The sequence below is a fragment of the Apium graveolens genome, chromosome 9 (genome assembly GCF_009905375.1).
Source record: "Apium graveolens cultivar Ventura chromosome 9, ASM990537v1, whole genome shotgun sequence".
Lineage (NCBI taxonomy): Eukaryota > Viridiplantae > Streptophyta > Magnoliopsida > Apiales > Apiaceae > Apium > Apium graveolens.
In genome coordinates, this window is record NC_133655.1 from 10,146,655 (window position 1) to 10,212,979 (window position 66,325).

The 66,325-nt window shown below is 35.7% G+C and overlaps 5 protein-coding genes and 1 pseudogene across 6 annotated transcripts; 4 read left to right on the top strand and 2 right to left on the bottom strand.

Annotated features, from left to right (window-relative positions):
• Window positions 1–14,626: 14,626 nt before the first annotated feature.
• LOC141684234 (F-box protein SKIP22-like) lies at window positions 14,627–16,697 on the top strand. Its single transcript, XM_074489103.1, has one exon. It carries the CDS (start codon window positions 14,735–14,737, stop codon window positions 16,307–16,309), a length of 1,575 nt encoding a protein of 524 aa, XP_074345204.1. The 5' UTR covers window positions 14,627–14,734; the 3' UTR covers window positions 16,310–16,697.
• Window positions 16,698–18,383: 1,686 nt separating this feature from the next.
• LOC141687183 (uncharacterized) lies at window positions 18,384–23,651 on the top strand. Its single transcript, XM_074492373.1, has 4 exons — window positions 18,384–18,665; window positions 18,985–19,203; window positions 21,756–21,821; window positions 23,094–23,651. The coding sequence occupies exons 1-4, from the start codon at window positions 18,480–18,482 to the stop codon at window positions 23,238–23,240; spliced, it is 618 nt and encodes a 205-aa protein (XP_074348474.1). The 5' UTR covers window positions 18,384–18,479; the 3' UTR covers window positions 23,241–23,651.
• Window positions 23,652–24,337: 686 nt separating this feature from the next.
• Window positions 24,338–29,034, top strand: LOC141683355 (uncharacterized; annotated as a pseudogene).
• On the top strand, window positions 24,415–24,948 carry LOC141685001 (toll/interleukin-1 receptor-like protein). The gene has a single exon (XM_074490128.1). The coding sequence runs from the start codon at window positions 24,415–24,417 to the stop codon at window positions 24,946–24,948; it is 534 nt and encodes a 177-aa protein (XP_074346229.1).
• Window positions 28,809–31,723, bottom strand: LOC141683354 (tubulin alpha chain). Of its 2 annotated transcripts, XM_074488050.1 has the most exons (5): window positions 31,487–31,723; window positions 30,265–30,499; window positions 29,790–30,160; window positions 29,198–29,658; window positions 28,809–29,115 (listed from the first exon to the last, which is right to left on the bottom strand). In XM_074488050.1, the coding sequence occupies exons 1-5, from the start codon at window positions 31,577–31,579 to the stop codon at window positions 28,917–28,919; spliced, it is 1,359 nt and encodes a 452-aa protein (XP_074344151.1). In that variant the 5' UTR covers window positions 31,580–31,723; the 3' UTR covers window positions 28,809–28,916. The 2 variants fall into 2 exon arrangements, with proteins under 2 accessions (XP_074344151.1, XP_074344150.1); XM_074488049.1 differs by having other exon boundaries at window positions 28,809–29,658; window positions 31,487–31,722.
• A 28,035-nt stretch (window positions 31,724–59,758) lies between these two features.
• LOC141684150 (uncharacterized) lies at window positions 59,759–65,015 on the bottom strand. The gene is made up of 4 exons (XM_074488988.1): window positions 64,658–65,015; window positions 62,163–62,386; window positions 60,989–61,096; window positions 59,759–60,110 (listed from the first exon to the last, which is right to left on the bottom strand). The coding sequence occupies exons 1-4, from the start codon at window positions 64,845–64,847 to the stop codon at window positions 59,991–59,993; spliced, it is 642 nt and encodes a 213-aa protein (XP_074345089.1). The 5' UTR covers window positions 64,848–65,015; the 3' UTR covers window positions 59,759–59,990.
• Between the last annotated feature and the right edge of the window lie 1,310 nt (window positions 65,016–66,325).

Consider the following 66,325-nt stretch of genomic DNA (forward strand, 5'->3'; position numbering starts at 1 on the left):
AATTACACGATATATCCTGGATATTACATCCTTCTCCCCTTAAAAGGATTCTGTCCTCAGAATCTCCTAAGAAAACAAATGAGGGTACTTTTCTTTCATATCACTTTCTATCTCCCAGGTTGACTCTTCAACCTTTGGGTTTCTCCACAATAATACTCTTACTAGCTTTACCACTTTATTGCTTAATACTTTTTCTCTTTCCTCTAGAATTTCTATCGGACTCTCTACATATGACAAGTCTGCTTGAAGCTCTATTGGCTCATATTCTATTACATGCCTGGAGTCTAGATTATACTTCTTAAGCATCGATACATGAAAAATATTGTGAATGTGCTCCATGTGCGGAGGTAACGCCAACTCGTAACCTACTTTGCCGACACGCTTTAAAATCTCAAAAGGTCCGACATATCTTGGGCTCAGCTTTCTTTTCTTTCCAAATCTCGTTAATCCCTTCCGCGGTGATACTTTTAGTAATACCAAATTCCCTTCTTCGAATTCCATGTATTTCCTTGATTGATCTGCATATTTCCTTTGATGGTCTTGTGCTGCTATCAATCTCTTCTGGATAACTTCAACAACTTCATTTGTCTGCTGCACTAATTCAGGTCCAAGTATTTTGCGTTCTCCTACCTCGTCCCAATACACTGGAGATCTGCATTTGCGTCTGTAAAGAGCTTCGTAGGGTGGCATCCCAATACTGGCGTGATAACTGTTATTGTAAGCAAATTCTACCAGAGGTAAATGCTCGTCCCAACTTCCTTTGAAATCAATAGCACAAACATGTAACATGTCTTCGATTGTCTGGATCATTCTTTCACTCTGGCCGTCCGTCTGTGGATGGTAAGCCGTACTCATATTCAGTCTCGTTCCCAAACATTCTTGAAAACTCTTCCAACATCTTGAATTAAATCTTGGAACTCGATCAGATACAATAGACACAGGAACTCCATGACGAACTACAATTTCCTTCAGGTACATATGGACCAACTTGTCGAGTGAAAATCTTTCATTTATAGGCAGAAAATGAGCTGACTTGGTAAGTCCATCCACTATAACCCAAATGGCATCATGATTAGCTTTTGTCCTTGGTAATCCAACTATGAAATCCATGGCAATATGCTCCCACTTCCATTCTGGAATCTCCAATGGCTGTAGCAATCCACTTGGTCTCTGGTGCTCTACTTTAACTCTCTGACATGTATAACATCTGCTAACCCATTCCGCAATTTCCCTCTTCATATCTGGCCACCAATAATTTTCCTTTAAATCTCTGTACATTTTGGTACTCCTTGGATGGATTGAATACCTTGAATTATGAGCTTCCTGTAAAATTTCATTCTTCAACTCCGTTACTGGTGGAATCCAAATTCTAGAAGAAAGCCTAAGAATACCTTGATCATCCTTTTGCATGCACAATTCTTCACCTACCAAACGATTTATGTCCTGATCCATTACTTCTTCTTGACACTTCTTTATCTTCTCTAACAACTCCGGCTGGAAAGTCATACTATACACTTTTACTTCATCAGGCTTGCAAACTCTAATCTCCAATTCCAGTTTCTGAAAATTCCTTATATATTTCTTCGGGTACTGATAACACATTTAACTTTTCTTTCTAACTTAACGTGTCCGCTACAACGTTTGCTTTACCTGGATGATAGTTAATCGTACAGTCGTAATCCTTAATCAATTCCAACCATCTCTTCTGTCTTAGATTAAGCTCCTTCTGTGTGAATATGTATTTCAAACTTTTATGATCCGTGTAAATCTCGCATTGTTCTCCATATAGATAATGTCTCCAAATTTTCAAAGCGAAAACTATAGCTGCTAGCTCCAAATCATGAGTAAGATATTTCTGTTCGTATGGTTTCAGTTGCCTTGACGCATACGCAATCACCTTATCATGCTGCATCAGAACGCATCCGAATCCTTTATGAGAAGCAACGCTATAGATTACGAAATTTCCTTGATCGTCGGGAAGTGACAAAACAAGTGTCGTGATTAATCTTCGCTTCAATTCCTGAAAACTTTCTTCACATTTATCGTTCTATATAAACTTTTCATTCTTCCGTGTAAGCTTTGTCAATGGTGTGGCAATCCTTGAGAAATTTTGAACGAATCGACGATAATATCCTGCTAATCCCAAGAAACTTCTTACCTCTGTTGGTGTTCTCGGTCTTTCCCAATTTGTAATTGCTTCAATCTTCGCTGGGTCCACTTTGATTTCTTCATTACTGACTATGTGTCCTAAGAACTGAACTTCCTGTAGCCAAAACTCACACTTCGAGAATTTAGCATATAACTTCTTTTTCCTTAAAATCTCCAAAGCTGTTCTTAAATGTTTTGCATGATCCTCTTTCATCTTTGAATATATCAAAATATCGTCTATAAACACAATAACGAACTTATCCAAGTATTCCTTGAAAATTATATTCATCAGGTCCATAAACGTTGTCGGGGCATTTGTCAATCCAAAAGACATTACTAAAAATTTATAATGTCCATACCTCGTCCCTGAAAGCTGTCTTTGGTATATCTTCTGGCATAATCTTTAGTTGATGATATCCCGATCTTAAATCAATCTTGAAGAAGTACTTGGCTCCTTTCAATTGGTCAAAAAAATCATCAATTCTGGGTAACGGATACTTGTTCTTGACTGTAAGCTTGTTGAGCTCCCGATAGTCGATGCACAATCTCATGCTTCCATCCTTCTTCTTGACAAATAGTACCGGTGCACCCCACGGGGATACACTAGATCTGATTACTCCTTTCTCTAACAACTCTTGCAATTGCTTCGCTAGTTCTTTCATCTCAACGGGCTTCATTCTATACGGGGGCTTGGATACTGGTTCTGTTCCAGGTGCTAAGTCGATTGCAAACTCAATTTCTCAATCTGGAGGAAGTCCTGGTAACTCATCGGGAAACACGTCTGGAAATTCATTTTAACGATTGCTTCAAGTTTTGCTGGCTCCTGACTTCTATCAATCACATATGCAACGAAATGTTCGCATCCTTGTCGTAGTAACTTCTTGGCTTGAATCATTGTTAAGAACTTCTTTGCTTGCTTCTGGCCCTTGAACGTTACTATCTTTTCATCTGGCGTCTTCACCATTACCTTCTTATTTCGACAATCTATTTGGGCATCGTGCTTAGATAACCAATCCATTCCTAAGATAACGTCAAATTCTCCTAACTTAAATGGTATCAAACCTACACAAAACTTACTACCAGAAATCTCAATCTCACAATTCCCACAGACTTGATTAACAGATACACGTTCTTGATTTGCTAATTCCACAGTCATTATTTCATTTAAATACTCAACTGGGCAATTTAACTTACTAACAAAATCTTGAGAAACAAATGATCGAGTTGCTCTCGAATCTATTAACACTTTGGCACATAAAGAATTCACATTAAGCGTACCTGCCACGATATCAGTATCCTGGATAGCGTCCTTCACAGACATATCAAAAACTCTAGCCCTTGGAGTCTCATTCACTGTTGGGGTAGATCTCATAATCCTCAATGCATTACTGACTGGGGCTGGTGTCTTGCAATCCCTGGCTATATGTCCTGGCTTCTCACATTTAAAGCACGTAAATCCAATGGCTGGAACATTCACTACTGAATTCTGGATAGGCTGATCCTTGTTTGTTGGCTCTCTCACTGGCTGATTTCGGCACTCCCTCGAATAGTGCCCTTTCTGATTACACTTGAAACAAACTACATTCAACTTATTACAAACTCCTCCATGTTTCTTCCCACATACCTGACAATCAGGAAAAGTTAATCTCAACTGATTCGGCTGATTCACACTAACTGGACGGTTGCCCTGGCCTCCGTCGCCTGCATTTTGTCTCTTAAAATTAAAATTTCTCCCTGGCTGAAACTTGCCATTCTTAAAATTTGGAAACTTCCATGGTTGTGACTGACCTTCATTCCCTTCAAATTTCCTTTTCTTACTTTCTTTTTCCTTCTGTGACATCTCACTCTCTGTCTCTGCAATCATGGCCTTCTGTACAACTCCTGCATAGGTATCCAACTCAAAAATGGCTACCTTCCCTCTGATCCATGGCTTCAGACCTTGCTGGAATCTCTTAGCCTTCTTCTTGTCAGTATCCACATATAAGGGTACATACCTTGACAACTCTTCAAACTTACTTTCATAATCCTCCACCGACATATTTTCTTGCTTTAACTCTAGAAACTTCAGCTCCCTCTGATCCTGAACAAACTGGGGAAAATATTTTTCTAAAAACAATTCCTTGAACCTCTCCCAAGTAATAATATCTGTTCCTTCCAATATCTTCACAGTCTCCCACCAATAGGTGGCCTCATTCTTCAAGTAATAACTCGCAAACTCAACCTTCTGATCTTCCTTCACCTTTACTAAGGCAAATGACTCCTCGATTTCCTTTAACCAAATATTTGCTTCAATCGGTTCTAAGGAACCCTTGAATTCTGGTGGGTTTACTGCCTAAAAAGTTTTGAAAGTTACCTGGGGATTGGTCTGTCTTTGTTGTTGTTGTGCCAGGTGAACTGTTTGCTGGGCCAAGATTTGGAGAATCTGGGCTATTGTTGGGTCTATGGGTCCTGGGTTCACATTCTGGTTTGTATCATCTTGGTTATTATTGTTGTTGTTGTTGGTTTCTTCATTCTGGGTGTTGGTGCGGGTATTTCTTCTGGGGGGCATTTTTCTGTAAAGAATCAAATAACTTATTTAGCTTTTAAATCAAATTCTTTGCATAAAAGAAAAGTTTTGTAGAACAGAAATATCTCTTTTTGAAAACAGTTGTAACAGTTGAACTAAGTAAATTGCATGCTTCTTTACAGAATATAAACAGTTATGGGAATAGGGTACATGGTATCACAGGGGTATAACTGGTGCAATAAATAAGGTAAAGTAAAACAGGTGCAGTAAAGTAAATGACAATACTGGAAAGGAAAAAGGTACTGATATATATAGATCAAAAGTTTTAGGTAGTACAAGCGTAAAGATGCTTCGGAAACAAAAGCAAAAGGGTACAACAAACCTACTCACTAGTCAGCAGATCTAGTCTATAAATACAACCCAAAAGTCTACTGATACATACTACACACTACTGTACATACTATACAACCATAATAACTATGGTCAGCATCTCCATTTCTGGATCTCTGACTCATGGCAAGTCTGGACCTCCAATCTCCTCAAGCTCCTCTAGAACCCACTAAGCCCACTCCACTAGAAAATCAGTGGGTGATGTCCTCATGAGTAGCCTCAGCAATCCTCACAGCAGCTGCTCTACGAAACACCTGAAGCCTCTCTCTCTGAGTCACCTCTCACCACTCCCAACCTCTCTGGTACGCATGATATGTAATAACTCCTGAATCTGACCCTGTAGAAATCGCTGCTCCATAAGGCAAGCCTCAAACTGATGATATGGGACATGATAGGAAGAGAACTGGAAAGGTACTCATGTAACTGAATGACCAGTAAATCATGAATCAGCAGGTGGGGGTCCTCTGATAAGTGGCCTATTCCTGGGGGTGGAATAGCCTGCAATGGTACGGGCTGCAACACAGGTGGAGGTAGAATAGCCAACACTGGTGGAATAACAGGACGTGGATCTGAAGATGGTACTCCAACTGAGCGCTCTGAGTGATCAGCTAATACGGGGATGAAGGAGTCGGCCATCGCTGCTATCTGAAATCATATCGCAATATAAGAAACTCAAACCACTGACGCGAATCATACTAATACATATTATGCTTGTAGCACTCAACCTCTCAACGTTCTATTTTTCTATTCCTTACTTCTAATCCTAACCATCTACCCATTCCCGTCAACCTAGGCTTGTGTCAGTAACTTATAACCTGTAGCTCTGATACCAAACCTGTGGCGCCCTCCAAACCCGGGTCAGAAGTTTGGGGTCCACACACACACACCTTATTTATAACCTGCTTATAACAATAATAAAGATAATAATAATATGCAGTGACCCTACTTACCAACTACCACGGACCGCAACAGGTTAAAGTATGCACACAAGCCAATCACATGCTTATATTACAAACCGTCCAAATCCCAACTATTCAAACTCAGAACTGAGTATTAAGCATTATTACAAACTTTTACAATCTTAAATTATCTCAAAAGATGCCTACTAGCTTAACTCGATCAACCTGAACCCCTACCTCTCGCGCTGGACTGGGGATCCTCGCTACCAACTGGTTCATTCTTAACTAGAAAAGAACATAAACAACATCGCACAAATGAGCTAACTAGCTCAGCAAGTCGCAATGACAAAACTGAGAATAATGATCATCAAGTGAAAAGGTTATGATATCAAGTGAACCATGAATTATGATTTAGAATTGGATATTATATTTTCATTTTAAAAACCAAGGTTAGGCTGCTAATCAGTCACGCACTAACCCCGAGCAAAGCACACAGCACTGCTCTAACTACTGGATCCAAGGCATACATTGGCCTAACTTGACCATTAATATGATTTGACCACGAATCTGGTCCACAATTTTATAAAAACAATCCAATTCTATAATAACAGAATAAACAATGTAAAGCAATAAACAGAATCATAAACAACATTGAATGTTCGATAAGGAAATGGTTTCAATCTTTACAAGGGATCAGTATGGCAATTTCAAAGCTTGACTGTTAGGTAATGAAAGAATTGGATAACAAAGGAATCAATGTTTCAGGGTTACCAGGAATTGGCCTTTCAAAGCATAAGGTACAATGGTTTAAGTATGTAAGTAATTTGATTCAGTAGTTTGGTATTTAGTTTGTATATATTTATCGAGTAGTATCGTATATTTATGGTTCGTATTTGGGTGTACAACAATCAATGGTTTAAAAAGAATAAAGTTTACGGCTCAAGATCAATAACTGAAATCAGGGTTTTGGGTTCAGTGCTTCAAAGCACTTGCAATATAAAACATAACTATCAACCAACTACAATATATCTCGAGAAAGTTCAGAACACTTTTCCTGGTACTAGCTTGCTATACTGCACTAACTTCCAATCACAACTGTCTACTCCTCAACTATCTGTTTCCCTTTCATACGCCTTGCCTCTTCTTCTCACATATCATAAGCATCTATCAATACTCAACTTATACGATTCTATTCGAAACATAATTCTATCTACCCTTCGTTTCACCCAAATCCGATTAACGGATTGAATGTTACGCTATAAACAAGTAAACACCGAACATATAGACCGACAGTCAACCAACAAGTCACATATAGCACATAACATGTCAAACAATCAATGATATATCATTTATAAAGAAGTCTCGGGTCATAAACAGGCTTTCGGGTATTTAAAATAATTTTTAAAACATTTTTCGGAATTAAAACGGGTCGTTGGATCAATTTCAGAGTAATAAACAAGGTTCGGTAGGCCAAATCTGGATTCAAAACAATTTTATAATAATTATCGAGCCTTGAAAATAATTTAAAATAATATTTTAAAGCTCGAAATTATTTTTCGGAATTTTTAAATCATTTTTAAATAATTAAATCTAATTAAATAATTAATTAAAATCAATTAATAATTAATTAAATCAATTAATCAATTAATTTTCGAATTAATTGATCAATTAATCAATTAAATATTAACTAAAATTAATTAACGAATTAATTCAGATTTATTTTTAAATTAAAAATAATTTTTTGGAATTAAAATAATAATTTTTGGAATTTTCAGAAATTAAAAACGGATTTTTATAATTAAAATAAATATAAAATATGATTTTTAAACATTTTTAAAACAGGAATCCTATTTTTGCAAACTCTGGAAACTTCAGGGACCAGACTGCATCGTCCCCAAAAGTCCAGGTACTAAACTGTAATTTTACAGGGGGGTCGCCGGAAAACATTCTGTTTCCCCGGACAAATCGATCCAGGGATGCTCAGGCCACCACCACCTCCAGATCACATCTACACAATACCAGGAACACAACCATGCCATCAAATCACTCAACCCATCCCTGAGTTGGCCGGAATTTGGCCGAGAAGTTCGCCGATTTCCGGCAAACTCTACGTAAACTTCAAAACTCAACTCCCTTCGATTCAGACATCCTCTGTTAACGAGCTATATACCAATCGATTACAAATTTTATAAGAAACACAACCCACCATAATACAACAGCTGATAACTCCTAGATCAAAAAGCCCTAAATTTCAATTAAGAACATTCATACGAGTTATAAACACTAATTTCAAAATTCAAAAATCAAACTCAATTTTGAACATGTTATTGAACTCCAAATCAATCATATAATATATCAAAATCATCAGGGAAACAAGCTCTACAACATGCAATCATCAAATCATTCGAACAATCATCCGAACAAAAATTCATATTTTTAATCAAATTAATTCGAAAATAAATAAAAATATAGAAAAATAAACCTTGATTTTTGCAGTTCTGAAACTTGAAGAAACTGATAGAACACTCTGAGACCTTCGATTTTGTTACTCGAGCTTTCCAAACAGAAATCACTAACACCTTGATTTGTTGGTTTGATTCTCAGAAAGATTATATGAATATATGGATTTTCTCTGGAAATTTATATAATTACTGTCTGCAAATGATTTTGGGTACGAAATAAAATACGGTAAAGGCTATTTATAATTACGGAAAATTAGTATCCCATTGGATCATTCCGGATATAAAATGGTACGTTTATTTATAAAAACTGATCCAAACGGTACCAGGTTTTCGGGATAATTATCCAAACCAGTACAATTTGTACTACGACCTTGGTCTCAGCGCCCGGTTACACGTATTACGAGGTGATAATTAGTGATAGTTTAATAAAAATATCTCATTTATCGAAAATACGGGTTTTATTGATTTACCGAAACGAATAATGTATCGAAAATGTTAGCGCCGGGACCCGCGCAGGACAAATCGTACGCCGGATCGAAAAAGTCGAAACATGGAAAATGCTCGAAATATTGCAATTAGGTTAGGAAGGAGTTCTCGGAAGAGTTTCGGGTTATAAAAACGTAAAAACGGATGACGTCGGTTGATTCCCGATTGTATAAAATAGTTTTTAAATACTCGGAAAAGGATTTTATAAAATCTATATATTTCCTATAAAATCATAAATCAACATAAAAATAATTAGGAAGATATGACAATTATCTATATTTTATTTTGGACTTATAAAAATTAAAATACTTAATTAATATTATTTTTAAACATCTAAACACATATAACACTTAACAATTAATTCACAGAAGTAGATACTGAACATACATAATAATTATCTATTAGCAAAAATAATTACACGATATATCCAGGATATTACAGATACAGTTATTAATGATCTTCTGTTTGAGGAGAGTACACAAGAACCTTCACCAATGATTGCTGAAGCAGCTCATATTCCTCCGGCCCCACAAGAACCATCAGTTCAAAGTACTGATGCTGGTCTAGTGCATTCTCCTGACAAATCAAATCCTAATACTACAACAAATCCTGATGCTGACCAATTTTCAATTCCAACAGCTTCTACTGATGATTCATTGTTGCTAGCTAGTTTGTCAAAGCATCATGATGCATTGTTTATTCCTCCATTGTCATCATTGCCACTTGAGGACTCACTTTTAGGTATTGCTTTTTTTCCTCTGTTGTTCTCAATTTTTGTATGATTATAAATAGTCTCTTACTTGAGGTTACCTCTATTTATATGACAAGCATTCTACTCCTCTCAGCCCTCTCTTATTTCTTTGAAAAATGTGTGATTGTGCATTTCTGTGAGACTGTGTGAAAATACTATGTGAGAAAATCAAATTCTGAGTGGCATGTCTCCTGTACTGGCAAAAGGAGAGGTAGTTTTGAGAAAAGAATTTTATAAGGTTTTTTCTTTGCTTATAAACTTTCTTATGTGAGAAACATATTACTCTTCAAAGTAATATATTGTGTGAGAAGTGATGAGATCACTTAAAAAGAAAAGAGAGATTTAGGTGTTACAAAGTTTTATATTTCAAGATCTCATCAGAAACAGATAATTATTGCTAAGGATACTCTTAAAGGAAAAGCAATTCTCCCGAGCTCTGCAAATTCTTCTGAGGGTCTGTCTTGCTCTGATTCTGATGAAGACAGTGATCCTGATGATCCTGACACAGCTCAGCTAAAGACTGCTATTGATGCATCTAAGAAGTCCAATGTTGGTTCTTCTTCACATTTCAATGTTGATCCCTCTTATTACAATGCTGATGTTGAGCATTTTCGAAAGGCTGAATGGGATTTTGCATGGAGAGATGCGCAGACTTCTATCTCCTCAGCTGTTGGTATGCAACATGTTCACAGGGTATATGATGGACTTCAAAACCCTGACCTTATATTGCATCTCAAGGCTTCTACCATCTCTGTGAAAGGAATTATCTCTGAACTTGCTGCTATGAAGACATCTCATGCTACCTTGCAGAACAAAATTGATGCATTTATGATTAATCTACTTACTTCAGCTGAACTCATAAGTGTGAAGAAAGCTGTTAGAGCTGTGATTCAATCTCAGCAAAGCATGGATACTCAATTTTCTTCCTTGGAAGATAAAGTGTCTTCAATGGCTGATAAACTGGATGATATGTTTTCCTCTTCTTTCAAATCCTGATTCCAAAAAGGGGGAGAAGATAGCTGTCACAAAATGTACACCTGACTCTATTCAGTTGAAAGATAAAGATACTGATGATGATGGTGATAAATATCCAGTTGCTAATGTTCAAATTGCTCATGATGCTCAACAACCTCAACATTCTAAAAAATTTGGTTCAGGACAAGGAAAGTCTACTGGTGCTCATGAAGTTAAGCACAAGACTAATGTTGATACTCCTGAAACTGGTGATGTTACAATCTCTAACATAGCAGATGCTATAGGATTATTTTTTCCTTACAGACACAAGGAAACAGGTGAAGAGATTGTTCTGTACTACAAGGATAAGAGGTTTAAGCAAAAGAATGCCAGAAGTGCTCTTGGGTTGATAACTGAAGAATTTCATGATCTAACAACTGAAGAAGCAGTTATGCAACAGAAGCAGTTAATGGCTCAAATTGAAGCTGAAGCAAACACCTCTAAAGGAATAGGAAAAAGAGGTGGAAGAACTACAAGAGCCAGAGGAGAAGACTATGATAGAGTTGAAATATATTTACTATCTTCTTAGAGTTGAGGACAAAGTCACCAGAAAACTGGTCTTCTATGATACTTGAGAGTATCAGAAGAAGAGTCATGAACAAAGAAGACAAATATAATGGTGATTATGTTCCTATGTACAGAACTTGCACTGGTCAAGAAATGAAGATGGAAAAGGGAGTTGCGGTTACTAAAGTTTTTCTCAACAATCCTCAGTTATCTTTCAGTCCTGATCATGAAGATGTCAGCTTAAGCTTTATGTTAATTGGTGATCTTGAAATAACTAAGTGTTCGATTTCTAAATTAAGATCAGCCATTTATCAGCTTGGAGAAGATACGGAAGAGAAGAAAGAGTTGAAGAAAAAGCTTGTCAAAGTCTTTCAAGACAAGGGGGAAGAAAGGTTAAACAATTTTTTGGAAACAACTGTCAGTTATCTTAGGATACTGAAGTAAACCTTATTCCTTGTACATTTTGTAAATTGGTTTTGGCATCATTGAGAATGGAATTTATTATTCATTACATTAAGCATAAATTGGGGGAGATTGTTACGTGCTGATTCTCAATGATCAGGAGAAGTTCAGGATCTGGCTATTTTGGATGTCATCAGGATTTTATGTGCCATCAGGATTTGATGCTCATCAGTATCTGCAGAACATCAGTATTTGAAGACAGTCTGTTGGGAAGATTAAGTATGTTCCTTATTTTGAGGGATGGATATCTGTTCATTCTGAGTGATAGGACTTTGTATATTCAGTTAGAGATATGTATCATTTTCTGTTAGTAATTGATAATGCATATCTTAGACTGAATTTGTAGCAGCTGTGTATTATATAAACTACAGTTTAGGTCATCACATAGTGATTAACTCGAGCATTGTATGACCTAGCAGCTCTCAAAAACATCAGTATTTCTTGAGAGAGTTTGTACCAGTTTTTATCAGAAATATCAAGAACTTTTATATTTTATACTTGTTCGAAACATTTATATAATTGTGTCCAACCCCCCTTAAACAATTGTATCTTTATTGGGCAACAAAGACCACACCCTTAGGTTAACTTGAATCCAATGATCTATATTATTTGTTCTATTTAATGAAAACAAACTTATATTGGAGTAATAATACTCATATGATCATTTTCTCGGAACCTTCTACCTTTTATTCGTATTCTATATTACAATAACCATCATTCTCTGCCACATGTAAACCTTCAATTTATTCCTATGATCTACCAAATTAATAACTATATAATATCATAAGACTCCACTTCGACAATATATGTAAATTAAAGATAAAGTAGTTTATATATAATAACATTTTTACATTCATTTAAACACCATCTATTATTTGTATTGCTTTCTTAATTTATCTTAATTGTCATGTTGCGATGTCGGTTTCTTATATATGTTGAACATAATATTATGCGATCATTATGTTTTGCAAGTTATAACAAAGTGTTCTATGAAATGTTCTCCATATATAAAAATTTAATGTTCTGCAAAAAAAAGTATTTTGCATGTAAAATAATAATGTACTGTAATGGGAATAATGCGTAAAACTTAAAATATGCAAAAATTATGAATAAAATAATTACAAATATAACATTACAAATGAAATAATGTGATTAGTCTCCCAATCTATGATTTGATTTGATGGCTGTGATTTACTCTCGAACCTAATACTAGTCTTCAGTACTGTACCTAATGAGAACCACAAATAATATGAGGTATGAGGGCTGAGTTCTATGGAGTCCACCTTTTTATCGGAGTCCTCGGAGTCCATCTACGTTCTGCAAATAAAATATATTGTAAAACGTGTTATTTTGCAAAACATGTTACACAAATAGCATAATTTCAACAAAATCATGCAAATCTCATATATTTACGGTACAATATGTATGTTCTGCAATATGTTCTGCAACATGAACATTTATGTTCTGCAAACTAAACATGTTTTGTAGAATATATATTTTTGCAATGTTCTGCTTGTAAAATGTATGCAATCTACAAGATTTTTGATAGAATAGTGATGTTTGTCGAAAAATAATATGTTTTGCAATATTTTAAGCTATATTTTACTTGCAGAACATATATGGACTCCGAGGACTCCAATTAAAGGTGGACTTCATAGAACTTTACTCATGATTAATTAATCTTCACAGCTCATTTTAAATTTTCATTATAATCACCTCCACATCTGTTAATCTTATCCAAATATTTACCTTCCATCATCATATTCTTTCTACACGATCACCGTACCGCTCCACTTTCGGCTACCACCTGCGACCACCGCCTTTCATCATCACCTAGAATCATTAACATTATCAAAATTAGCAAATTTAAATAAATTCACCACAACCATCATGTTGCCACCACCTTCAACCACCAACTTCGACATGTTGGCATTGGTGTTGTAGAAATCATACTTTAATAATTATATTTAAATATATCAATTGCTCATAATTTATAATTATATTTAAATATTATAATTATAGTTTGGGATTGATGTTAAAAATTGTTCTGTGTTTTTAAAAAAAGTGCTTTCGAAAATAGTGTTGTAAAAATCAGATGACTGTTTGGTAATTTTTTTGATATATATATGTTTTGATGAAAAAAATTAAAATAATAATATTTTTGGTAAGGATTTGATAATTAAATCATCATCTTCTTCCAGCAAAAGCTGAAAAATCAACTTTTTCTAACATCATGGAGGGCTTGCTTTCTTTATCAACGACTTTTATGCGCAAAACACTTTTCCGATAAACAGCTTTTAAATTTTATCAATAATTTTTTAACTGATTTTCAACGAAAAGCTTATGTTGCTGTCCGCAATATCAAACACACGTGATCTTTTGTTCATTTATTTGTTAACTCTCTGACTGAAATATTGTGGGTTAATTTCGGGTTAAGTTAAAACACTAAAAATTAAATAAAATCAAATATTAAAGTGCAAACAAATGAAATTCTTAAAAATTGGTCATTTCGGGTCACTTTCGGGTTGAGCGGGTCATGTTCGTGTCACTTTCGAATTTTTTCTGAGTAAATCGAGTTACGAATTGAGTCGGGTTCATATCGGATTTCGGATCGTGTCCTATATTGCCGCTAGGAAGAGTAAATCTTTTTGAATGTACATGATATTCTCCAAGTTGCTTGCTGGAGACCTTTTTTTTTCTTTTTAGCTCTTTAAAAATCAATTGCATAAATTTAAATACAAATAAGAGAAATTTAAGATAAACAAAATTTAAATAAAAAATAATTACAACAACTAAAACAAGATAACATATATTTTTTTATCTGATTAAAACAAGATAATAAGACATGGACACATTTCATATTTTTAATTTAAATTAGAAGTAAATTTTAAACAAAATTTTATAATATTAAAAATAATCTCTGAATCATGTATATATAAGATATGGAGTACTTTTCCAATTCAATAATATATTTTTCTCAAAAATTAAAATCTTTCACTCCGTTTATTTTCAATCAATCAAAATATAAATATACTTTAGCATCACTACGAATACACCTCCATCTTGATAAACCAAACCCTAGCCTATAAATTTTTAAATTCGATTCAGAATGAAACTGAGGCTCAGATCAATTCAAACAAATCAAACACTTAAAATTGAAATCCCCAATTCATCTTCTCTGTTAAATCTCAAACAAGCCCTTTCTTTGCAGATCAGTTCATCTTGTGATTCAATTCATTTGTCTCTAAATCGTAAAGAAGAGCTTGGTGGTGAATCTTCTCAACAAACCCTACAATCCCTTGGTGTTATATCAGGTGATCTTCTCTTTTTCTCTGTTAATTCCAGTTTTTCATCCGACCCGACCCGACCCGAAATTGAAAAACTTCAAGATTCTGTTGATATTTCGGTTGTAGAGTCTGAAAATGTTGTGAATATGAAGGATGAGAGTGTTAATTTGAATACCCATGATTTGAATTGTGTGAATTTTGATGGTGAAAAGAGTGCTGATTTAGAAACCCTAGAAAAATTGGGTGATGAGAAAGAGGGGAATTTGGATTTGGGGGATACCCAGATGGGGGAAAGTCAGGAATTGATGGAAATTGATGAGGAGGTGGTTGATTTTGATGTTGGGAAGTCGTTGTCTGTTCCGGGTTTTTTGAGGAAAGTGTTTGTGGAGGAATTAGGGGATGATGGTGGTAATCATCATAAGTTAGTGGTGATAGCGGTTCATGCGGTTTTATTAGAGTCGGGTTTTGTGTGTTATGATCCTGTTACAAATTTGGTGATCAAGGGTTTTAATTTTCATGAGAAGTGGCCGTCTACTGCGTTTGTTATGTCTATGAGGTATACTTTGCCTGAGATTGTGAATCGTGATTGTGCTAGAGGTGATGGAGTGGAGACTGTTGTGTTGAAGTTTCAGAGCATGGGAAAGTTCTTTAAGGTTTATGGGTCACTTTCTATGGGTTCTGGGACGCATTGTGTTTGCGTGAATGAAGATCAGTTAGTGCCGTTCTTGAATCTTATATGGGCGAATTGTGGGTCTGTGAGTGGAAGTAATGAGAATGGTGCAGTTTTATTTACTGACCCTGCGCGTGAAGTTTTTGCATTTTGGAGAACTATGAAGGATAAACTAGCGTTGCCCCTATTGATTGATCTGTGTGAGAAGGCTGGTTTGGAACTTCCTCCATGTTTCATCCGGCTTCCAACTGATCTTAAGCTTCAGATATTGGCATGTCTTCCTGGTGTGGATGTAGCGAAAGTGGCATGTACATGTTCAGAGTTAAGGTACTTGAGCTCGAGCGATGATTTGTGGAAGCAGAAGTTTGTGGAGCAATATGGGGATGCAGAACCATCTGAGGGAGGGGCTCTTTGGAAAGAGAAGTTTGCCAAGGCTTTAGAGAAGCGGAAAAGAAGGAGAACAGCTGCTGGTACATTTTTAATGAGGAGGGATCGTCATCCGTTTCCTGGTGTAATGCCTGGTTCCTTTCCTGGACAATTTCCTGGTCCGTTTCCAGGACAATTCCCTGGTGCATTTCCAGGTCAAGTCCCTGGTATTATCGGTGGCGATTATGACATGTTACCCCCCAGTATCTTTAGGCCCCTTCTTTTACCTGATCGAGGAAATCCTAGGTTTAGGAATCTGTTGCCTCACAGTAATCAGGGAGAATTTGGTAGGCTAGGTTGACTTGCCTGGCAACTCTGTTTGAGTATGTTTCAGTAATTTATTTATAGCTCTATACTACCCAAGTTTTATTAAAATGTTGTTTTATGTTTTTCTCAATTGTATATTTAAGTTGTGCATTTCTTGTGATAGTAGAATATTATTCTTGAGCAATTATATATACTTGTTCCAGTGTTCTAACCTGATGACTAGTTTATATTACATCTGTTCCAACTTGGATCAGCAAACATTATATTTGCTAGTCTAAATTGCATGTCCTCTGTGTGAGGGTATTGGTATTTAGCATCTTCTATTGTGTATTCCACATGGTTAGCTGTAAGTTGAGCTTACGTAGTCACCGTGTCTCAATGTAATTTGAAAAGCTACATCTTTGTGTATACCAGTTGTGGACCGGGTGGCTCTCATGTATACCTTAGTTTGAGTTTGATATGCCTTTCTATGCTTTCTTTCTTCTTTGACAGCAGTATGTTTCAGTAATTTATTTATAGCTCTATACTACCCAAGTTGTATTAAAATGTTGTTTTATGTTTTTCTCAATTGTATATTTAAGTTGTGCATTTCTTGTGATAGTAGAATATTATTCTTGAGCAATTATATATACTTGTTCCAGTGTTCTAACCTGATGACTAGTTTATCTATTACATCTGTTCCAACTTGGATCAGCAAACATTATATTTGCTAGTCTAAATTCCATGTCCTCTGTGTGAGGGTATTGGTATTTAGCATCTTCTATTGTGTATTCCACATGGTTAGCTGTAAGTTGAGCTTATGTAGTCACCGTGTCTCAATGTAATTTGAAAAGCTACATCTTTGTGTATACCAGTTGTGGACCGGGTGGCTCTCATGTATACCTTAGTTTGAGTTTGATATGCCTTTCTATGCTTTCTTTCTTCTTTGACAGCAGTATGTTCCTTGCCCCCCCCCCCCCGATATCCTAAAATCTAATACATTGAAAAAAATATGATGTCTTAAAAAAGCAGTAGAGTCTAAACTCTAAACTTAGTTGTCCGTCAAAGGAGGAATTAGGTATTTTATATATTTTGTTACGATTGCATTTGTATTATGTATGTGTAGTTACTGCTTAAATCCCTTTGTTTTTCATTTATACGATCACCTTCCACCGGCATTCCTCTAGGGAGGTGATGCGGATCTAACCATATTCCCCACACTTCGAAGGAACCCTGTTTTCCTGGTCAGCTGTGATTATCAATGTGATATGAATAGCTGCACCCTTGTGAATACAGATTGTGGCTTGTACTTTAGATGGATTTGTGTGTTGTATTTTTGTTCTTTTTAAGTCCTTGTGTGTTTATGATCGCCCAACCATATATATCGCAGAAGACAGAGTAGGATGTGATGCTACTTGAATTCTTTGCAAAGGTCCTCTGGGTGTATAATTTTTCAAGCAAGTAAAGATTATTTGTACGTCTATAGATCATGTCTTTGTACAAACTTTTGGACTTTTTAAAGTATTCTTTTCCAACTTAACAAAGTGAACCTTCTTTGTTCTTTGTTATAGTCATGATTCTAAAAAGCGGCGGAACTTGTCAGGTAGAGCAATCTTTCGGTGATTAATCTGATAATCGGTGATTAATCAGATTAATTAATAGAAGTATTAATCGGAGTATTGATCGTATGTGTTTAATAAAATAAAAAAATAATTAATTTATTAAACTAAATATAATAATTTAAGCGAAAACTGGAGTGATTAGTAGAATTATAAAATCGAATCGGTATAATATATTAGAATGATTAATCGGTAAAATCAGTAATTTTAGAACGGAGGTTACAGTAGTTGATTCGGTTTATTTATTTGAATTGAAGATGAAGCCTTGATTATAATAAAATATATAAAAATGAGTGCAAATCTCATTTTACTATATATTTATTTTAATACTTGAACTCAATCTTAATGAATTGTGTTCACATTTCACAAGACCATTTTAACAGGAAATTAATTTCAAGTTGCAAATATTATTATTTTTTCCAGTACTTTATTCAAAATCTATTACAAATGACATAAATTTAAAGATAAGAAATTGAAATTCTAATAAAGTTCGTCAAAAAATCATCAAAACATATTACAGCTTTAACATGTGAAACCAAAGTACATAACTACATATAAAATCTGTATCGAACACACACACTTCTGTGTGAAAATCAGTCAGCAAAAATGGGATCCTCAGTGAATCTATCTATAACCCCAGTTACAACTCAGTTTCTATCTTCTTGTTCTACTTCACCACCTCGTTTACTTTGTCTTAAAAACATTTCTAATCCCTCTTTGTTTAATCTTAATCCTACCCTTTCTTTATTATCTCTTCATGCTTCAAAGCGAGCCACTAACAATTATACCCAGGTTCTTGATTTTCTCTTTTACTTTATGTACATGTGTGTGTGTATTCATGTTTTTTAATTGTAAGTACTAAATTTGAGTTTGGTAGTATCTGATATGAGTTGGGTTTTTGATCATGTGTGTATATCTATGTTTTTTTAATTGTAAGTATTGATTTGAGTTTGGTAGTATCTGATATGAGTTGGGTTTTTTATCATGTTTGTATATCTATGTTTTTTAATTGTAAGAATTGATATGAGTTTGGAAGTATATGATATGATTTGGGATGTTGATCATGTGATGGATTTATTTGACTTGGGAATTATTTGATATGATTTGGAAGGGTGATAATTTTGCGGGTGATCGGCGTGATTGGAAGCAAAATTTGGATTTTTATGGGGATGATGATGAGGAGGAAGATGATGAGGAGGAGGAAGATGAGGAAGAAGATAGAAGTTTGGATCTTTTGATTATGTTTGTTCAGAATGTGTTTAAGAAGATTTCTCGAAAAGCCCGGAAAGCTATTCGGTCCGTTTTGCCTGTTAATATTTCGACTAAATTGGTATGTGTCTTCATTCACGACTCATGGTTTTTATTCTCTTTTATGTGAAGTTGAATTTGAAGAATTATAAAAGTTGCTATAGTAATTGGTTAAACATGCTTTAGCTTTGGCCAATTATGTTGTCATTATTCCGAATGTGTACATATTTTTTAGCTCGATGATAAAAGTTTTGGCTAAATTTAAAGGCAGGACAGTGAATGTTGTATATATATAACCAAAACTAATTACAAATGGAACCTTTTTTATGGATTGGAGGGAGTATACACAAGTCAGGCATGTGTTACTGTATCAATTTTCCCTATCTATATAAAGTTTGGATCATTGTGTTAGTTTAAGTTATCCTATGAATGGTCTTTTTTGTCAACGATTATTAGTTTGTCAGGATACTTGTAATTCAGATACTGCACAATACCTTAGTGAGGTACCATATCATATTTGATTTATATTGCTATCTAATCTCCTCTGGTCTCTACTCGCATAGCATTCCTATTGCTAACAATAGCTATATGCGGGGTATATTATAAAGAATTGCCCACACATTTATTGGTTTTTTGGTGGGTAAAATTTGTACTCATTAGAAGCTAGCATTGTATTGTAACATTGATAATTGGCAATGTCGGACTAAATGTGCTTTCACAACTTCTGTTAAATGGATAAATTAATATAAGATTAGGCATTTAATATTGTGCAGGCTAGGAAGCAGAGTGTTATACTTTTGATGACATCTTTTTGCTAAAGATGACTACTAGCATAAGTTTCAGGATAATATGTCCGACATTTAGCGAGTACATATATCATGTTTTTAACTCGTAATAGTAAAGAAGCACTGCAATGCATGTCTTACTCTTCGCATATCTGTTGCATTCACCTTCAAATCCGGGTTGTACGATATGTCTATGCTTTACCGTTGCAAATTTTAAGGACTATCACCCACCTGTTGCTAGGAATCAACCGAGACGATAGAACGGTCTGCAACAGAACTAGTCTCAAATCCAAAATATGTATTCTAATGTAGATCCTGCAATGCTCGAGGTTCAAATTTTGCAATTTGATGCACTATTTCGTGCTCTTGATGTTATCTTTAAACATTTATAGACATGGTTTTATATATTAAGCAATCGTTTAATAGAATTGAAGAATTGATGTTATAACATGAACAATTATATGAATTATGAATGTTATAAGTCTGTATCAGCTTATCTACCAGTGTTTGTCGACCCAACTTATAAGTTGAATTTATAACTTATAAGATGATAAGTTGAATGTTAGTAACGACGTACTTTTTTTTCAACTAATTTTGATTTTTCGCTGATTTATTAATCTCATTTGTCTTATAAGTATTCTTCTACTTATCACTTATAATTCACTTATTCATTTTAAGTCGTAAGTTACTTATTTTAAGATTTCCTAAACGGGCACATAAATATTATTATATAAAGATAATTTAATTGTAATTGATTAAGCATTTTATAGTTAAGCAAGTAGATTGTTAGAATCATTCTAGATTATAGTTGTAGGATAATTAAACAAATTGTTTCTTTTTTATTTAGTATTTTTCTTTTTCACTAACTTTGGTTATTCTTTGAATTTTAGGAAATCAATAAAAACAATGGTATATTCAATAATAATTAGCAAAAAAAAATTGGTATATTCAATAATAAAGAGATGATGAATATTCTGAAGTGATGAATATTTGATTCATCTGTGGATTTATTTGTCCTACATCAGTTTATCTATGGACTTTGTGGTTCACCTAATCGTAATTAAATCAGGTTCGTAAGTTTGCTAAGGGAAGAATCCCCGGTCCCTAAAAAGAGAATACACAAGTAAAAGTTGTTGATAGTCTCCAATTTTCACATACCTTTAGCGTGATTGATGTATCCAATGTCTGCCTCCAAAACAACAGAGAGAGCTAAAGTACTTGTAGAATAATTGATCAGCTAAGTAATTAGCTGGTCTGATAAGTATGAACTTATTGGCATTCTGCTGATGCTACAATACTGCTATTGCAATATTACAATGCTATAATATCCTGGAAAATCTCGTCTTCCTTCTTTTTTCTCAATATTTTGACGCTATATCTGTAAAACGAGCCAATCTACAGTGCTTATTATGCATTTTATTTGATATTCTACTGCAGAAAAAATTAGTTAAGCATGTATTCAGCAACAATTATTTCATTTAATGTACTTAATACTCTCTGTAGATGATAATGTCAATGAAGTCTATTTGTGCATCAGCATTACATTTGCACACACTTTACTACAAACTGTAATTGTCGCATCTTTTATAGACCATGGGAAGCAACTTCTACTAAGAAGTCACCAATTTAATTCAAAAGCATTCTCCTGGTTAAATATTTATATATGGTTTAATATGTTGTAATTGTTATCTTGGTTGCTCATATTTCATTAACATTAGTATTTAATAATTCATTATATATTTAGTTCTACAAAGCATATACTGGATTCTGGACACGGAAACAACTTTTATGGCATGAAATTGTACTTGTCATTTCTTATTGTCTTTTCATCTATGTTTTTCTCTCATAGGTGGGATTTTCCGTTAATGGCATCATAATCCTTGCATTTTTGTGGATTCTGAAAGCCTTTCTTGAGGTATTCTATTAGTCCCTACTAGAATTATCTTGATATGTTATGAAACATATAATTATTATTTTTTTAAATGCTAGTGCAGCTGTTTAGAATAGTATTATATTTGAATTTTATTATAATTAGATGGCTTATAATTAGAGATTGGAGGTAAGTTATTGTTATTAGAAGGTGAATGAGTAGTTTACCTGCAGTTTGAGCTATAAATTACAGAGTCTTACATATTGCTCAAACTATCTGTCAGCACCTCCAGGTGCTCCTTGTCTATTTTACTTGGACTCATCATTTTAAGCGTGGTACCCTTATCGAATCCTTAAACACTCATACTCAGCGTCTGCTATGTGTCTGATCATTGGGTTAAATGTGGACACTAGCATTTTCTCGATTGAGTAGTCACTTTCTTTTTGACAGGACACATGAAATAAACTTAGAATGCTAAAAGAAAGAGGAAGATGAAAAAAGAATAAGAGGATAATACGACGCTGCATCAGTATTAATGTAAGACGTGTATTGGTAATAGAAATCCAATATAATAAGTTTAACCGTTTAAGAAAAATCATTGTCATCTGCTACAAAATCATGTTAAATTTTTTGTATGATATTTTTTTCCGATGTACCTGTCTATTACACGTTATTATGCTGTCCACGATAAGGACAGTTTCCAGTGTTGGTAGTTTCAGAATAATGAGTCGGCCACTTATATCGGTGTCGTGTTTGATACTCTGCATGACTGCATCCGAGTTCGAGCAAGAAAGCCTCTAGTAAAAGTCTGCAAGTTACATATAGCAAATTTTGTGTCGCTCTCAGAAAGTCGACATGGAAGTTTATATAAATTAGACCGGCTTGTGAAAAGTCCTTTTAAATTCGTTGAGAGAGTAAATGGTTAGATTTCTTGTTAATTGACATTCTACTTCCAGTTTTGTTTCTGATATTCATTTTTATAGACCTCTTCCAAGGTTTTTAGTGCAAATAACTAAAGTTCATAAAAGAAAGGATATATATAGTCTTATGATTCGATCAAGCTTTGGAATGATCCAAACATGTTATGGGAAATTACATAATGGGGAATATAAAGGGCACAGGTATAAAGGCAGATATTTGGTGGTGACTGCAGCTATGATTAGAGAAAATATATTGTTGCATCATGGATATAATAATCCAGTTATAACTTATTACCCTATATAAGAATTTATGATATTTTTGTTATGACATTATTGCTTCTGGATTTGTTATCTGCTTCATCCACACATTTCATAAACTGTTTTTTGTTGCCTCCAGGTTATCTGCACTCTTGGAACTGTAGTATTTGTTAGCATCTTACTAGTTCGTTGTGTATGGACGGGGATATCATATTTGCAAGATACTCGCAGGCAAAGGACAGACGAATTTGATGATGTGTGGACTAATACGCAACCTGTTAACTGATTAATAAAGAAAGATGAAGTATTTTAGGATTATGAGAAACGAACCTCTGGTGGTTTCTCGGTAACGAATGGTATCCTATTGAGAAGGGGTCTACAAGCTATTTTGTTCTTGAATGTCATATATATTGTCCATTTCAAGCCATATATACATATAGCAGATTTATAGTTTCCACCAAGTTAGGTTCTGGTGGTGCATACCAAAATTAAGAAGATCGACAGGAAGCCGTTCGATCTTACCTCACTCCTAGATTAGCAACATACCCTACACTTGTACCATGTTTATAATAGGAGCATGTTCTCGGCTACCTCAATAAGCTATGTAAGAAAGCTCCATGGGAGCTCCTTTCGGATGCATGCACGAAACTTCTCTATTTACAGTTTTACTTGGTATATTATATGCAATTTCGCACCATCAGTCTGATCACCATCCTTTCCCCATTCTCCGAAATTGCATAAACTGCTCTTAAAAGAGGTAATTTGTGATTTGCATCACTTTAATTTGGGTTGGACCGAGAGGCAAAGCAGATAATCAAATCATTCAAAGAATATTTATCTTATTGTATTGTCTTTATCCTTGGGGTTACTATCTTAGTAATTGTCATTTGGAAGTAATTTATACTTATATGATGTTTGACTTTCTAACACACATATTTAGGAGATTTGACTATATAGTTAAAATAATTTTTTTCAAAAAATTCTTTTTGTGAATAAAAGTTTTGATCTCATATTTTTATTAAAAAAAGAATTTCTTAAAAATAATAATTTTAGCTATGCGGTCAACCATCCTAAATATGTGCGTCAAAAAATTAAACGTCATATATACAAAAATAGAGGGCACACATAAAGTTAAACGTCATATATAAAAAAACAGAGGGAATACCGTATAATCAATTTGGTCTTATTATAATATCATAATGGTGTTATTGTAATATTTTCTAGTTTTCGTTTGGAAGTAATTTATTATATATAATCAACTTGGTCTTATTATAATGGTGTTTTTCACAGACATTGCCTGAGAATTACGTTTTAGGTGAAATAGGTGAAACTTTGTCACATACATGAAGTTTCAAACCAATTTCCAAACGTAAGAAACTAGCATTTGCTGTAAACAATTATATAGTAAAGCTCCTCATATACAATCATTCTTTCAGCTTACAAACACTATTTTCATCCCTATGGCTACCACAAGCAATCACATTTCTTCTTCCTCATGTACACCTTGCTGGGATGTGTTCTTGAGCTTTTACGGTAAGGACACTCGCGAAAACTTTACTGCACATCTTTACTCTGCTTTAGTTCGGGCTGGGATTCTAACCTTCAGGGATGACCCTGAACTCGACAAGGGCGAAGAAATTTCACGTGGACTACTTAATGCAATCCATGGTTCTCAGTTACTAATTGTCGTTCTCTCACAGAACTACGCTTCTTCAAGATGGTGCCTTGATGAGCTAGTAGAGATCCTTACTTGCAAGAGAACCAGCGGAAATGTGGTGATTCCTGTATTTTACTACATTGATCCTTCACATTTACGGTACCTGAAAGGGGGTTTTAAGGATGCTCTTGATGTTCACAAGACGCGTTACTCTGTTGATGTTATAGAAAAGTGGAAATCTGCTCTTGCTGAAATCGCAGAGCTATCAGGATACCATCTCAAAACGGATGCAACTGAGTACGTTTCGTTTCCTTTATTTGTTGTTTTACTAATCTAATTTAACTATGTGCGATTATTGTAACAGGAATGAGTCAGAAACCATTGAAGATATTGTGGAGAATGTCACACCACTTATATCTACAAAAGATTTGCAGCTTGGGGAATATCTGGTGGGCATAGATTCTTCTGTTGAAGAGATATATAAAAAACTGAACATGGAGTCGAATGATGTTCGTGCCATTGGGATCTGCGGGATGGGAGGAATTGGTAAAACTACAACTGCCAAAGCTTTCTACAATAAATATTTTGACATTTTCGACATCAGTTGCTTTGTTGATGATTTGAAACAACATTCACAGGGAGGTAGTTATCTACTTCCTTTACTTCAGCAACTCTTAGTTAAGCTTTTCAGAAGGACGGATTATAAGATACTTGATGTTAAAAGTGGAGAAAGACAACTGAAGCAATTTCTTCGCAATAAGAAAGCTCTCATTGTTGTGGATGATCTGGACCAGTTCAGCTATTCAGAATTTCTGGTAAGGGTTTGCAACTTGGTTTCTTCCGGAAGTAGAATTATTTTCACAACACGAGATGCAAACCTGGCAAATCAATTAAAGGAAGATGTATCAGGAGTAGATATGTATATGATGAGGGTATTGGAACAAGTTGATTCACTAGAGCTATTTAGCTATCATGCCTTCCGAAAACCAACACCTCCTGAATGTTTTAAAGAGCTTACAGTAAGCTTTACAAAATATGCTGGAGGTCTTCCGTTAGCTCTCAAGGTATTGGGTTCATCTTTGCTCGGGAGGACTGATGTGTCCTTCTGGAATGATAAACTTGTAAAGGTTCAAGAAATCGGAGAGAATGATATACATAAAATCCTTCAACTGAGCTACGATGAATTAGATGATAAGACACAGAAGGCAATTTTCCTAGATATTGCATTCTTCTTCGTTGGAAGAAACAAAGATGAGGCTGTTCATGTATTCCGATCAAGTGGTTTCTTTCCAGATGTTGGTATACCAGTTCTGCAAGAAAGATGTCTACTGACAGTTGATAAGAACAATAAGTTTCAGATGCATGATCTCATCCGACGCATGGCAAAAGAAGTTGAATCCAAGCACGGGAATTGCAGGCGCTTGTACTTGCATCAAGGAAACACAGGCTCAGCTATGCAAATTCTAGAGGTAATATATAAATCTCTTTCACTGGCAATGACCTGTGTAAGGGCTCGCTGCTGCTTGGATAAGTTTGTGTCAAATCAGAAAATATTACGTCGACTTCATCGTATATTGAAGGACTCATCATAAAGCAGACAATGTCGACAAAAAGGCACTTCACTGCCGAAATATTTAAAAGGCTGCCCAACTTGAGGTTACTTGAAATCGTCGGTGCATGTGACATCAAGGGAAATTTCGACAATTCATTATGTGAGTTAAGGTGCTTCTGCTGGCATCATTGCCCCTGGACGCAATTGCCTTCTAGTTTTCATCCACAAAAACTCGTCTCCCTTGACATGCCATGTAGCGAAATTAAGACATTGTGGAAGGGCACCAAGGTACGAAATGTACATGTTCTATTGTGGTATATACTTAAATTTTTAATTTATAGAATTTGATACAGTATCAATAAGGTGGTTTTGAAAGAACTGTAACTGTGATCACTTGTATGTTGTTTTAATCAGCCTTTTTTGAACTTGAAGACCATTAATCTAAGTTACTCGAGGAAGTTGAAAATCATGCCCGACTTCACTAACATAAAACTCGTTGAGAAGTTGTTATTCCGCGGTTGTAAAAGCCTGAAACAAGTCCACCCATCAATTGGACGATTGACGCATTTGAGTCATTTGGATTTGGGAGAATGCAGCCAGTTGAAGGAATTCACTGAGCCAATTGCAAAACTGACGAAATTAGTTCATTTGGATTTGCATTGGTGCGTGGATCTTAAAAGACTACCCGAGCTTATCATACAGTTGACTGCTCTGAGCAGCTTGAATTTGAGTAGTTGCCGCAATCTGACACAATTGCCTGAGCAATTAGGTGATATGAAATGCTTAAAGATGCTTGATGCGAGTTATACATCAGTTGAGAAACTTCCGGATTCAATTGGTCAGCTGAAGAAATTGGTTGATTTGAATTTGGGCCATTGCAAGAAGCTTCTAAAGTTACCTGAGCAAATTGGAAATATGAAAAGCTTGAAATTGTTTGATGCAAGTTATACTGCAATTGAAAGCATTCCAGACACATTCTCAGGCCTTGTTAATTTGGACGAATTGCACTTGAGATGGTGCCAAAACCTTACAAGTCTTCCAAATAGCTTTTGGAAGCTGAAGGTTCTTCGAGTACTGGTTCTGACTGGGAACTCAAAGCTCAAGCAGTTGCCTGAACAGTTGGGGAAGATGCAATGCTTAGAAGAGCTTCGTGCACCTGGTACAGCAATCGAAGAATTGCCAGATTCTATCGGACAACTGAGTAGGTTACGGTTATTGAATTTGCAATCCTGCATGAAGGTTAGAAATCTTCCTAGCAGTATATGGAATCTTACATCACTTTCTTCATTATATCTTTATCCAGAGAACACGGATAAAATTACTATACCTGATATAGTGAAAGATATGAACTTGAAAAGTCTAAAACTGAGATGTAATGCAAGTTCATGGCTGCCTCTGATTCTAAGTTTCTCTTCTCTGAAAAAGTTAATTCTTACTGATGAGAGCCCGAGTATCTCTCCAAATGAATCGTATAGTCTTCATAACCTTTCCAACCTACAAAATCTTACATTGTCTAGTTCTACAAGACGCAACTGCTGCTTTCCGGAACTTCCTCTAAATATAACAACTTTAACCATAACTGACTATGCAACACTGAAGATGCTACCAGATCTATCAAGCTTGAAACAGTTGAAATGTTTGCGTGTAAGGAGATGCATCAGCCTTCAATTATTTCCCCCACTTCCTCCTCGTCTTGAAAAACTTGAGGTTCACGAATGCACAAGGCTACAAGATCTACCAGATATGTCAATGTTGAAGGAATTAAAACATTTGAAATTAAGGCAATGCATCAATCTGACATCAAATAGTTTGAAGCAGAGTTTTCTTCAGGTCTCTCTCCCTCCCTCCCTCCCTACCTCGCTCTCTCTCTCTGTCCGTCCCTCGCTCCCTCATCAAAGACGCAAACTCGCACTTATATAAATCTGTCCACATTTTTTATATGTTACAGGTAGGACAGAATAAATTTCATTTATTAGTAGCTACAATACCAAACAAGGAGGTTGCGGAATGGTTCAGCTACAAAAGCAGCGGGAATACATTATCTTTTACCGTCCCGCCAAATTCAGGAGATAACTCGTTTGGTCTCGGGCTCTGGATCGTTTATAAACACAAATGTACTGATAAGGGTGGTTTATACATGAGAGTTGTTATTACTAATAGAACAAAGAATACTAAAAAGAAATATAACATTTCATTACCAAAGGATATAGTGGTGGGTGAAGTAGAGTCGAGGGTAGAATGTATAAGGTACAACACAATGAAAAGTGGAGATAGAATCAAGATTTCATTTGAAAGATTATTAAGAAATTTTGAAGCTTTGCTTACTGGTGGTTTTGGAGATGCTAGGGTGATGAAGTGTGGAGCTCATCTGATACCGATAACACCCTCCCGTTCCTGTTAATAATTTTACCTGAAAACACTTGGTCATTGTTTCTAGTTTATAAAATATATTTATGTAAAATTGTAAACTTTTCCCCCTAGGAATTTTTTGCTCTCTATACCCTATTCTTTCCTGGTTACGCTAATTAAACATGCAGATTTTCATTTAAACCCTTTAATACTCTACAAAAGATAAAAATTATCATCATCAAGAATCAAGGTAAAAACATAATACCCGAACAGAGACATTCCCAACAACGCAAACATAGCATTCGAAAAGAAAAAAATTCATATCACACAAGGAAAGACTTGCATAGTCACACCAACATCATTATTGAAAAACAGTTTAGTGCACAATAAGACATAGAACAGCGCTAGTAACACAGTTTTAGCATAGGACATCTGAAAACGTCATAAGAAAGAAATCCACCAAAGGTCACATTATTATGGTTCATGTTTCCTTCAGTAGTCATCACCCTCATCACCTTCATCCTCACCACCTTCAGCACCAACCTCTTCATAATCCTTCTCAAGTGCAGCAAGATCCTCACGAGCTTCTGAGAACTCGCCTTCCTCCATTCCTTCACCAACGTACCAATGCACAAAAGCACGCTTTGAGTACATGAGATCGAACTTGGTGTCAATCCGGGAGAACACCTCAGCTACACTGGTTGAATTAGAGATCATGCATACAGCCCTTTGAACCTTAGCAAGGTCTCCACCAGGAACAACAGTGGGTGGCTGGTAGTTGATACCACACTTGAAACCAGTTGGGCACCAGTCAACAAACTGAATGGTACGCTTGGTCTTGATAGTAGCAACAGCTGCATTCACATCCTTGGGGACAACATCACCACGATACATCAGGCAGCAAGCCATATACTTACCATGCCTGGGATCACACTTTGCCATCATAGAAGAAGGCTCAAATGCACTGTTGGTTATTTCTGCCACAGAAAGCTGCTCATGGTATGCTTTCTCAGCTGAGATCACAGGTGCATAGGAGGAAAGCATAAAGTGAATCCTGGGATAAGGGACCAAGTTGGTCTGAAACTCTGTGACATCAACATTCAAGGCCCCATCAAACCTCAGAGATGAAGTCAGGGAGGAAATCACCTGAAACAATTCAGCATAAATAAACAAGGTCAACACAACTAATCCCCTGAATTCAAAGGTAACAATTTTTAAACTGAAGATATGAATAGACCTTTGTAAAACTGCAGAAAGGAGGCAACCAAATTTGTTACCTGAGAAACAAGCCTGTTAAGATTGGTGTAGGTTGGACGCTCAATGTCGAGTGAGCGCCTGCATATGTCATAAATCGCTTCATTGTCAAGAAGGATAGCAACGTCTGTGTGCTCAAGGAGGGAGTGTGTCGAGAGGACACTGTTGTAGGGCTCAACAACTGAAGTTGAGACCTGTGGTGAGGGGTAGACAGTAAACCCAAGTTTGGATTTCTTTCCATAGTCAACAGACAGACGCTCTAGAAGCAAGGAACCAAGACCTGATCCGGTGCCTCCACCAACAGCATTGAAAACAAGAAACCCTTGGAGTCCTGTGCAGTTGTCAGCAAGCTTTCTGATACGATCTAGGCAGAGATCAACAATTTCTTTTCCAACTGAAACAGTAAACAAAGAGATTAATTTAATTACCTGGGCACATCGGCACATGTAAACAGTATAGAAAAAGAATGAGAATTAGTAAACAAACACAACTAATTACTTGTGTAGTGACCACGAGCAAAGTTGTTTGCGGCATCTTCTTTGCCACTGATCAATTGCTCAGGGTGGAATAACTGGCGATAAGTTCCAGTCCTGACTTCATCAATCACTGTGGGTTCAAGATCCACAAACACAGCCCGGGGAACATGCTTTCCTGCACCAGTTTCGCTGAAAAAGGTGTTAAAAGCATCATCTCCTCCGCCAACTGTCTTGTCTCCTGGCATTTGGCCATCAGGCTGTACATACAAAGACAAATAGAAAAACTTAGAAATATTTCAAAATACAAATAGTGCTTCTCATGCAAGTAGTGTTTTTGCAGTCGGTGCTAAATCATATTATAAATCTTGTTATATTTATCATTCAAACTATTTTCCAACTAACACTAAACTAATAAGCATACGTTCTACCACTAAACAACCGTTCAAACATTAGAAATATTCAAAAACAAACAAAATCCATGGATCTCAACAACTGTACCATCCCTATACACATCTAAAGTTCTAAACAAACTATACATTATCTTAACTCACTCAAAAATCTATTTAATTGCACATCGGAAACATCAAAACATAGACTAAAATCAATTACAACAAACCTAATCATTTTAAATCAAATTCTCCATATCTAATGAACAATTACTTACAGATTATAATCATACAAACAACAGATCTAATCATGATCTGGAGAAAACTAACAGTTTTCGAGATGCTAAAACCACACATCTTTATACACACACAAACACATTGATCTATATGTAAATAAATGAAATATATAGGATAAAGCGAGGTTATTACAGCACAAATCAAATATTATAACATTTCGAATCATTTCGATCGAAAATGTACAGATCTAATAATCAATAACAAAATTCACACCTAAGAATCCAAAAAAAACACCGATCCAGTGAAAACTAACAGTATTCGAGATACTAAAACCACACATCATTACACACACACATTGATCTATGTAAATAAATGAAATATATAGCGATTAAGCGAGGTTATTAGAGCATAACTCAATTACAACATATCAAATAATTTCGATCTAAATCGTGCAGATCTAATAATCAACAACAAAATTCACACTAAAACACAACAGATATATATACATAATCACACACACAAAAACACAAATACATTCATATAATTGAAAAAAATTATCATTTCAATTCAAAATCTACAAAAACGCGAACATATAGATACAAAAAGTGTGTGTACATATACCTGAATGCCGTGTTCGAGGCAAAAGAGCTCCCAGCAAGCATTTCCGACCTGAATACCGGCCTGACCGATGTGAATCGAAATGCACTCTCTCATCTTTCAATCAAATCTATACACACACAATTTGTATCTATATAATCTATACAATGAAACGAGAATTGAGAAAAAGAGGAGAGCAAAGGTGAAAAAACCTAATAAGCGTTTATTAAGACGCCTTTCGGAATGAAGTATGAGAATGAGAAGCAAGCACAGGCTTTGCTGCTGTATTTAAAACAAAAATATTGGGGGTTATTTTTTAACCGGGGTTAGGTTAGGGATAATGTACAAGCTTGACATTTATTCCTGAATTTTAAAAAGTAAGGGTAAGTTAATTAAAATAGTTTTATTTTTTCTCGTAATTATGTCGCAAATTTTAAAAAAAAATGAAATAAGTGATGATAAATTTAAATTTAACACATTTTCATTTTAAAACTTTCATTATAAAAACGGCAAAGACAATACTTTACTTTTTAAATACTTACGTTCTTCGTCCTTACTTAATTTCTCTTTTATCTCATTTTTTTCTTTATTTCTCTTTTATCTCATTTTTTTCTTTATGATCATTGCAAATATTCTTTTTTTACAAATATATCTTTTAAAATCTGTTCAAAGAAGTTTTCGGATTGAGTCAGAGTTTAGCCTAGACGATATAGATTAAACTCATAATCATTCGAGTTATCCAATTATATTCCTCATCGTAAATCTTCAACTAATATATTTGAATAAAATATAAAATATGTCTATTTATAACTATATATATATTATTTTATAAATATATAAAATATTATCATTAATATATTTAAAAATTATATATATATTAACTTTTATACATTAATTTAATGAAAATAAATATTATATAACTAATCTAGTTGACTAACAGTTAGTCTTTCCGTAGATAAGGTCCCCGGACAATTATCCGACTATAAAAAATATAAATTAGTGATAGAAATTAAGAAAAGTTAGTAGAGTGATGAAACTATTAATATTTAATATATATAGATCAACTAGATAAGGTCCCCGGTCAATTACCCGACTATTTTATAGTTATTTTATTTAAATTAACATAAAAAATTTATTAACATATGTATTAGGTACATGAAATAATATATTTTAAGTTGATTTAATTAATTTAAATAGTATTATTGACATATTGGAGTTTTTTTCAAATAAACTTAATGAAAATCATAAATATTTAATAATTATGATATGTAAAATAAATAGTATATATACATATTAAAAATTGTGATAAATATATTTTGAAAATATAAATTTTAAATAGATTAAGTATCCTAATAAATATTATTGATAAATAATAAGAAAATGTGAAATTAAATAAGTAGCTAGTAAAGAAAAAAGGAAAGAAAGTCGGGGGAAAGATGAAAAATATTTTTTAAGAAAAATAATATATATACATATATATATAATTGATGAGTAATTTAAATAAAAATATTAATGAAATTCAATATTTTGAGATACGGTGAGAAGAGATAATTAGTGGAATTAAAGAAATGGAGATGGACTGATGAAGAATTTGTGGATATATAAATGGATGAAAAATGGGTAGTAAAGATAATTAGTGGAAACAAATATGAAAAAGTATTAATGCAATATAATTAATAATTTTAAAGAATAAGAGAAGAAGAAGATGACATGTGTCCAATGTCAAGTGTACCTTTTTTAAGGATAGGGTGACACTTTATTTTTAGTATATTCAAAAAATCCGAAATTCGAAATCCGGTCCGATCTGATCCGGAAAAAAGCCTGAAAAGTCCTGATCTGGAAAAAGTCCGGGCCGGGCTCCTGGACCGGTTCGGCCCGGCCCGCGGGCCTTAAATGGGTCTCATTTTTTCTCGAAAATTCGGTCCGGCCCTGAAACCCGAAAAACTCGGATTTAAAAAAATCCGGATAAAAGCATGAGGTTTTTGATAAACCCGATTAAAATATCGAATTTTTTTAAATAAAATTTGAAAATATACAATACTTTTTATGATTTTTAAAATAATATATTATAATATTAGAAACAATTAAGATATTTATGATTATTTATATATTATATTAAAAATAATTATTTATTTTGGTGGATAAACTACTATATCTGATATATCAGAATATTATTTTCTCTAGTATTTAAACTACTCATAATTCGAGTTATAAAATATAAAAATATTTTTTTCATATATAAATAAAAAGCCCGGATAAAGTCCGGTTCGGCCCGATCCGGCCCGGCCCGCGGGCCTAAAACGAGCCTTATATTTCTTAGAAATCTCGGTCCGACCTGATTTTTAAAAAAATCCAACCCGATCCGTTTTTAAAAAAACGGACTTTTTAAAGTCTGGATAAAGTCCAGCCCGATGGGTTTTTTGTACATCACTGGTGTAGACTATGGTGAAAGAAGATAATAAATTTATAGTATAGAATTTTGAAAAAATTTAAAATATAAATACTCCCTCCATCCCAAAATATAAGTCTCTTTAACTTTTTACGCGTGCTTTAAGACGTATAAAAGTCATAGCTCCGCATATTTTTTTTTTTAAATTTCTTTTTTTGAATTAAAATTTAATATGTATACTTTTATTTAGAAAAATAAAATTTAAAAAATGATTTGTGGAACTATCATTTTACTTATCTTAAAATACGCGTAAAAAGTCAAAAAGACTTATATTTTGAGACGGAGGTAATAATTGAATTGACGTTGACAAAAGAAAAATGTAAAAAAATAAGAATAATCGAGTACTATTTGATTGTGATTGTGTTGTTCGCAGGGGTTAGCTTTTAACTACGGTTGGGTTTTGTTTAAATTTCGATATTTGATAATTGTTTGTTGCCGCTCAGCTGTCAAAGGGGGTGTTTGGATTTTAACCTTTTGTGTTACGTGTGAGAGGTGATGATGGAGTATTGGAGTGGGTGTGACTTCGTTTTTAAGCATGTGCTTAAAGGGCCCGCCCTTAAATAATTAGTTTATGTAAATGATTAAAACTTTGTTTAGAAAAATCTGGTTACATATAATTTGTGTGCTAAAATAAAAAGATCACCGATTGAAATACATCCTCATAAAATATGATCATGCAAGTTAATATATAAAATAAATAGAAGAAAGTTTTACGGAGTTTTTATTTTTATTATGGAATCTTGAAATATACTTATATTCTGTAATTAAAATATTACGTAAAATATTACAGAATATATTAATTACGAATTATTTTATATAAATATTACTATTAAATGGAAATTTTCCAAATCTCATATATTTTACATATAAAACATGTATGTTCTATAATATAAATATGTATATTCTGCAAACAAAACATATTTTTGTAGAAAATATGCTTTCCAATTTTCTACTTATAAACTTGTATCTCTTTTGCTTAACTTTCATTAAATTAGTAAGTTTATGCAAGCTGATTCGCAAAATAATATGTTTTCAAATATTTTATGTAAAATTTTAATTACAGAATGTAGATTCCGGGAATAGGATTCCTGGACTGCTCTAAAAAATTAGGATTTCAAATAACTTAACTCTAAATAAATAAATTTATATATAATTTTTTGTGTTTTATTTTAATTATCTTTAATAATTATTATATCTTACTATTTATATAATTGTAATATTATTTTTTTCCAATTTTCAACTGATTGAAATTATGTTTTAAGACTTGGCAAAAAAAATTATGTTTTAAGATACGATTTTTACTAGGGTGAAAAACCACAATAATCATTTTTAAATAACAATCGCCCAAAATACCCACCAGAATTTTAAATTGTCCAAAATATCCCACCAGAATTTTAAATTGTTCAAAATACCCTGTAGATACTCCATTTTCAGTAGAGTATCCGGTTGATACTCAGGATGATACTCCTTTGTCAATGGAGTATCCACCCATATACTTGTTTGTGAGTGGAGTATCCACCCATATACTCCTTTGTCAGTGTAGTACATGTGAGATACTCATTTGTTAGTGGAGTATCATCTAAAATTTTAAAATTTTAAAATTCATTATTATTTTTTAAAAAATATTATTTTTTAAAAAAAGTGATACTCCACTAGGAAAGGAGTATCAGGATTGATATTTCACTAACAGAGGAGTATCTGCCATGATACTCTACTGATAAAGGAGTATCATCCTGATACTCCATTGAAAGTGGCGTATCATCCTGATACTCCAGTATCAGTGTAGTATCTGTTTGGTATTTTGGGCACCTTTTTCCAGAATGGGTATTTTGGGCAAAAGGACATATAAAAGAGGTATTTTGGTCATTTTTTCTTTTAATATAATTTTATTATTTTAAAGATACAATCTCATGTTTTCACGCCATGCGCGACACATACTGAAATCTCAGGCTCCCACTTTTGATTACCCAACATCCTCAATGCCCGTTTCTTTGTATTCATCTGAGAGTAAGGGCATTTTGATGATAGAAAATGAAAATTTGAGACATGTTTTAAATATTTTCTTGATATAATTTCCTAAAAGTAACTGTTAGAGGTTGTTTTTTTATAATGAGAACTTAAATTTTCATGTTTGGATCTAAATCATTTTTTTAGTTTAATTCATATAGAAATTGAGGTGAAATTAGTAGTTTGAAATGGGTTTGTGGGTTTTGTCCCATATTGATTAAGTAAAGAGGGGTGTAGTGCTTTATATAATAACATGTGCAAGAGTAGTATACAAACTACTAATGCATATGGATGTGCATGGTGTTATTATGTGCCTCGAGCACACACACATGTGTCGTCGCCTCGACACAACACGACTCGCTCGACTCGACCCAGGTCGATGGGCGAATGTCTCGGCGCCTCGCGTACGCGAGGTGACCCGGGTGAGGAATTTTACTGCTTGTTTAATTAAAATATTTACTGATTTGTTATATTATTTTAATATGAATATTGAATCTGTGGTAGCAGGTAATATTAGTAATTGCTTATCAGAATTATAAACTCTGGTCAGGATTTGCTGAGACTGATCCTGACGCCCCTGGATCAGAATTTGCTATGGCTGGTAAATATTGATGGGCTGGTCTGGATCAGGATTTGCTGTGATAAATACTGATTGTTACGTTTCTGATTCTGAAATATATTCTATTAAATGCATATTAAGTCATATGATTTATTTTAATTAATGAATATCTTCAGTTACGTTTTGGTTTTGTATTATAAACAAAACTAAACATTTGGGAAAAGATATACTGCAATCACATACTTGTGAAACCCTAGCTTTCATCTCTCTCTATTTTTCTCCTACATAACATACAGATAACATAGGTTTTCTGGGCGAGCTGAGGTCAGGTCGTTGTTGAGCTTTACGTAACTGTGGACGAATTGCTCTGTGTTGCTGTATCCTGGAAGTGGTATTGCTGCAACCCAACACAGCGTAAGTGGGGAAATAATCTCTTCAAGAACAATCTAGGCTCCTCGAAGGCTAGGCGCATCAACTGTTGATAGTTCTTTCAGATTACAGATTTGATAAAACTTCTGTTAGAGCTAAGTATTCTATCCTCTCTTTGTAAATTCAGTTACTGATTTATCTTGTTGTTTGCCTTCGTCTTTTATTTCGTTATTTGGTTTAATTTACATGTTCTTTTTAATTTGTGATATATAAAACTGCATCATGTTGCGCGTAGTGTTAATTATACCCAACGTTTGGTTCTTTAAACGCCCATCTTGAAAATTCATTTGAGATTATTATGAATAGTTTATAATCATAAAAATGTGATATCATTTGTTGGGCCGCAACCAAGTAAAAATTTCACAATAATATGTTTTAGTTTATCTTGAACGAGTCTGCACAAATTTATTTATTGTCATATTCCAAAATTATTATCTTAATAAGATTAATTAACTACTTATTAACCCCTGTGTTATAACCAATTTTCTCCCGACTCGGTCTTCATCCAGATGAATAGACTTCGGTTTGTAAAGAGAAGAATCTGAGGGATGATCCTTCGATTCATCTCCGGTGTGAGAATAGGTTAATTGATTTTGGTATGGATAATTCGGAATACGAGATAGTAATGTGATATGAGTGTGTTGAAAAATTATCTTCATCGTGTATATAACCTGGATTGTTAATGTTATACCCCCAGAGTTATCGATCGGTTCCACCAAATAAGGGACGTGGACGTTGTGGCTGACAGACCACATCTTCGTCTATCTTGGGCCGGTCCATCTTTGCTTTAACAAGACAGACACGCTTCGGCCCATAAGCATCTCTAGTCTTTATCGACCCAAGCTAACTTAATAGGCTTAAAAAGATGGGCTTCCAATATGTCCCTAGGCTTCGGTAAGGGGAACGCCTGGGCGAAGCCCAATCTTTTCAGCCCAACGACCAATTATCGGATGAACCTTAGTCTCCGGGGTTCCCAAGGACCTTTGGACAGGGTAGATGCTGCTTGGGGAGTCGCGACTGCCTTAATAATGACAGTTGTCCTGCCTCGAGACCATAACTGTCATCCTACCATTGAATCTCAAACGCTTATAATCTCAACCGTTGGGTTTAAATCCAACGTTTCTTAGACCAAGCGACTTAAACGTCGCACCCCTGGAACAGTATATATACTCCTCCTTCTTTCCCATTTCATTTTTTATCTCCCTCCCAACTCAACTCCATATTTTCAGAGCAAAGAAAACTCTCAGCAACACGGGCAATTCCAAGTCTAAGTTTCCACAACCGCCATATTTAGCCTTGAGCGCTTTGAATACAAGTGAATCTTTTATTTTAGAGTTTCATCTTTTGATTTTCCTTGCATGCGTGTTGAGTTTTATGAGTTTCGTCCTTTGATGGATGTTTCTTAGAATTTGGGAGAAGTTATTATGTTGTCCCTGGACCCTCTTTTCCTTTTTTTCTCTTTTTTTTATTTTTGGTCTAGAAGGAATTAAAGAGGGTACACGGGACTGTGGCGTGGTTTGAACACGCTTCGGTATATTCAAGCCTTGAAATAGTTTTCGGGAACTGTCCCCCGGGCTTTTCTTTCACTGTTCTGTGGACTTTTCGGGATTTAAAGATGGCATGCATGTGTGTTGTGGGTCTTGAACGTTCTTTAGAATGTCCAAGTCAGGAAACATACTCCGGGAGCCGATCCCCCATATCCCTACGAATGAAGCTTTCATCTCCTTCTTCGAATCGATCCTGGCCTATTGTACTTGGTCTTCCTCTTCTAGTTTTTTTCCTTTAGTTATGCAATCCGAGTACACAGGCTAACCTTTTATCATTTTCAGATGCAGAATTATGAATCGGTCCAACGTAGGAGGGTCTTCTATACCAGGTGGTCTGGCCCATTTTAGCGATATCGCCTCCTTCCCAGCTGCGAACAACCCCACATAGCCGAGGACTTCAGACATAGAAATATTCTATGAAAAATATCAAATTATGAGGGGGGGGGTTATCATCTCTATCAACCAAAGAGTTCATATCAAATTTTCAATACCCCTCACATCCCTTCGAGTTATGGAGACTATGTCATCGGGATTTCTGAAGCTGCCTCTAAATATGGTTTTTGTGTCCCTCTCCTAAAGTTGGTAAATAGTCTGTTCAGGCAGATGAAAATTGCCTTCTTCCAGATGGATCCGAACGGATTTATCCACATCAACAACTTCCAATGCTGATGCTTGGAGGCGAAGATTAGGCCTTCGACCTGGTTATTCGGGTTCCACTACGACTTCCGAAGGAACGGGAAGAGCCCGGGTTTCTATACTATCGGCCGAAGATCTGGCAGAGGGTATTGGGGCTTCACCAATTCTACTAATAAAAAACCACATACGTATCAGTGCTTTATCTCCGGAATTTATTTAGCAGAGTTCGGAGTTTGGCGTGAGGTCGAACCGACTCGGCTAATGATGCCCACCCTCGAGCGTTAGGAGGATATTACTTACGGGAAAATGGTGTCTTTTGATGTTCCCAAGCTGCCATTAACTGATAGTCGGGAAATAAACTGGATTTTTGCCCTATGGGGTATTGGTAACACCTTTTAGTCCTCCTCACATGTTTTACTTGTTTTCTTCTTGTGCTATTTTTATTTGTATAAATCTACTGATTCTCATGACTTCAGTATTTGACATTTTCTTGTGTATTTATTTTTGCAATGTCTTCCGGACATGAGGTGTTGGAAAGGAAATAACGTAAGGCCGAAGAAAAGCTTACTCTAGAGAGGGCGGCCGTAGGCACTTCTCGTCCAGAGGACCCCGACACTCGGGTGCCAATTCCTTCTCCTTCTCCTTCCCATTCTCCAACTCTTTCCTTGGAGTTAACCACCGAAAACCAGTTGGAAGCTTCGTATCCCTTGATTGACTCCCAAAAAGGGGAATGGCTCATGACGGCAGTGTCATTGAGACCTATGTCCCGAAATGGGGGTCTTCTCGGACTCCATTGTGACGAGGGCTCATGTATCGTCTTGGGAAATCAGGCAAGATCTCGGCTGCGTTCTCATGCTGCTGAAGGACCAACAGGTTTATGCTATAGTGGACCTTCCTGAGGTTTGCACCGAGATGAAGGCTCGGCTTTATATGGTATGTTTCGCTCTCCTTCTTCTTTACCTTTACCCTTTCATAATGCCTCTTTAGTATTAGCCCTGACTTGTATTTATTTTCCTTCTCTTATTTTTATTCCAGGAAGTTCCTTGGGCGGCTGCTATAGCCGGCAAGGTCCCGGATGCTCATGCCCGGATGAAGGCGACGAGCCAGCTCGAAGCCAGAGTCACCAAGGCCGAGGCGGAGCTCGGGCGGGAGTAGGGAGCAAGGGAAGTGTCTAAAGGTCAAGTTTCGGCCTTGGCTACTGATAAATGAAACTTGGAAGAGGAGGTGTCACGTCTGAAGAAGCGTGTGGAGCAGCGCAATGCTCAACTGAAGGCTTCCAGGAAGATGCTCCGAAAGGAGAAGAAGAAGCGGGAGCGGACGAAGGAACACTGCTTCTAGATGGGCTTCGACGAAGCCGTCGTTCGTGTTTTCAACATGGGATGGGACTACAAGATTCTGCTGGATGTTGGCATGGAAGATCTTGTCGGAAGGGTTGACGATGATGCGCCTATGGTCGTTTCTTCTGACCCAGACGAAGACCTTTTCGAATGATATAATTTTTTATTAATTTTAATTATTGTAAACTTATTGCCTTCGGGCTAGACTATTGTTGCCTTTGGGCTGATTTGCTGGTTTGCATTTGGGCTTGTAACATATAATATCTTTTCTATTGATGCATCTTTTATTCTTCTTAGCATCTTTTATTATTGTGTATATTTTTCTTTTATTTACTTTTGCGGCCTCACCTTTGGGCCTTAGTAAAATTTTGAAATGTATTACTTCTCCGGCCTCAACTTTAGGCCTTGGTAAAAATTTGAAAGATTTTACTTCTTCGGCCTCAGCTTCAGGCCTTAGTAGAATTTTAAAAGGTTTCACTTCTTCGGCCTCAATTTGGGTCTTAGTAAAATTTTGAAAAGTTTTTACTTCGTCGGCTATTCTGTGGGTTTTAGTAAAATTTTGAAAGGTTTTACTGTAACGTGTTGGAAATCTACATCTGTATTATATCATATTTATAATAAATTATGGGTATTAATGTGTCATTTATGTGTACTTATCTGTCAAACCCAAATTGTTACGTGCTATGTGTGTGTTCTGTGTCATTTCGGTATTTATAAATATTTTTCTGATATTTTATTTTGCATTTGTCGCTTTCATTTCAAAAGTTTTACGACCCAAACCATGATTTTAAAGCCAGTATTTCAAATAAAATAATGGGCCTTATTTTTCATCAAACGGCTTTTACCATCGCATTATTCTGAACATCTAGGCATTTTATAAATTTTCTCGTTTTACGAAAAATGACTTTTCCGGGCCCCATTGGGTGTTAAAAACCCCACAAAAATCATATTTTTATTTTTATAAAATTATAGGACTTTCATTTATATTATTTCTTTGCATTTTTGCAATATTCACAATTTTTGAGAAATTTTGGCATATATTGCATATATAAAATATTTATAAATTAAATTTTAATACTCAAAAAATTATAAAATTAGGGGCCTATTAATTTTAAAAAGTGTAGAATTAGGGACTTAATTTTATTTAGGGGTATTAATTTTACTACTATAAATAGCCTAATTTTTTATTTAATTATTATTAATTATAAACTGAAAATCAGAAATTAAATTATTTTATCTGCAAATCGGGTCGGGAAGAACTTGAATCGGGTAGAGAATCAAACTGTGATTTCCAGCTGATTTCTTCATCAAATCGTGTGATTCCAGTAACCAAATCGAAGGTTTTGATATGTTCTTTCTGTTTTTGATATCAATTTCATGTTCTAATGCATCGTTTTTGATTTTCAAATTCTAAGGTTTATGTTCGAATTAGGACTTTTTGATTTCAGGGTTATTTTGATATTTTGATGATTGATATAGTTTTGTTAGATGATTTACAGTCGATTCATGGTGTTTAATTGAACAAACGATGTTTGTATAGTGATTCACGATTTCTAGGATTTATACCGAATTTTCAAATTACAACTCGATGATTTCTGTGAATCTTTGGTTCCTGAAAGGTTAGGGCTTTGATTGTATGTGTTCTTAGCTTTGATTTGCACTATAGAACGTTGAGTTTGATTTACAGAAACAAAAGATAGGATTTTGGCCGGAGTTGAAGTCGGTTTTGATCGGAGATGAAGATTCTGAGATGTTTTTGCTATGTTGTGGTCTGAATCAGATTGGTGAAGTGATTTGGGATTGAAACCCTGCGAAAAATGAACCAAACGGTTCCATTTTTTGCCTGAAAATGGCTCACCGGAATCTGCACCGGTGGCCGGATTCTGGCCAAAATTCGGCGTGTTCTTCACGACCCGGATTTTGACCCGTTTAACCCGTATAAAATACCCAGTTTTGATCTGTTTTGTCAGATGTCTGGTTTCTGATAAATGTTTCTGGATTTTTAATTTTATTTTATTTTTATTAATTTTAAAAATCAGAATTATTTATTTTATAAATTGACTAAATTAATTATTTAACTAATTGATTTATATTATAAATAATTCTGAATTATTTTCTAAAAATCAGATTGAATTATTTTATTAATTATTTATTATTTATTTATCAGTTATTTATTAGTTATCAATTATTTAAAAATGATTAATTATTTTGATAATTAATCAAATAATTTTCAATAAATCATAATAAATTCATTTTAATTCCAAAAATTATAGAAAAATCATTTTTACTTCTGATTTTTCTTAAATAATTATTTTTGGGTTTTAAAAATTAGTAATATTTATTTATAATGAATAATAAATTGAATTATAAGTGTTTAATTGATAATAATTAGACCGTTAGTCCGATTCGAGCGAAACGAAAGCCCTTTTACTCAGAAAAATGAATTATTTTTATTAAAAATAATATTAAAGCTTAATTTCTTCTAGAAATTAGTTGACTTTAATACTTGTTTGATTATCAGTCGAAATGCGTGCCGAGACGAGTCCGAAAAATTCCGGAAAAATGGGAAACGAGTTAGATAACGATGGGTTGAGCGATCAACGAGTCGATTTTGGCTTTAAAAATTATTTTAACTATAGAAATGATTATGTGCTTATGTGCTTGTGTGTATTATGTGGTTAATTGAGTCTTACTTGCTAATAAGTAATACATTAGTCAGTCATAAGCGCATGGGTAGATATTAGGAACGGTGTGAAGTCGATTCAAGATGCAATTGAAGTATGAAATGACTAAATCAGTCTATTTCTCTAACAGAAGCTAAGCCAACAAGGCAGGTTGAGTCGGTAATAGACGAAGGTGACATATTTGCAGTGAGTCGCGCAGAAGGCGAGTTTTTTCCCCTATTCTACTTTCAGAATAGTGACATTTCTTCAGATGCTTATCACATTTGCACTCTTTTGATTCTTGTTCTTAATCACTGATACGCACTTGTTATTCCTTCGTTCATATTTCATTTCGATTCTTGATTTCTCCGTTTCTTTGGATTCTTAATTCATATTCCATTGGTGATACATTGAGATTGATATATTCTGGTGATTAGAATATATCAAAGCATACCGATTGTTCCGGTTGCTAAGCGATGGACTGGATAATGATATTTTGGGGATTGAGTGTGTCTTAATCCTGAGGACCGGGCTATGACTGGTGCCTCGAAATGGGCCATAGTTCCTGGGTACCCGACTGGATCTATATATTGAGATATAGATATGCATTATATTCTGACTAATCGGCAGAATATATATGCGAACTTGTGTCCAGTTTAGTTCATTTGTACTCGCCAGTAATGGCCTTCTTTCTATTCTCGTGGGGTTATATATTTGCAGATATACCTGGGATTACGGTTTCATTTCAAATGATTTAACACTGTGTATATTTTGTGGACTTGTTGAGCAATTTTTGGCTCACCCTTTTTGTTGTTATTCACCTTATTATTTTCAGTTAAAAAGGAATATGAAACCCATTAGGACTCGAGTGGTAATGAAGCGGGTCAAGCCTCAGGATCTTCTCATACCCAAGGTATTGATCCCGATCCAGGAAGAAAGCTTTGAGTTGCCCGAACAGGTGGAGTGTTGTTAGATAGTGTGTGTGTGTTTGAATAAGGGATGAACTTAGTTTAAAATTGATTAGACAAATGGTTTGTAATAAAAAGAGTTTGGGAGATTTTGAATTTGGTTTGTAATAAAGTAGTTAGTGGTTCTTATTTTCATACTTCAACCTAAAAAGATCCTGGTTAGTATTAAAGGGGCTTAGTTTCATTTCTTTATTAATTGTTAATTAGATTGTACATGTTTGGTGATTAGCTAGTAACCCCCAGACTTATACCCCGTGTCTGGAGGGCGTTGCAGGTTTGGCATCAGAGCTGTAGGTTTGGTCCCTGAAAACAAGAACATTAGGGTTAAGATAGGATAGGGAGATCACATAGGATATGAATAGTGAAATAGGAAGAGTAGTGTTAGGATTTAGGTCAGATTAGAATAGGGAAGTATAAATCTTAGGATTGTTTAGTGACCTTTGTTTTCTTTGGTATATTATCTAATGGCATCTTCTGGTTATTCTGCGTCTTCTGAGAGGACAGTCACCGGGCCAGCAACACCAGTTATACCTCCAGTATCTGAGTACATGTTTCCTCCTCTACCACCTCCACCACCATTGCCACAGGAGCCGGTACCACCAGTACAGGGGATAGTCCATGACCCCATAGAGATGTTTGATCCATTTGAGTTCTTTAAGCCGATGGTTCCTTTACCAGTTGAGCATCAGTTTATACCGGGGATTGAGCCAGAGTTACCACCACCACAAGTGTTACATCCTATACCAGTGCATGTCCCAGAGCCGGACATATTTCGGATGATTCCAGTCGAGGGGATGGGAGAGCATGATGTGGATCTACAGTTAGCATTACCACAGCAGGGTGCAGGTATACCGAGGGTTCCTTCACAGGAGTCAGTAAGTCAGGTTGCACAGCCGTATATGGTACCATACCATGAGTACAGGGTTATGAAGGATGATGTGGAGTATTGGAGAGCACAGTGCTAAGAGATCATGCATTTGTTTGACCAGAGGGACAGAGGACCGTTAGCGGCCCTACAACCGGATTACTTTATGAGACAGAGATTACAGTCAGTTTTTATGAGTGCGACTTGGGAACTCGATGATTTGACCCATGAAGGACCACCTTCTTTCGTAGAGTTCTACAGGATATTCCGATTAGCACATACTTTGGTCCAGGCACTTAGGGAGGAGCTGAGGTGTATTCCGCCTGGGTTTTGAGACAGTGACTTCAGAGTACAGATGTATATAGAGGCAACATAGTATAACATAGTGAGTAGTGTGTATGTGTGTACTAGTAGCTTAACCTGTAGTAGTTTGACCTGTAGTGGTAATATGACTTGTAGCCGTGGTGATTACCAGCAGAGCGAGACTTTTTGTATCAAGCATTTACACCTGAGGCTGGTGTCATATATATAAAATGAACTTTTTCAAATTTGTTTTATTTAAATTTCAGTCTTTACAGTTTTATAGCATTTACTTTCACTTTATTGTTTTACAGCTTTTCATATTATAATTCTTGTTAAAAAAATGAAAGAGAGAACAACCATTTTATTTAACAACTTAGATTTCCTGTTTTTATATTCAGCAACTGTTTTCTTGATTTAAATCATGTTGTTAATACAGGAAAATTGTTTTCTTACCTACTGTCAATTATTTATTAAACTGTTAAAGAAATTTCACTTGTTTTATTATCAGAAGATGGCACCAAAAAGAAAGACTAGGGCTGAGACTTCTAACAGCAATTCTGAAGGTCAGACTAATAAAACCATGAACCAAATGTTCCCTCTGATACAACAACAGATGGTAATGATGCAGCAACAGATGCAGCATGAGCAGCAACAGATGCAGCATGAGCAGCAACAGATTCAATAACAAATGTTACAGCAGCCACCTCGTCCTGAGCCTCAATTACCACCAGTATTACCTGTTGTTACTTTTAAGCAGTTTCAGTCAGTTAAACCTCCAGAATTTGAGGCGTCTACTGATCCTATTAAAGCTACTACCTGGTTGAAAGAGATAGAGAAAGCGTTTGCACTAGTAAAGATATGTGAAGACCAGAAGACTGACTTTGCTAGTTATTTGTTGAAAGTAGAGGCAAATTATTGGTGGGAATCTAAAAAGGCTTTAGAGGGTGAAGATGTTATTGCGTGGGATAGGTTTAAAGAGTTGTTTTTAGAAAAGCATTTTCCTCGCTATGTGAAAAACCAAATGCAGATTAAGTTTTTAGAACTAAAGCAGGGAAATATGTCCGTAGCAGAATATGAGGCCAAGTTTACATAGTTGGCTAGGTTTGTCCCAGAACAGGTTGATACTGAAGAGAAGCTAGTTCAAAGGTTTCAAGAAGGATTATGACCATGGATTCGTGGCCAAGTTGCAGTTTTTGAATTGACAACGTATACCGCCGTAGTCCAGAAAGCTTTGATTATTGAAGGGGAAAGTGAAAGATCTCAGCAAGATAAAGGACAGGGAAGTTTCCAAAACCGCTCCAGTAGAAAGCCGGGATTTCAAGCCCGGACAAATTTGAATTTTAAAAGGATAGAACAAGGTACACAGAAAATAAGTAACCGTTTCCAAGCCCCCGATCAGCAGGGAATGGTCAGAGTTCCGGTGCCGTTTTGCAAGATATGTAATCGAAAACATACCGGCGTATGTATCAAAAGGGATGTGACATGCTATCGATGTAAGCAGAAAGGGCATTATTCTAACGAATGTTCAGTGGGAAGAACAGCGAAAATGACTTGCTTCCAGTATGGGAAGAAAGGGCATATCGCCAGAAATTGCGAAGGACCAGCTATGGCAACCAGTATTCCAAGAGTGTTGGCATTACCTCCGCCGCCGCCTAATCAACCCAGAGCAAGAACCTTCAATATGACAATGAAAGAAGCAGTGCAGAGTCCGAGTGTAATCGCAGGTACGCTTTTGGTGAATTCCGTAAGTTCAAAAGTATTAATTGATTCTGGAGCTACCCGTTCATTTATTTCTAAAGAATTTCTTGATAAATTACATTGCGAAATCGAATGGTTGGGCGAGACGTTAGTTATAAAATTAATGAATGACGACCAAGTTCCAGTAGATCGAGTATGTCCTGTGTGTGATGTGGAAATAGTCGGACATCATTTTTCTGTAGACTTAATTCCTTTTAAGCTAGGAGAGTTTGACGTCATTTTGGGAATGAATTGGTTAGCTTGTCATAATGCTCAGATAGATTGCGCGAATAAGAAAGTCAAATTGCGAACTGCGGAAAATGCAACGGTAATGTACAAGGGCGAAAAACAGCGGAAGAAATTTCTCACAGTAATGCAGACCAAACGATTGCTTCGATAAGGGTGTGAGATATACATAGCTTACGTGTTAGATAGTGAAAAAGGAAGTCCTAAGATAGAAGACATTTCAGTTGTATGTGAATTTCCGGACATCTTTCCAGACGAGCTTCCAGGGTTACCGTCAGATCGAGAAATCGAGTTCACGATTGATCTAGCACCAGGTACAGAACCAGTTTCGAAAGTTCCATATCGAATGGCTCCATTCGAGATGAAGGAATTGTCAACGCAATTGCAAGATCTTCTAGACCGAGGCATCATACGACCCAGTGTATCCCCCTGGGGTGCACCAGTGTTGTTCGTGAAGAAAAAAGATGGCAGCATGCGATTATGCATTGACTATCGGGAATTGAATAAGCTCACCATTAAGAACAAGTATCCTTTACCGAGAATCGATGATTTGTTCGATCAACTAAAAGGAGCCGCATGGTTTTCGAAGATAGATTTGCGATCAGGCTATCATCAATTGAAGATTAAAGCTGAAGATATTCCCAAGACTGCGTTTCGCACGAGATATGGGCATTACGAGTTTCTTGTAATGGCATTCGGTCTGACTAACGTGCCAGCAGCATTCATGGATCTGATTAATAGAGTTTCAAGAAATACTTGGACAAATTCATGGTCGTATTTATTGATGACATCTTGATTTACTCAAGGACAGAAGAAGAGCATGCTGAGCACTTGAGGATAGCTTTGGAAATTCTGAGGAAAGAGCAACTGTACGCGAAATTCTCAAAATGTGAATTCTGGTTAAAGGAAGTACAATTTCTAGGACACATCATCAGTAGAGAAGGCATCCAAGTCGATCCAGCGGAAATTGAAGCTGTGTTAAATTGAGAACGACCAAAGACACCGACAGAAGTTTGAAGTTTCTTGGGATTGGCTGGATATTATCGAAGATTTGTCAAGGATTTTGCGAAAATAACAACGCCGTTGACCAAGTTAACTCGAAAAAGTGAAAAGTTCGTATGGAATGATAAATGTGAAGAAAGCTTTCAAGAGTTGAAGAATCGGTTAGTAACCGCACCGGTACTGGTATTGCCAGATGAGTATGAAAATTTCTTCGTTTATAGCGACGCTTCGTATTGCGGACTAGGATGTGTATTGATGCAGCATGGTAACGTCATTGCATATGCCTCGAGACAGCTTAAACCTCATGAGCAGAAGTATCCTACGCATGACCTGGAATTAGCAGCGATCGTATTTGCGTTGAAACTTTGGAGACACTACCTCTACGGTGAAAAGTGTGAAATCTACACAGATCATAAAAGTATGAAGTATATTGTTACGCAGAAGGAACTGAACATGAGACAACGTCGATGGCTGGAATTGATAAAGGATTTCGATGTTACGATCAGTTATCATCCAGGGAAAGCAAATGTTGTGGCCGATGCGCTGAGCCGGAAAGAAAGATTGAATTTGTTAACTTCATGCGAAGAACTAGCTCAGGAATTTGACAAGTTGGAAATCGAAATTCGTGTTCCCAACGAATCTACAGAAGCTATCTACGCTATGACTTTTCAACCAGAGTTGTTAGAGAAAATTTTCCGTTGTCAAGAAGAAGTGATGAAGAAGTGATGAATCAGGATGATGACTTAACGGGAGAAGAAATCACAACTCAAAAGGATAATGAAGGAATTTTATGTTTCGCATCGAGAATCTGGATCCCTAACGTGGCAGAACTAAAAGAAGAAATATTGCGAGATGCGCACAGTTTGAAGTATTCCATTCATCCAGGGAGTACAAAAATGTATCGCGATCTAAAGAAAAACTTTTGGTGGCCGAATATGAAGAAGGAAATAACAAAATGGGTGAGTAAATGCTACACATGCCAGAGAGTCAAAGCGGAACATCAACGTCCGAGCGGAATATTACAACCGTTAGACATTCCAGAATGGAAATGGGAATATTTAGCAATGGACTTTGTGGTAGGACTACCAAGGACTAAAGCAAATCATGATGCGATATGGGTGATTGTTGATAGACTCATGAAGTCGGCATATTTTCTACCGATTAATGAAAGATTTTCGCTCGACAAGCTAGTGCACATGTATCTCAAGGAAATTTTGATGCGACATGGAATTCCAATATCTATCGTGTCGGATCGAGATCCCCGTTTCAACTCAAGATTTTGGAGACAATTTCAAGAATGTTTTGGAACACAATTAAACATGAGTACCGCTTATCATCCGCAAACCGATGGGCAAAGTGAAAGAACTATCCAAATAATTGAAGACATGCTACAAGTTTGTGCGATTGATTTTGAAGGCAGTTGGAATGAGCATTTACCGTTTGGTGGAATTTTCCTATAATAATAGCTATCACGCCAGCATTGGAATGCCACCGTACGAAGCATTATACGGAAGAAAGTGCAGATCACCAGTACATTGGGATGAAATTGGAGAACGCAAGATTTTGGGTCCATAATTAATCCAGCAAACTAAAGAAAAGATCGAACTTATTCGAAAACGATTAGAAGCAGCACAAAATAGGCAACGCAAATATGCAGACCAAGCAGGGAAGGATATGGATTATCAGGAAGGAGAACACGTATTACTCAAAATATCGCCATGGAAATGATTGACCAGATTTGGCAACAAGGGTAAATTGAAACCACGATACGTCGGACCGTTTGAAATTTTGAAGTAAGTGGGAAAAGTTGCGTACGAATTAGCTTTACCGCCTCATATGCAACATATTCACAATGTGTTTCACGTGTCGATGCTTAAGCGATATAATCCTGATTTTAGACATGTAATCGAGTATGAACCGATAGATATCCAACCTGATTTGTCTTTTGTAGAACAGCCGGTAAAAATTTTAGATCGGTGAGAGAAAGTGTTGAGAAATAAGTTTGTATTTTTAGTGCGAGTGTTGTGGAGAAATCCTATAGTTGAAAAACTAACCTGGGAACTTGAGAGTGAGATGTTAGAGAAATATCCACATTTGTTTACATAGTAAGATTCTGAGGACAGAATCCTATTAAGGGGGGAAGGATGTAACGTCTGGGAAATTTACGTCTGTATTATATCATATTTATAATAAATTATGTGTATTAATGTGTCATTTATGTGTACTTATCTGTCAAACCCTAATTATTACGTGCTATGTGCGTGTTCTGTGTCATTCCGGTATTTGTAAGATATTTTTCTGATATTTTATTTTGCATTTATCGCTTTCATTTCAAACGTTTTACGACCCAAACCATGATTTTAAAGCCAGTATTTCAAATAAAATAATGGGCCTTATTTTTCATCAAACGGCTTTTACCATCGCATTATTCTGAACATCTAGGTATTTTATAAATTTTCTCGTTTTACCAAAAATGACTTTTCCGGACCCCATTGGGTATTAAAAACCTCACAAAAATCACATTTTTATTTTGATAAAATTATAGGACTTTCATTTATATTATTTCTTTGCAGTTTTGCAATATTCACAATTTTTGAGAAATTTTGGCATATATATTGTATATATAAAATATTTATAAATTAAATTTTAATACTCAAAAAATTATAAAATTAGGGGCCTATTAATTTTAAAAAGTGTAGAATTAGGGCCTTAATTTTATTTAGGGTATTAATTTTACTACTATAAATAGCATAATTTTTTATTTAATTATTATTAATTATAAACTAAAAATCAGAAATTAAATTATTTTATCTGCAAATCGGGTCGGGAAGAACTTGAATCGGGTAGAGAATCAAACTGTGATTTCCAGCTGATTTCTTCATCAAATCGTGTGATTCCAGTAACCAAATCGAAGGTTTGATCTGTTCTTTCTGTTTTTGATATCAATTTCATGTTTTAATGCATCGTTTTTTATTTTCAAATTCTAGGGTTTATGTTCGAATTAGGACTTTTTGATTTCAAGGTTATTTTGATGTTTTGATGATTAAAACACTGCGAAAAATGAACCAAACGGTTCCATTTTTGGCCTGAAAATGGCTCACCGGAATCTGCACCAGTGGCCGGATTCTGGGCAAAATCCGGCGTGTTCTTCACGACCGGGATTTTGACCCGTATAAAATACCCGGTTTTGATCTGTTTTGTCAGATGTCTGGTTTTTGACAAATGTTTCTGGATTTTTAATTTTATTTTATTTTTATTAATTTTAAAAATCAGATTTATTTATTTTATAAATTGATTAATTAATTATTTAATTAATTAATTTATATTATAAATAATTCTGAATTATTTTCTAAAAATCATATCGAATTATTTTCTTAATTATTTATTTATTAGTTATTAATTATTTATTAATTATTTAAAAATGATTAATTATTTTGATAATTAATCAAATAATTTTTAATAAATCATAATAAATTTATTTTAATTCCAAAAATTATAGAAAAATCATTTTTACTTCTGTTTTTTGTTAAATAATTATTTAAAAATTATTTTTAGGTTTTAAAAATTAGAAATAATTATTTATAATGAATAATAAATTGAATTATCAGTGTTTAATTGATAATAATTAGACCGTTAGTCCGATTCGAGCGAAACGAAAGCCCTTTTACTCAGAAAAATGAATTTTTTTCATTAAAAATAATATTAAAGCTTAATTTCTTCTAGAAATTAGTTGACTTTGTTACTTGTTTGATTATAAGTCGAAATGCGTGCCTAGACGAGTCCGAAAAATTCCGGAAAAATGGGAAACGAGTCAGATAACGATCGGTTGAGCGATCAACGAGTCGATTTTGGTTCTAAAAATTATTTTAACTACAGAAATGATTATGTGCTTATGTGCTTGTGTGTATTATGTGGTTAATTGAGTCTTACTTGCTAATAAGTAATACATGAGTCAGTCATAAGCGCATGGGTAGATATTAGGAACGGTGTGAAGTCGATTCAAGATGCAATTGAAGTATGAAATGACTAAATCAATCTATTTCTCTAACAGAAGCTAAGCCAACAAGGCAGGTTGAGTCGGTAATAGACGAAGGTGACATATTTGCAGTGAGTCGCGCAGAAGGCCAGTTTTTTCCCCTATTCTACTTTCAGAATAGTGACTTTTCTTCAGATGCTTATCACATTTGCACTCTTTTGATTCTTGTTCTTAATCACTGATACGCACTTGTTATTCCTTTATTCATAGTTCATTTTGATTCTTGATTTCTCCGTTTCTTTGGATTCTTAATTCATATTCCATTGGTGATACATTGAGATTGATATATTCTCGTGATTAGAATATATCAAAGCATACCGATTGTTCCGGTTGCTAAGCGATGGACTGGATAATGATATTTTGGGGATTGAGTGTGTCTTAATCTTGAGGACCGGGATATGACTGGTGCCTCGACATGGGCCATAGTGCCTGGGTACCCGACTGGATCTATATATTGAGATATAGATCTGCTTTATATTCTGACTGATCAGCATAATATAGATGCGAACTTGTGTCCAGTTTAGTTCATTTGTACTCGCTAGTAATGGCCTTCTTTCTATTCTCGTGGGGTTATATCTTTGCAGATATACCCGGGATTACGGTTTCGTTTCAAATGCTTTAACACTGTGTATATTTTGTGGACTTGTTGAGTAATTTTTGGCTCACCCTTTTTGTTGTTATTCATCTTATTATTTTCAGTTAAGAAGGAATATGAAACTCATCAGGACTCGAGTGGTAAAGAAGTGGGTCAAGCCTCGGGATCCTCTCATACCCAAGGTGTTGATCCCGATCCAGGAAGAAAGCTTTGAGTTGCCCGAACAGGTGGAGTGTTGTTAGATAGTGTGTGTGTTTGAATAAAGGATGAACTTAGTTTAAAATTGATTAGACAAATGGTTTGTAATAAAAAGAGTTTGGGAGATTTTGAATTTGGTTTGTAATAAAGTAGTTAGTGGTTCTTGTTTTCATACTTCAACCTAAAAAGATCCTGGTTAGTATTAAAGGGGCTTAGTTTCATTTCTTTATTAATTGTTAATCAGATTGTATAGGTTTGGTGATTAGCTAGTAACCCCCAAACTTATACCCCGGGTCTGGAGGGCGTTGCATTTACTCCTTCGGCCTCAACTTTGGGCCTTAGTAGAATTTTAAAAGGTTTCACTTCTTCGGCCTCAATTTGGGCCTTAGTAAAATTTTGAAAGTTTTTACTTTTTTGGTCTCAACTTTGGGCCTTAGTAAAATTTTGAATTTTTTTTACTTCTTCGGCCTATATATGGGCCTTATAAAATTTTGAAAAGTTTTACTTCTTCAATTTTCCTGTGGGTCTTAGTAAAATTTTGAAAAGTTTTTTACTTCTTCGGCCTTTTTGTGGGCCTTCGTAAAATTTTGAATTTTTTTTACTTCTTCGGCCTCAATTTGGGCCTTAGTGAAATTTTGAAAAGTTTATACTTCTTCGGCCTCAACTTTAGGGACTTAGTAAAATTTTGAAAAGTTTATACTCCTTGGCCTTTCTGTGGGCCTTGGTAAAATTTTGAATTTTTTACTTCTTCAGCCTTTCTGTGGGCCTTAGTAAAATTTTAAAGTAATATGCATGCCTTAGGATAATATGTTGGCTGGTTTATTGCCCCTATCCGAAGGTCTACAAATCTAGCTTCAAAAGATATATAACTAGAAATTTATCGTTTAGTGCTAAATAAAAATGGAAATTGGAAACATATAACTTTCATTGAGAAATAAGAGTTCATACAATTTCATACATGCTTCCTATTTAGGGAATTTAAGTTGCGATAATGAAATAAATGACAGAATTAAATAAACTGAAATAGACTAGAAGGGCTTCGGACTGAGCTTACTGGAAAAAATTTCGGAGCCTAGAAGCATACTAAGTATTTTTGATAGGTTCTCCTGCCATGGTTTTCAGTTTGTATGTTCATGGCCTGATCACTTCAGAGACCGAATAGGGGCCCTCCCAATTAGGCTAAAGCTTGCCTTATTTAGTAGGCATGGATGTAGCTAATTCCCTCAGTACCAAGTAGCCGACAAAGAAATTATATTTTTTCACAGCCTGAGTCATGGTATTGGGCGGCCTGTAATTGGTATTTAAGATTTCTTTGGTGAGTTGTTTCCCTTTCTTCTTCTATGAGGTCTATATTAGCTCGCAGGATGACCTCGTTGCTTTCAATGTTAAAGACTTTTGTTCGATAGGATTCCAGACCCACTTTGACCGGGAGGAGAACTTCTGTTCCATAAACTAGTCTGAAAGGAGTTTCTCCTGTGGACGATCTTGGTGTCGTCCGATAAGCGCATAAAACCCATGGTAACTCTTCATCCCAGAGACCTTTAGCCTCACCCAATCTTTTCTTAATACCATCAAAGATGATTTTATTTGCAGCCTCAATTGCCCCATTGCCTTGAGGGTGACCTACAAAGATAAACTTCTGTTGAATTCCGAAGCTGGTACAAGAAAGTTCTGAACTTATTTCTGATTAATTGAGTGCCATTGTCCGAGACACATACTTTGGGGATCCCAAACCTCAGTATGACCTGATCTAGCATGAACTTCTTTGATGCTTCTTCGGTTATGGTGGATAAGGGATGGGCTTTAACCCACTTGGTCATATAGTCGATGACTACAATGCAATACTTCGCTTGCTTAGTACTAGTCAGTAGGATTCCCACTGATCTCCACCGCCCACTGACGAAGGGGATGGGACTTAAGACTGAAGCCATCTCCTCTGGGGGTTGCTTCGGAAATAGGACTGAATAGCTGGCATTGTATGCTATTTCTTTGCTGTACCGATGTGCATCGGCTCTTAAGGTCTGCCATTAGAAGCCCTGTCGGAGAATCTTGAAGGCCAAAGCCCTTCCAGGCAAGGTGCTCGCCGTAGATACCTTCATGGACCGTCTCTAGAACTAGTTTATGCTCTTCCGTATCCAGGCTTCGGAGAAGAGGGGTTGAGGCCGACCTTATAAAGTTTCCCATTTATGATTGTATAGCTGGCCGCTCTGTATCTGACTTTCTGCTCCTCTTTTTTACTCAGGGGCAACATTTCCTTCTTCAGAAAGGCTAGGATTGGTGTCATCCAAGTTATCACTTGGTGAATTTTCATACACTGCTTTTTGTCAATCAAAGAAATCTTTACTTCGGTAAGATAAATCAAACCAGTAAGACTCCGAGTCTCGGCCGATGCCAAATCGGACAGTGCATCGGCCCTGCTGTTATTTTCCCTGGCAATTTAACTCAGCTCAAACAATTGAAAAGACAAAGATAACTCTCGTACCTTGGTATCATAGGCTCGGGTCCTAGGATCTCTATGCTCATATTCTCCAAAAAAGTGTTTTATTACTAGCATGGAATCACTAAACACACTCAGATATTTTGCTTCCAGATTCTTCGCCAAGTTCATCCCAGCTAGTAAGGCTTCATATTCGGCCTCATTGTTGGTTGGGGGAAAGTGAACCAAATAGTCCTGGCATATTTCAAATCCATCTGGAGAGGATATGATAAGGCCTACTCCACACTCCGATCCTGCCACTGACCCGTCGATGAAGAGTTTCCATTTTCCTGGCTACCGAATCAACTGTTCTTGTCCTGAAAATGTGCATCCTACCATGAAATCGGCTAGGGCTTGTGCTTTAATGGACATTCACAGAACGTACTCCAAATAATACTCGCCCAACTCAATCGGACCAGGCGACCACCCTTCCTGAAGCTTCTAGTCTTGTCAAAATTTTCTTGAGTGGGTGGTCAGTCATAATTTGCACTGTCCTCCCTTGAAAATAATGTCACAATTTTTGGGTAGCCATGACCAACTCATATGCGAACTTTTCAGCATTGGGATACCTGGTTTCAGCATCTTTAAGCATGTGAGATACATAAAAAATGGGATGCTGATTACCTTCATATTCCTTTACTAGTACTACCCCCAGAGTTCGGTCTGACATGGCAAGGTAAAGCTGAAGCGTCTCATTTGGGTCTGGCCTCATTAATAGAGGGGCCTTAGTCAAGTATTCCTTTACTTGCTCGAAGGCCATCTGACATACGGGTCCCCATTCAATGTTTTTTGAACCTTTCAGCATATCGACAGAAAATGAGTGCTTTTTCAGCCGATCTCGATATGAAGCGCCGAAGTGCTGCCAATCGGCTCGTTAACTTCTGAATGTCCCTGATACACTTCGGAGGATCCATGTCTAATACTGCTTTTATTTTTTCAGGGTTAGCTTCTATGCCTCGTTCACTTACCAAATATCCCGAAAACTTTCCCGCTAGCCACTCCAAACTGTACACTTGCTCAGATTAATCTTCATGCTATTTTTTCTCAAAGTTTCAAAATATTCTCGGAGGTCTTCGGCATTGGTCGTGAAAAAGTGACTGAACAATCATGTCGTCCACATAACATTCCATATTGCATCTGATTTGTTCCTTTAATACCTTATTGACCATATGCTAAAAGGTTTCCCCTGCATTCTTCAGGCCGAAGGGCATTTTGATGTATGCATACGTACCCTTCGACGTAATGAAGGTTGTCTTCCGGATATCCCTCGTATTCATGACTATTTTTTGGTAATCCAAAAGGAGTCAAGAAAGCTGAGGACCTGGTAGCCGGCCGTGGCGTCTATCAGTTGGTCAATGCTCGGCAGGGGGTAGTGATCTTTCGTACATGCTTTATTAAGGTCGGTGTACTCTACACATTCTCCATTTGTTGTTTTCTTTTTTGACCACAACTAGATTAGCAATCCAATCAGGGTATTCAATCTCTTCAATGAACTTACAACTTTTCAACCTCGGCTTCAATAACTTTCTGCCGCTCTGAGGCGAAGGTTCTCTTCTTTTACCTCACGGGCTTGGCCTCAGGTTTCATATTAAGAAAATGTTTAGCCGTCTTTGGATCTAACCCAGGCATGTCTTCGGGACCCCTATGCGAAGACACCATGGTATTTCTTTACCACTACGATAAATTTCTCCTTCAGGTCAGGCTTCATATTTTTCCTTATACGGACCATCTTTCTCGAACATCTAGCGTAGAGCTCGACCTCTTCAACTTCGATCCCGGGTTCGACAATTGGGCAGGGCAAGTCGGCCCTGAACCTTTCCAGTGCAATATTCAGCAACTATATGTTCCCACTTGGTTTGGCTTCCGAACGCTTTCTTTTTCCATTTAAATCACTCTCCTCGTACTACTTGTCTTTGTCAAGGTCCTCGAGCATGATAATCCTTGCCATTTTTTGGTCCCCTCTAATCTCCCCAGCCCCTTTTTCGTGGGGAAACTTCAGCTTGAGATGGGGTATAGACTCCACAGCTTGGAAAGATGATAAGAAGGGTCGGCCAAGGAGTGCATTATATTGGCTTTCAACCCTCACAATATAGAACTTGACCTGTTTTTCAGCAGTACTAGGGTATTTTACCAATAAGAACAGTTAAAGTGATCATACCTCCATAACTCACAAGGGATATGATGTCCGCCGAAGGCCTCAAAAGGTGCTTCACTGACACGGTTCCATTTGTTGCCCCGCTAAGTTCAGTTTAGTGTATGTCCGATGAAACAATATGTTAGCCGAACTTCCTCCTGTCCACCATTACTTTCATATCTTATTTTCTTCAATTATGGGATTGATTATCAACGGGTCCTCATGAGGGCATATGACATCTTTATAATCCTATTCGGTAAAAGAGAGGGGCATGGCCTGTTTGGCGGGGCTGAACTGATACAGGTTGTAAACTTGGCGGGCATACCTCTTTCTAGCGTTCTTGCTATCAAGACCGAGGGCACTGCCTCCAGAGATGGTCTTCACCTCTCCCCAATACCTTTCTTCGATTCTCATGTTTCTTGCATCGTTCTATTCCATCTAATCCCTCAGATCCCTTACAAACTCATTCAATTCTTCGGCCTTAATCATCTTTTTCTATCAGCTTCTCAAGTGGAAGCATTTATCGGTGTTATGCCCATTATCCTGATGGTAGTCGCAGTGTTTGTCAACATTCTTCTTGTGATCAGCCATTTTTATTTTGGCAGGGCGGAAGAAGCCTGGCTTTCCTTTAATCTCATGGAGAATCTTGGAGATCGGTGCATTAAGAGGTGTAAATGCGGTCGAATCTCTATCTCTTCGCCTCTCCAGACCCCGATCCGCCTGTTTTTTACCATCACTCCTACGATCATCCCTTCGGTCAGGGTTAGACCCTTAGGAGTACTCACAGCGGCCGAACTGCCTTCTTTGGTCGTCTCATCGGGGTTTTCACCCCTCACATATATGTCATTAATGGATTTTGGGGGATAATAAAGAGAAGATAAGAGTTTTTTACCTTTGATCGGGTCCAGTCCAGTGGTAGATTGGTGACCATGTCTGCTTCCTCCTTAAACCTGACTAGGTAATCACCTAAGGACTCGTTCGTCCTCTGCCTACAATGGATGAGAGTCTCAATGTCTTTCTATCTTCGGCATAGGTGTGAGTAATGCCTTGTGAATTTTCCCTTCAATTGCTCATATGAGTGGATCAAACATGACCGAAGTGACTTGTACCACATCGAAGCCCCTTCTTTCAGGTACGTCTTAAACATCTTACAGAACATCATCTGGATGTGACCCATACCAGTCATCAGTAATTCGTATTTGTCACAATGGTCTTTGGGGTCACCCCTCCCATTGAACTCAGTCATTTTTGGGAACTGTTTCTTTTCTCCTGGAAGAGGCCGATATCCCTCTATCGATTCGGTCGCGACCGGTTCACGGTTAAATTTCTTGTCCCCAAACATGGCCTTTTCTAGTCTGGATAGCCTAGTGCCAGACGCAACGCCTTCTTCTTTGAGTCTGAAGTCAGAACGACTCCTCCTCCTATCGTGTGAGTCAGAGTCCGTGGACCCGTCTTCCTCAACATGGAGATAGTAATGTGATATGAGTATGTGTTGATGAATTATTTTCGTCGTATATATAATTTGGATTGTTAACATTACACCCCCGGAGTTATTCGTCGGTTTCACCAAAGGAGGGACGTGGACGTTGGTGCTGACAGACCACGTCTTCGTCTATATTTGGTCGGTCGACTCAGGTCCATCTTTGCTTTAACAGGACAAACACGCTTCGGCCCATAAATCTCTCTAGTTTTTATCGGCCCAAGTTGACTCAATGGATCTAAAGAGATGGGCTTCCAACACCCTACATTCTAATTACTTATAAGATAAAAATATATTAACTTTTTCTTCTCTTAAGAAACCAGAGCAGTTCTCGTATTTTACCAGCCACCAAACGAGGGCTCTCTTTTTCTTTTCCTTATTTCTTTTCCATTATGTTTAATTAAATTATGCCCAAACTATTGACTTGATGTAAATTAAAAATATTGATTTTATAGTTATTTTCACCGACTATATTTTTATTTTTTAAAACTTTTTCATGGGATTATAATATGCCCATAGTTTCAGATTAAAGAAAATACTTTTTTCCGAATAAATAAAGAAAATAATTAAACATCTACCAGTGAGATAATTTTTAGAACTTCTATCCATTTTTTGTTGAGGGAAGACAATTTTTAGAACTCGACTTACTATTAAACGAGGACATTACATATCACCATAGGATACATATGTTATAGCACACTCCAGCTTACAAGTGGGTTGTGACAACAGATTTCAGGAAATAGTGCTATAGACATTGCAATTGTCACTAACTTACATTTTTACGGGTAAAGAATTCAAGTGAAGGCAAACCAGCAACAGAAACCTATATAACTTAATCTCAGACAAGTTGGTATATGTCCTTCACTTTAGTCTCGGTGCTGCTTGAGATATCCTGTCTTCCTCCAGAAGTGCATATGGATCGATATATTGAGGTAGTGTCGCATGATCCTGGCCGTCGTGGACAAAACTCGGTCCAAAATACTACACCGAAACAAAAAAAGAAATAAAGATAATCAGAATTTGTTTGTGACACACGTGTTCCATCGTATTATAAAATCAAGATATTGGGGCTTAAACTTGGAAAAAATAATATAAATTACACTACAACCCCGTCAGGTGACTAAATAATTGTAATATATAAAAACCAAGGATATGAACACTTAAATAATTTTCTTTACTTCATATCCAGTCAAGTTGGGAAAATTGCCATTATCCTCTTTCCAAATACAGTCCATATCCACCGAAGGGGAATCAATAAAATGCCTTACAAGTTAAGAATAACTTCCATAATACGTTAAAAACAGTAAATTGTCATCGTAACATGTCTACAGTCAGTTCTACATGATTTGTAGTGGAAGGAAAGGTAATCTTAAGCTGAACCTACATGAATTGTGGTGGAGGATAAAGTTAATATTTCTGTTTGAAGGAAAGGTTATTTAACAAGGTTCATTATGCATTTGACATGTTTGAGAGGCTAATCCTATTGCTGCAACAAAGAGTTATTTAAAAGTCCTAGTTCATGTTGCAAACAAAATTTTAGACCTTTAGTAAGGTATAATTGATGAGTTTGCTGCAATTGGCTCATATATACCTGGTATACTAGTATTTTTCTATTTAGATATGTATATATGCTGTCCCTGTAGACAGCTGTTCTCGAAAGAAGCTTAACATAGACTTCTATAATATGGTTTAAGCAGCCATGTCAAGACAGAGACTTAAGATGTATGTTAAACATGCCATTCAAAATGTCACCAATAGCACTTTATTACTTTTTCTTCTACGGTTCGAATAAGCAACATACTTGTACTGTCAGAGGATCTCTGGATTTTGGCCAGTGACAAAAGATCAGAAGAACTTACAAGATACACAGCAGCGAAGGATGCAACGGTCAAGAGGATTAATTGCCAAAATGCCAAGAAAAATGTTCCTCCAAGGGATAGCAAAAGCTTTGCACGTGGAAATAAGCCCTGAAATTAAACGTCATAGGTTAGTTCTGTGCACCAAGGACATACTAAAACATGAAGGGAAGAGTATAAAAGATATATTAGAATACAATAGGCTAAAAAAGTTAGCTTGTTTATGTATTACCAACTACGAAAGATGTATACTGCAGAGATATTAAGATGTACTAAAATATGGTAAAAACTATATGCAAAATTGTAGCGTAATATCAGGTTGAAAATATACAAAATTTAAATCAGGCAATCAGCCACGACTCATTTGCCTTTACAATCAGACTGGCATCACTAGATAGAAATCAGTCATTATGCATACAACACAAGTGAATGCACATCATAATTACATATAATCTCCATATGTGATCATGATGAAAAGGTTGGTTACCATTTGCAAAAACCAAGGGAGATCACAAGCATCAAATGCTAAACAAAAGAACAAGGACAGGTCATCTTGCTGATTTCTTTCAGATTACTCTGTTTCAATATGTTCATATAAATTTATCTTTCAATTTCAATATTTACGTAACATAGGTAAAACATTCAACCTAATTTGAACATTAATATTTGTACTTCCATGTCTATAGTAGTTAGTGCCTATAATTATATTACAGAGGATATTACTGGGAAAACCAACCTCGCCTATGAAAATGCCAAATCATAGAGTATCTATTTATAATAAACATGTTATGTATTTCTCATAATTTCTTCATATACGATAATATGAATACACGGATATCAAAAATATTGTGAAGATCTTACATTCTGCATCTAGTATTATCGATTGCTCATTAGATGTTTGCTTATATAGTTCAATCTTTTCACTCTTTCTATTTGCCTGCCCAATTTAGTAACTCTTTCTATACAATTGGTGAAGCTGAATCATTTTGGTAAGAACAATGGGTAAATTAGAATAATATTAAATTGAAAAAAAAAATACTTAAGAAGAAATCATAATATAGGAAAAACATGTATAGAGAAACCTGCAACAAATTGCAACTGTTAGACATTAATTAGATTTGAAGAAAAAAGGAAGAAATTAAACAAACAACCCGTCAAAAGAAAAAAATCAGCTAACCTCAAGACCTTCACTATTCAAAGCTATTGACCGATCCCTTTGATTTAACAAACTCTTTTCCAGATCAGGCGACATGGCATTTCTATTTGAGAATCCACTGTCTTCATCCTTAAATCTAATATCATCATCAACATAGCTTCTATTGCTTTCTTCAAGCAGGGAAGTGGGGGACATACCACGTCTTTTTAATTCTTTCATGAACAAAGACTCGGTAGGTTCTTCACCTGAAAAACACTAATGACATAAAAATAGGATTCCGGTGTCCATAAAAGAACATGACGAAGATTGTAACAACCAAATGAAAACAGAAGTAAAAATGGGGACAGATTGTACTAATAAAATGATTTAACCTTGTCGGATATTATATAAAGTGAAGTGCCCACCTTATTACCTTGAGATGTATTCTATTACATGGAAGCAGTTCGGTACCAGATTACACCAACTACTAACACAATAAATGTATGGATACCTAATCGCTCGCATAGCTGGATACGATAATTTTATCCTTCTCTGACAGTGATTGTTAAGTAGGTTTAGTAAACTGAGATAGGTTGCGACCCATCTTATATCCTAAAACTCTCATGAGTTCATGACAAACTCATCTCTCCTGTATCCTCCTCCTACACCTCTCCGTCTCTCCTCTTTACAATGTTTTCAATAACAATATTTCTGAATTTGTTACCAAGAAATTGGATAGGACCAATGTTTGATGATTAACATTACCACAACTACTGTTATACGTGCATGAATTTAACATAATTTTTTGTGTAAATGAGTTCACTCAAACCTAATACCAGGGTTATATGAGCATAGATTTGACATAATCTAGTTTTCTTTCACTCGATACTAATGTTTTGTACAATTTCTACTTGCTTGTACCCCGTGCAGCTAAAACTTGAAGCATTGCTTTGTTAAGTAAACATTCAAGTGGCATGTTCAGACAAATACCTAACAAAAGTATTCAGTTCTTTTGTTCCGATAAAGAAGAAGACTTCATCAGTAATCAATTTTACTTTTACACTTTCAACAGCTTCTTATTCCTTTTTTACACTATTTCAGTCTTATTGTCCTCAGACACCAAACATGATGCTATTACAGAGTATAAGCACCATGATATATCTAATAAGGACCATCCTTATTTCTTAATATCACCTGGGTAACCCGTTGTATCTATGATTTGAGGCCTTTGATATTGCTGCTGTCAAATTAATTAACCGCTTGCCTACTGGAGTTCTAAATAATATCTCCCCGTTTTATGTCCGTCTTGGGTGCCATCGAAATTATTTTAAAGTGTATTCATCAAATATGCTATATATGTCCACCACTAGCTACGGGGAATGAGATAATTTGTGGAGACTTCTTTTCCTTGTGCTCAACAGTCTACATCCACAAAAACCACTCCTCGGTCTCCACCAAATGACCCGACAGGAAAAAAAGATCTTGTTGTATCATTGACATCCATCTCTACTCCAACTTCTAATCAATTACTTTGTCACCTTGTTCGTCCTCAAGCTATCATACTTACCTTTCCAGCCTCACCCCTATCTAATGGTACTTCCTCTCACACTTTTACCTGATGATTCCTCTTCATTACAAACTAGAACATCTCCACACCTACACCCCCTTCATCGCAATCTACACACCCAACGATCCAACATACATCACACCAAATACAAACAAGAGCTGAAGATGGTGTCTACAAGCCAGGTATAAGTACAACTTCTTGACAACTGAACCCTCTATGGTGAGGTAGTCATTGCTTAATTAAACTGAAAACTAGTTGTGGTAGACAGATTCAATGCATTGGTAGCTAAATGATCAAAGGACTTTAGGGTCACTACATCCAGGCATGACTTTTGTTATGTGTAAACGGGTTTATCAGGTAAAAAAAAGAAGAGATGATGGACCTCTTGAAAAGCATAAAACTCATCTCGTTACAGAAAAACTACAATTAGCAACAATGATTGCTTATATTGACACATTTAGTTATGTTGTTTGACATTCAACATTATCCCGTTCCTCACAAATGCAAACTAAGCCTTTTCCCAAATTCGCGGAGCTTGACATAAACCACAAACAAGGATCGCCTAAGCTCAATCACATAAATCATCCTCCTCCATTACCTTCATTTTCTCACTGCACCTGTCTTCCAAATCTTAACGCATAACCTCCTACCGAATTTCTTTCTGTTATCCCTTCGCTCATTTTCCATACGTCTCGATTCTATGTCTCCACTCACCAAATCAGCAAACCTTATTCGCCCTCTCTTCGATTTCTCACCATTACTTATTTTTCCAAAACTCATCATTCCTTTACTCAAACATTAAAAATCCAATACTACAAACTAAACCAACATCCTCACACCAAAAAACACTTCAAATCAGCATATTTTCACAACACAAACATAACACTCAATAACAAACCATTTCAATAGCAAACAAAATCATATAACATCAAAACACAAAAACAACTAAAACACACACATAAGTACATACCATTGCTTTGTCTGTCCCCTTCTTGAATCTTACAAGAAACACTAAATCTTGCATGACCCACATATTTAAAACAAGGGCTACTTTTAAAACCTCTAAAGCTTGTAAATTTAGAGCAAAAAAGGCTTCTTTTAGTGGATTGGGAGGCACAAATAGGAGATAAACTGGTTTTTAATAAATGGGTTGAACCCATATTTGAACTTAACCTAAATTATAAAAAGATTTAAGGGAAAGTCAGAAAGATACAAAGAATGAGAACTAAAGTAGTAGTTGGTGTTGTTTCATTACAGAACACAAAAGGCGTGCAAATGTGAGAACCAGGAGTTTAGAGAGAGAAAGACAAGTGGAGTGTTTAATGTTATTACCAAAATAGGTGCATTTTAGAGATGAATATGGATGTTTTCTATTGTGCGCGCTGGATTTTGTTATTGGATTTTTTAATTTTTGTGGCGTACAAGTTAGAAGTACTGTGGAGGGGGTCCATGTCGAGTTACACGCTTCCTCGATTAAAAATGTTTGGGGTCGAGTTCGGATTGGATTAAATTATAAATTTTAAACTCGAAATTTTGTTTATAAAAAAATTAATAGCCTCGAGTTTAGCTTAAAAGTTCGAGTTTATTTCATCAAATATTAACAAAAACTCGAAATATGATCGGTTCGACTCAAGTTTAATTTGATTAAATTTATAAAAATATAAATTAAATATTAAACATTTATACAATAATATATTTATATTAAACTAAATTATATATTAAATATAATAAAGTCTCTCTCGAATCTTATAAGTCGAGTAATTTGAAACTCGAACTCAGCTCAATTGTTACCAAATCGAATTTAAATATTTTATGAGCCGAGTTCGAGTAATTCACAAACAATTTGATTTATTTACATATTTAGAGGAACGTCTAACATTAGAGTTAGAGATGCACTAAATTATAAAAAAATTATTATATATTGAAATTGGGTTGATGATTTAGTGTTAAAGAGGTGATCCTTACACATTAATAAATAATTATTCAAAATATATTAAGTGATATTTGGTAAACATTTTTAATCTATTTTAGTACTTTTTTATGTTACTAATGATTTTGATATCCCTTGACCCTTGTAGTCTTGCAATGGACCTTTCGATCTCGTTTGGATTGAGGGTGTTAAGTCAGTGTAGGTTATATATTGGGTTGGATTAGGCTGGAAGCCTTGACATATTTGGCTGGGGTTGAAATAAGATTAGTTTTTATTATGTATAAAATATATATTGAAAATTTAGTGATTGATTTTAAATTTATCTAAAAAATTTAACTATACAGCTTAACTCATTCCCTTCCAACCCTCCATCAAAATACAGCTTGCAGTCATGATAAAATATATATTGAAAATTTAGTGATTGATTTTAAATTTATCTAAAAAATTTAACTATACAACTTAACTCATTCCCTTCCAACCCTCCATCAAAATACAGCTTGCAGGTTATTGCTGCATATTTCACAGGGGAGCATTCGCTTGTACCGGTTCATGTTGCCCGTGTTAAATCTCAAAACTAATTATAAGCGCTTACGCGAAGACCTGGCAACGTTTGTGCAAATATTTCGTGTCGTGTACAAACATTCCGTATATTTTCGTATTTTCGTGTATCAAATTTTAAACTCGAATTTGACCCGAATTTGAATTCGT

Bases quoted from the DNA above. Each gene is read 5' to 3' on its own strand.
- LOC141684234 (XM_074489103.1), top strand. From the start codon at position 14,735: ATGAAACTGAGGCTCAGATCAATTCAAACAAATCAAACACTTAAAATT.
- LOC141687183 (XM_074492373.1), top strand. From the start codon at position 18,480: ATGGGATCCTCAGTGAATCTATCTATAACCCCAGTTACAACTCAGTTT. The intron at 18,666-18,984 runs GTTCTTGATTTT...ATGATTTGGAAG, and splicing joins CCACTAACAATTATACCCAG to GGTGATAATTTTGCGGGTGA. The intron at 21,822-23,093 runs GTATTCTATTAG...TGTTGCCTCCAG, and splicing joins TTCTGAAAGCCTTTCTTGAG to GTTATCTGCACTCTTGGAAC.
- LOC141685001 (XM_074490128.1), top strand. From the start codon at position 24,415: ATGGCTACCACAAGCAATCACATTTCTTCTTCCTCATGTACACCTTGC.
- LOC141683354 (XM_074488050.1), bottom strand. From the start codon at position 31,579: ATGAGAGAGTGCATTTCGATTCACATCGGTCAGGCCGGTATTCAGGTC. The intron at 29,659-29,789 runs GTAACAAATTTG...GAATTGTTTCAG, and splicing joins TTAACAGGCTTGTTTCTCAG to GTGATTTCCTCCCTGACTTC. The intron at 29,116-29,197 runs GTTCTCCCGGAT...GAAGGAATGGAG, and splicing joins TCAACCAGTGTAGCTGAGGT to GAAGGCGAGTTCTCAGAAGC.
- LOC141684150 (XM_074488988.1), bottom strand. From the start codon at position 64,847: ATGGGTTCAACCCATTTATTAAAAACCAGTTTATCTCCTATTTGTGCC. The intron at 62,387-64,657 runs GTATGTACTTAT...AGTGTTTTTCAG, and splicing joins AGGGGACAGACAAAGCAATG to GTGAAGAACCTACCGAGTCT. The intron at 60,111-60,988 runs GTAAGTTCTTCT...GTTTCGGTGTAG, and splicing joins CCTTCGCTGCTGTGTATCTT to TATTTTGGACCGAGTTTTGT.